This window comes from Panicum virgatum, chromosome 5K, assembly GCF_016808335.1.
Source record: "Panicum virgatum strain AP13 chromosome 5K, P.virgatum_v5, whole genome shotgun sequence".
Taxonomy (NCBI): domain Eukaryota; kingdom Viridiplantae; phylum Streptophyta; class Magnoliopsida; order Poales; family Poaceae; genus Panicum; species Panicum virgatum.
The window spans coordinates 36000231-36071847 of NC_053140.1; the positions used below are offsets into that span (position 1 = coordinate 36000231).

At 47.7% G+C, this 71617-nt stretch overlaps 2 protein-coding genes and 1 long non-coding RNA gene across 4 annotated transcripts; 1 reads left to right on the plus strand and 2 right to left on the minus strand.

The window, feature by feature from the left end:
- Positions 1-7562: 7562 nt before the first annotated feature.
- On the minus strand, positions 7563-8105 carry LOC120709886. Its single transcript, XM_039995520.1, has one exon. The coding sequence runs from the start codon at positions 8103-8105 to the stop codon at positions 7563-7565; it is 543 nt and encodes a 180-aa protein (XP_039851454.1).
- A 7741-nt stretch (positions 8106-15846) lies between these two features.
- On the plus strand, positions 15847-37279 carry LOC120707180 (chromatin modification-related protein EAF1 B-like). Of its 2 annotated transcripts, XM_039992006.1 has the most exons (24): positions 15932-16156; positions 16918-17146; positions 17226-17280; positions 17365-17462; positions 17539-18567; positions 18604-19012; positions 19087-19206; positions 19321-19578; positions 19783-19956; positions 20251-20331; positions 21453-21513; positions 21627-22204; positions 22282-22332; positions 22636-22693; positions 22829-23010; positions 24135-24188; positions 24262-24342; positions 24653-24790; positions 25314-25430; positions 26564-26664; positions 26770-26976; positions 27059-27452; positions 34954-36425; positions 36955-37279. In XM_039992006.1, exons 2-23 carry the CDS (start codon positions 17010-17012, stop codon positions 36352-36354), a joined length of 5784 nt encoding a protein of 1927 aa, XP_039847940.1. In that variant the 5' UTR covers positions 15932-16156; positions 16918-17009; the 3' UTR covers positions 36355-36425; positions 36955-37279. The 2 variants fall into 2 exon arrangements, with proteins under 2 accessions (XP_039847939.1, XP_039847940.1); XM_039992005.1 differs by having other exon boundaries at positions 15847-16156; positions 17539-19012.
- A 12808-nt stretch (positions 37280-50087) lies between these two features.
- Positions 50088-50909, minus strand: LOC120710643. Its single transcript, XR_005689966.1, has 2 exons — positions 50713-50909; positions 50088-50644 (listed from the first exon to the last, which is right to left on the minus strand). It is a non-coding gene; the product is annotated as an uncharacterized LOC120710643 (long non-coding RNA).
- Between the last annotated feature and the right edge of the window lie 20708 nt (positions 50910-71617).

Consider the following 71617-nt stretch of genomic DNA (forward strand, 5'->3'; position numbering starts at 1 on the left):
GATTACTACCGATTTTCAAAGTTTAGCTGATTATACACATTTTTTTAGAGAAAAACTGATTATATACATTGGTTATCTTGGCCATCCCAGTTTAACTACCTTCCTGCTAGCTTATCTTATCGAGATACAGCTTGAGGCTAGGTTTGATGCATGCTAACACATGGTACTTCATGTACAAGCTTGTATTATTCAACGGAAAAAATGTTTGCATGCAGGCAAAATGAATGGATAACTCTCATGCATATTTTTAAAGAAACAAATAGGTCTGTTTAAGCTGCAAAATCTGTCATAGGAGGCAAATATGAATTAGAACCTCCAAGCACCATGCTGGGTTCCTTGATAAGGGAATCATAGAGAAAGTTCTAATGCAAAAAAAAAATCAATTGAGCATTTCAGCACCATTGCGTACTCATGATACATGAACATCATGACCTGAAATGTTTGGAAAATACAGTAGGCATGCACAAGGAAAATGATATCAGGATTGATCTGAATTTTTTTGTGAATACCAGTTTATTGCGATTGTGTGAATAGTACATTTAACCTGAAAAAGCCAACACCCAAAGGAAACATTTTCACTATAATGGGAGATTAGGATCTAGTGGAAATGAAAGGGAATCTAGGTGAAAGACAACTCTGATGTATGTAGAAGAGGAAATCAAAAGGACATTTTAATGTTGAAAATTCTTAACATTCTCATCAAAATTGATTGATGTTCTCTGAAACATAGCACATGTATACATTACATCCTAAATTAGTTTCCAAGTACTACTCGGCTACTACTCTAAAAAATTCTACCTTTTTATTAAGCATCTTAACTTGTAGGCATTTCGTCAAGCAGCTGGTAGGCACCATATATGTCAGCCGCTTCTATTGCTGGGAGCGCTGGCTGAAACACTCAGTTGCTAGAGGAAGCAAGGGTATCGAGGAGCTGCATAGCGTTGGCGCTACCAGCTTGCCGGCCCGTAGCCGTAGGTGGATGCAGGGTTGTCGGGGACGGCCTGACAGCGAAGGGAAGGCTAGCGACGTGGTGCTGCGGAGTCCGGGGCCGTGACGGTGGTGACGAATTCGGTGGCAGCTGCTCGTCGAGCGGCGGGGCTGTGCGTCCCTCGTGCGGCCTGAGCGGCGGCGGCGGCAGCTGTCGTGGCTGCTCACCGGTGTGGGCGTGACCAGCTCTCCGGTGTGAGAAACGGCCGGCGTCGATGTGCAACTTGAAATGCGCAGGCGGGGGCGAGGGAGCGGGCAGAGAAGCTGCGGCCCGTGAAGGTTCGCGAAGGATCGGTCACGTTTAATCGGGTGGGAGAATTCAAACCGACCCGTATTGGACGGACCAGATTGCATGAGCGCTCGATCCAACGGCTAGTGGGTTAACGGGCGACGTGGCCCTATCGAGCGCCCGCCGTTTGATCCAGGAATCGTATATAGAGATTCTATCTTCTTTTATATGGCTTCTTCAAATACTTAATTTATAAATATTAACATGGACCTTCCAACAATTGTAAATGGTTAATTCAAAACTTTCTAAAAGCTATGCAATAGTTTTTAGCACATGTTCAATATTTCATGTTCAAATGCTGAAATTGTAAACTTTAAAAATGTTGAAATGATAGATTCAAAATGTTAATTGACTTTTTCAACCATTAACATTTTGAAACGCTTGGCTCAAAATTTTGTTCATGCTGGGTCAACATTTTGAAATATTGTTTCAACTTTTTTTTATTGTTCACCTAAATGGCCGTTTAGCCAGTTTAAACAACGTTTAAACACTACACAGTGGTACACTGTTTCCATTTAATTGGTTGTTTTGACCGTTTAAACGGCCGTTTTCCCGTTTAAACACTTGTTTTGCCCGAATAATAGGCTAAACAGTAGGTGACTGACTGTTTACCGTTTAACGTTTAACGTTTAGGATAACACTACTTTTTTTCTAAAAGTTGTTGATTAAATGCTTTGATATAATTGATTTTAATATATATATGTGTGCATTTTGGAACCTATTTTTCTTGAGTTTATTTATTATAAGCAGCACAATGCATCAAACAGTTCTAAAAGCCATGTATGAATTGAGAGAAAAAATATATAATTTAGTTCTCCCGTTCTATCAAAATACTCCCCTACTATGCTGTCTAGTCACGATTCGCTACGTGTCCCTGCTTTCCTGTCCACCTGCACTATACAAGCGTGGATGCGTTGGTGGAGGGATTCATTTCAATCGGACGGTCCACAGATAATTTCATATGTTGGAAGATATGCAGATTAATTTCTTCGGAATGATATACAGGATTAGTGACTTCCGCGTGACAGGAGCATCGCACGTCGGGAGGCTTGTCGGCGCCTACCAACGTCAACAGCGATGACGTCTGTAGACATCAATTTAGGGTGGTAATATTTCATAAACCACGAATAAATCCACAAACGCACGGAATACCGCTGTAGCATTTTACCCGGGATTATACCGGGTGTCATTTATATTTCCGCAGGAAAGACGGTGAGTGAGAAGATATATATATTAGTTGGTAAACTCTATCTGATTGGATATTCTCATGCATAAATAGAGATAAAATAATAACATGATAGGAGGTAGTGTGACACACACACAAACTACCTTTTTGGATAAATAAAAGATAAAAGAAAGATAAAAGATGCTTTAGGCCGGGAGCAAGGTAAAAGTCAGAGCTCGAGTCAGCTGTGCTAGGCTAGCTATATCTACACTTTATGTTAGCTCGTCAGATATTAAACTACACAAAAGGGAGATCGCTATCCAAGTAACGGGAGGAGCCCGTATACTCCGGTGACTTTATGTACCTCCTACCCCTCATACCGAACGTGGAGGATTACCCAGGCTCGGACAGGGATGTCACCACCTGCCAGCTAACTCTACAAACTGTGGGTATAATTGACATCCAGCAACACTTAACTAATCTAGACACCATGTCTACACTAGTAAGGGATACTCTAGTGTCCCGCGCGGAGCCGCTACCCTCCGGATAGACAGACATCACACTAGAGCAATCATACGAATACTGGAACAGTTGATAGAGTTCTAAGAACAAAAGACTAACCATCTCCAGCACATGGCGATCATACAATACAAGCATAGAATGATAACGCAACTATATCAAGAAGCATATATCCAATAACTCAGAACATACTTCAAGCAGATATCGGTAACCATAGTCTAATTCTATTACAAACGACCGAATACTACAAGAGAGAGCTAGAGATGAACCCATAGCAAAACTCTTGAGCAACTCCGGTGACTCGCTGACTCCTAGACTTCTCCTAAACTCCACTAAGCCTAAAGACTATGCAAGAAATGCAAGAGAGGAGAGATGTGAGGTGTGTGTTCTAATCTCTACCCCCTTTGTATTTATAGCAGGGAGGCACAGGGTGAAGCCATCACAACCAAAGTAGGGGACCAATGGGGAGACGCCATGTGCCCTGGTTGAGGCGGTGGGGCCCACGGGCTAGGTCGGCCGACCAAGTAGGTCGGTCGGCCTGCCCGGGCCACCAACCGCACCCAACTTCTTCTGGCAGGCTGTCTTGGACCTCCTTGTTTGATCCACGTTGGGGTTGGCCTGTCTTGACTTGTTTGAATTGGGTTCTTGCATCACTTTTGGTCCATCTGAGCCTGAATCGGTGCCCTGATAATTTCTGTGATTTTATATCGGGCCAAAGTGTCCTTGTAACCTGCATATTAGCTTGAAAACACGACTTGCATATTCTAAGAGGTAAAGTGTGGTTTAGGGACTTTATTGGATAAGGATGCGTGTAAAAAATGCAAACTCTCATGATTTTCTGATCAAGTTGACGCCTGGAAATGATCGTTAGTGAGCGTCAACAATACCCCCCAAGCTGTCCTTTGCTCATCCCGAGCAAAGTAGGACAAATTAGGTTGTTGATCAGAAAATCACTTTGACTCGTACCTTATCTGTCATGTCATAGTCTGAAGCAAAGAGATTCATCTATAAGTCTAAATAAGTCGGTTAGCATACTTTTGCTCAATTACCTTACTCCTTCATGGGGCTTTTTAGTTATCTCCTTGTCTTGGGCTGTTAAGAGTTAGAATAGTGCATAGAGTAGTACTTACTTGTTCATAGATCCGCAATCCATCTGGAGGTACTTTTTGAGAGATTTTTGAAAACATGGCAAAACTCCCAGAATAACTCTCTCGAGGCACTCATCTTGTATTTTCTTACCAGGGCAGTATCTGCCTTTGATCCTTCCTACTACTACAAGCCTTTATGGAGCTCAAGGTAGGATAAGATAGGGCACACTTGTATTCTGTATATTGTAAAGCCAAAGAGAGGATCCATGGAGAAACAAGTCATGTAATCTCGATCAAAAGGTCCAAGTGTATGAGTGGATGGATGGATGGATGGATATGGCTTACATCTTGAGATAATAGTTTTTCTCTCTTGAATCATCCCTGTCTTTTTTTTTAAGACATGGTTACCCTTTTTCTTTCTCTTTTTTTTGGCCATGCTTCTTTAGCATTCCATCTTTTCTTTTTTTGGGGCAACCATAATCTGGCTTTATTTTATTTCAGAGATGTTCTACGAGAGAGATCACCAAGACATGAAACATTTATTAATGTGGAGTGAATGGATGGTGGTTGTAAGGATCGATGGACCAAGAGGGGGTGAATTGGGCATTTTCAAATTTCTAAAACAAAGTAAAGCAACCTTAACCTATGCAATACTAGTAAGGCTCAATTCACCAACCGGCTAGCTAAGCAAACTACACAAGCTTATGAAGATACAACTAGATAAGAAACAAAGTAAGGTAGAGCTAAGCTATGATCTCTAAGGTCAAGCACATGAATAATTCCATGAAAGTAAGTGCTTGAAACTAAAGAGTGGGCAAGAGACAACCGGATTTTTCCCGTGGTGTCGATGTGTTGGCATACACCCTTAATCCACGTTGTGACACTCACTAAGAGTCTTGTCACCTCCCAAGTCACCGAGACGAGGGCGCTCACTAAGAGTCACCGAGACGAGGGGGCTCACTAAGAGTCTCCGTTCACCATCCCGGCGTGATGGAACTCAAGCCACGTACAACCTTCTTCGGGCTCCCACAATCGTTGGCAAGCTCCGGAAGAAACACCTTCAATCACCAAGATCGCCTAGGTGCTGCCAATCACCAAGAGTAACAAGTTAGGGTCTTCACTTGAGCAAGAACCGATCACCAAGGACGGATGCACACAAGCTTCTCTCTACTCAAGTCCTTAGTCTTGCTTCTTGAATGATTGAATGAACAAATATGTGAATGGTGAAGCTCAAGTTGGCTCTCAACAATATATGAGTGTATGAATGTTGCCTGGTGTCAAGAGAGTGCAAAATGACCCATTGGAGGGGTATATATAGGCAGCTCACACGAATAGAGCCGTTGGAGAAAAGCTGCCAGAAAACTGCGTAGCGCCGGTTAATCCGACGATCCTCCAATAGCCAGCGTCGGTTTAACCGATGAATGTAAACTGCCCATTCTGAAAACTAGCCGTTACAACTTGGGCAGATTAACCGACGTATCATCGGTTTAACCGGTGAGTGTAGTTGTCCACTGATCAACTGAAAAACCAAGTCTCTGGACAACTGCACCGACGTTAACTCAAATCCATCGTCGGTTTAACCGGTGAGTACAACTTCTGAAATCCCTGGAAAAACCATCTCACTGGTCAATTGCACCGACGTCTCATTTCAAATAGCGTCGGTTTAACCGGTGTATTGAACTTGAAATGCCCTGAAAAAACCAACTCTGGACTAATGCACAGACGTTAATTCAAACAACATCGGTTTAACTGGTGTATAGAACCTGTCCAGACTTCTGCTGACTGCGTTTAACCGACGTATAGAAAAGTGGAAGCGTCGGTTAAACCGGTGTATAGACTTTTTCTGATTTTGCCTTTTCTGATTTGAGTCTTGAGTGAAATCCAAATATTCTTGAGATATAAGTTGAAAAACACTTATTTGAACTTCTAGGAACCTGAGTGACCATAGTGTACATCCATTTTCAAATGACCATGTCCATGCTCAAGTTACTTGACCTTAACCTCTCTTAATAGTGCGATCACTACAAAACTATAAAACCTATACTAACCTAAGTGTCCTTCTCAACCTTACGACACTTAGGACTAGAAAGATCCTTAGTCTTGTTATGTATTTGAGTTGAATACCGAGATCGCCTTTTTGAATAACGAAAATGAGGGGCCTCTTTTGACATATGACCAAATGAGCGATAATGATCTATTGAGCTACACAAACTCATTAGTCACAATAATGGTTGTCATTAATCACCGAAACATACCTTGAGGGCCTAGATGCTTACAGTGGTGCCAATTCCTAGTGTAGAAAGATAGCAAATGGATGGAACGTGTACGTGCTTATAATCGAGAAAGTGTGAAGAGTATCTCACTAGGATCACACAATTTGACAAAACTCAACAGAACATCAAGCGGCATATGAGTAAAGGTTTTTCATGAAATATGACATATGGCTCTGGTAGGACATTACATATCACTGGGGAACTTGCCTTTTTATTTTATTTTTTGAAAACAACTCCAGACTTCAAGCATCGCTAGAACAAACTTGCACAACCTTATTTACCATATCTGAACTCACAACAACTTAGACTTGGATCAATCATATGCAACCTACGGAACTTTCAGATTCATTGGCAAGATATTTGTATAACCAACGAATTTAAACTTAAGAGAACTCTTATTTTCAAACTAGACACAACAGACATGATAGAAGCAAAGCAAAACTCATCCTTTCAACTTATCAAAAGGAGTTAAAATATTCTTACCGCGCATCATGAAAAAAAAAGAAATAAAGTAGTAAATTTTTATTTTGATTTTGAAAGTTTTTATCAAATTTTATTGAAAGCAAATAAAGGGATACAATTGACTTAGGGGAGGAAACCTCCCCTAAGCTAGCTCTTGGTTTAGGGTCCGAAAAGCAGGACCTTTCTCCATACCTGATTAGGTTGAGGTCGTTTCGTTCGTACCTGGAGAAGTAGTAGCGGTCGATGACGTCTTGTTCTTCTTGCGCCTCACCTTCTTGGTCTTCTTTGGTGGCATAGGCGGCGCATGAACAGGATCCTCGGGCGTAGTAACTTTTGATTTACCCTTCTTCTTAGACCTTTTTGAGCTCGTTGGATCTTCTTTGATAAGTGTCTTCATAAAAGGTATAAAACTATTCTTCTGCGAGGGTGTGACTTCGACTTCTCTGATTTTCTGAGGATTTGGTCTAAATTTGACTCGGATCATCAAGCATTGCTCTCTCTTGGGTTGGAAGTCAAATTTCTCATCTTTACCGTTGATATGGAGTCGGATTTCTCCTGCCCCAACATCAATATGTGCATCTGCTGTATTGAGGAACGGCCATCCTAGAATGAGAGTAGTCTCCTTCTAATTATCCATATCAAGTACCACAAAAGTCGACTGGGACGAAATAGTCCAATACTCTCACCGGGACATCCTCAGTGATTCCTTCTGGGTGCCGTACTGAGGAGTCAGCCAATTACAACTGCATAGGTGTTGGTGTCAACTCTGTGTAATTGAGTTAGTCGAAGACCACCTTCGGCATCACACTAACACTAGCTCCCAAATCACATAAAGCTTTGTCGAAGTTCTGTGCCCCTATTGAACATCTGATAGTTGGGAATCCTGGATCCTTCTTCTTTTCGGGCAATTGTTGAAATATAGCTGCACTGCATACCTCAGTGAGCTTGATTACTTCAGTAGTTGGCAGTGGTTGCTTGTTGTTAATTATGTCCTTGATGTAACGAGCATAGGTCGGAACCTTCATCGCATCCATCAAGGGCACATTGATGTTCACCTGCTGTATCATCTTAACAAAGCGGCTGAACTGCTCATCTGTACTTGGCTCCTTTGCCCTCATAGGGAACGACAATACTTGAGTATCATAGAATTCATACGGATCCGTCTTCCCTTCATGAACCTTCTCGGGTTTCTCCTCCCGAGGTGGTTCTTCTGCCACTAGGCTTGCTTTCTTCCTGTTAATATGCTTAGGATAATGCGGATCTTGAGTAGTTTTACCTCCTCGTGTGGTTATCGCCTTAACGTTCTCCAGAGCAAGGGGCATGGTAGCAGCCACTTGAGTTAGTTGAGTCTCAATCATCTTGTTGAAACTCAATTGGTTCTTGATGGCAGTGGAGAATCCATCCATCTTGGCATGGATAGTCTCCATAGATTTGTCTATAGCGGCCAACTTTTTTTGAAGGAACTCATTGATCTTCGCTTGGCTGTAGACAAGATCTCTCAAGGTAGGCTGGTTAGGACCGAAAGAATTCGAATTCCCATTACCTCCTTGGTAGTATGGGCGTGGTTGATTCCACCCCTGACCTCCTTGTGGACGAAATCCATTGCTGCCATTGAGGAATAGAGCTTCTTCTTGGGTTTCTGGGCAATTGTCGCCCGAATGTCCAACATTCCCGCAGACCTCGCACGTCATGCGAGTTTCCAAGGCTTGAAGTATTTGCATTTGAGCCTTATCTTGGGAATAATCCTCAAATTTCTTGAGGAGAAGATCAATTTTCATAGCGAGCATGTCGGCCTCCTTGACGGAGTGCATACCTCACTGGCGCGGTTGGAGGCGATCATCGCTCCAACCTTAGTTGGAAACTATCTTCTTGATCAATGATGTAGCTCTTTCAATGGTTATCGAGAAGAAAGTTCTACCCGCAACGACATCCACATGATCACGGGATGACTATGTCAACCCGTTGTAGAAGTTCTGTAGAATGAGCCAACTATCCATTCCATGGTGCGGACACGCCAGAATGTACTCCTGAAGCCTCTCCCAAGCTTCTGGAATTGACTCATTTGATGCATGCTGGAAGTTCGAAATCCGACCATGAAGAGCATTGGTTTTGCCCGTCGGGAAGAACTTCGAGAGGAACACCTTGGCACATTTGTCCCAAGTATCCACAGCAACCTTGTTAGCATAAAACCACTGTTTCGCTCTCTCTAAAAGAGAGAACGGAAATAGACAGAGCCGGATTGCATCTTGCGATACACCCTTGACAACAAAAGTACTGCAGAGCTCCAGGAACTGCTGGAGATGAGCACAGGCATCCTCATTGGCCTTGCCACAAAAAGGGCTGGCCTGCACCATCGTAATGAGATCCGTCTTGATCTCAAAATTTTCTCCTCCGGTGTTAACCTCGGGCCCGGTGGGGACCTGGTTAGCATACGGAGCAGAGTAATCATGGAGTGTCTTCTGGACCATAGCTCTAGGAGCTGACGACGATGCGATGACTGGATCGACTGCCGAGAGTGAGATCTGAGGAGGTACGATACGAGCTCGCGTCCTCCTCAAAAGTGACTCTGGATCGGAATGAAAGTGACTCCTAGACTTTTCCTAAACTCCACTAAGCCTAAAGACTATGCAAGGAATGCAAGAGAGGAGAGATGTGAGGTGTGTGGTGTGTGTTCTAATCTCTACCCCTTTGTATTTATAGAAGAGAGCCACGGGGTGAAGCCATCACAACCGACGTAGGGGACCAATGGGGAGACGCCACGTGCCCTGGTTGAGGCAGCGGGGCCCACGGGCCAGGTCGACCAACCAGATAGGTTGGTCGGCCTGCCCGGGCCACCAACCGCCCCCAACTTCTTCTGGCAGGCTGTCTTGGGCCTCCGTGTCTGATCCACGTTGGGGTTGGCCTGTCTTGACTTGTTTGAATTGGGTTCTTGCATCACTTTTGGTCCATCTGAGCCTGAATCGGTGCCCTGATAATTTCTGTGATTTTATATCGGGCCAAAGTGTGCTTGTAACCTGCATATTAGCTTGAAAACACGACTTGCATATTCTAAGAGGTAAAGTGTGGTTTAGGGACTTTATTGGATAAGGATGCGTGTAAGAAATGCAAACTCTCATGATTTTCTGATCAAGTTGACACCTGGAAATGATCATTAGTGAGCGTCAACAAGGTCCATGAGAAGCTCACAATCGCGTCAAGAGGCAGGTGGCAGGCTACCAGGTGTGCTTCGCTACCATTTTTATTTACTCATTAGTTTTAGTAAAGATCCTATGGCTAGCACATTTAAAATATTAAATGAATTTAGTCCACATTATCAATATAATATTAATCATCTATTAAAATTTGATGCAATATTTTGGATAAAGTAGTTCAACATTTTATTTAAATGTTAAAACATTATATTTAAAATGTTGAACCTGTATACTAAAAATATTGAAATAGTATGGTACAAATATTTTTCATAAATAAAAAAGTAAAATATAAACATGTTGAATAATTTTTTGTTATATTTATTCTGAACAAGATAGTGGTTAAAATAAATCGTGAACACATTCACGGTTTGAAAGAAAACTATGTTTTAAGATCACAAAAATCAATCTAAAGCACTAACTGCCTAGCCAATCTCGTCGTGGCACCTGCCCTTGTATTGTTGAAGCATCCCACCTCCTTTCTCATCTAATGAACTCATGCACTCATTTTGACGCAGCACGAATCTCAAAATGTAAGTTTTATGATAAACTATCTTCTGGAAGATGTAAAACCTCCCCTCCCTTTAAACATAAAGGGATACAACTATTTGAGAACATCCAATTAATCAAGCACATATCAATTGTTACTTTTTATCTTTTTCAAACCTTGGCTCTCCCAACCCCATACATGCTATTCTTCCTTCGTCTCAACTGTGTTTGAGGGCATTTCAGGTAGCCTGCCAATCTAGAACAACCCAAGGTGCACTTGCCCCACGGGTCCCTCCTAAAAAGTGTTCGTTGGATCTTCGTAAGGTGTCCTGATGAAACCGGCCTAACTAGGTCTGATTGGTTTTCACAAAGGCACTACAAGGCGCCCCACCCCCCTTGTGTTGCATGTTCAGTGCTGGCGTCGCATGTTTTCGTATGGACACACAACACTATATAGACAAAATATTAACTAGACAACAAACAATCTCATCCACAACTCAAATGGAGCCAAGCCCAGGGACCCCGAACAAATAGTGTGCAAGCTGTGTAAGGACTAGGTGCTAAATATAATGTATGCCCTTTGGCTATGGTTTTGCATTCTCACTCTGTAGGGTCGAGATGGCGGACTAGAGGGGGGGTGAATAGTCCTTTCTAAAACTAATTGCGCCGGCTAACCGAAACTTATGCGGAATTGAAACTATTCGCTTAGCTAAGACTTCACCCCTCTAACTATGACTCTGAGGCACCTCCAAAAAGATCCTACACAAAGCAAATGGAGTGCCAAGCTAGTAAGAGCTCTCCTAACAATTCTAATGCCAAGTCACACAAGCCTAAGCACTAGTACTTCACAAACCGGGGGAGCTCCTACACAATTCTAATGAGCAAAAGCACAAAACCAAACCTAAGCTCACTAGATGCTCAAGGACAGGGATACACAATCTAAATCCAAGAGCTCAACTTGCTTAGCTACACAATCTAAGCAAGAGCAACTAATTAAACTACACAAGCTAACTAGTTACTCTAGGATCTCTACTTCTAGCTACACAAGCAAGAAAATGATTAGCAAGCTACACAAGCTAACTAATCACTAGAGAGCAACTACACAAGCACAAGATATATATGAAAGTAAATACAAGGCTTGTGATTTGAAGAATACAAACCACCGAGAAGAGTAGACAAAATTGACACGGTGATTTTTATCCCGAGGTTCACTTGGTTGCCACCAAGCTAATCCCCGTTGAGACAAGCTCCAAGGTTGCCGCCGATCCTCTTGCTAGTAGTGACTCTCAAGTCACACTCTCCCACGTGGAGTGCTCACACCGAGCTCTAGCACATGATACGGCCGAACCACTTGTTGCTCTTCACATCTCGCTCAACTAGAATTGCTCTTCGCGGCTCCCGCGGGGTGAGCACAATACCCCTCACAATCTCTTCTCCGGAGCACCGCACAATCTTCTTGCGGGCTTCAACGGAGCCTCTTGCCACCAAGCCGTCTAGGAGGTGGCAATCTCCAAGAGTAATAAGCACACCGGCTTGCAACACGATCACCTAGTGCCACTTGATGCAATCTCTCAAAGCAATCGCACTAGAATCGCTCTCTCACTCGATCGGATGATTACTATCAAGTTAGAGTGAGTAGAGGGCTCTCAAGCACTCTCACACATGGATACCAAGTCCCTAAGGTGCTCAGCAACCTCAAATGGCCGGCCACACCCTCTATTTATAGAGGGAGGCCCCAAACTAGCCGTTACACTCAAATCCCGTGAAAAACAGAGTTTTCGCGGACTGTCCGCCTCACAGAGACCGGACCGTCCGCCATTCAAAACCAACGGCTAGAACTGCAATGATTATGTGTCAGAGTCGACCGTTAGAGCCCCGGGCAGACTGTCCGCACCCCTGGGGCGGACCGTCCGCGGTTCAAAACTTCGAACCAACCGATTTGCACACGTCTCTGACTAAATCTGGAAGTGACCGGCGGACTGTCCGCTCCCCAGGGGCGGACCGTCCGCTCCCCAGGGGCGGACCGTCCGCCGTTCAAAAAGTTAGCACACACAGAAACCGCAGTGTTTCTATCCCAGAAATTTTAGTAGGAGGCGGACCGTCCGCCCCCAAGGGCCGGACCGTCCGCATTACAATTTGGACACCCAAGACAGAACTACCAAGTTTCTGCGCCCGTTTCAGCTTTTAAAGGCGGACCGTCCACCCCCATGGACCGAACGGTCCGCAGTTTATTTTGGACCACCAATAGAGCCAAAAACGGTTCTGTTTGAGCACATCTGAGATAACGGCGGACCGTCTGTCCCCCAGGAGCGGACCGTCCGCAGGTCTATTTCCAGCAGAAATGTACCTCGGTAAAACGGCCATAACTCTTAGCTCCAATGTCCAAATTTGGTGATCTTGGACTCTATGGAAAGCTTATTCAGAGGGCTACACAACCCAACTGAATATTTGATCCAAAACACAATGGATCAAAGCAGTATTTCACTCCAAGAGCCAATCTAATCTCCGAAGAACACCGAAAAGCCTTTCTTGCTTCCCCAAGTTGATAAACATCAACTCCAACTCTTTCTCCTTTGCAAATGTGCCAACAACACCATGTGAACAACACCATGTGCATGTGTGTTAGCATTTCACAAACATTTTCAAAGGATTTTCACTTGATCTCACCACGCCACTCGATCCTAGCAACATCGCAATGTTAGATCGCTCAAGTGGCACTAGATGACCGATATGCAAACAAGTTTGCCCCTCTTGATAGTACAACCATCTATCATAAATCCGGTCATGCACTTCTCTACACAACCTTTGACCGGTGAAATGAAATGCCCTACAAGTCATACCTTTGCCTTGCGCATTCCATTACATCTTCCCAAATATTGATGCCACACAAGCACCAAACTCCATCAAGCCTTTTGATCATCATCATGAGTCAACACTTGGCTTGATCTTTCTTTAATTGATATGATCCACTCTATATCATCACATGACCTCTTTGGTCCATCGATCTTGACCTTGCTCGCTCTTCACCGTTGCCTCGGTCCATCGGCGCCAAATCTTGCCCAAGCTTCACCGCCTCGCGGTCCCTCGCTTCAAAGCCTTGACTTGCCCTTCTCCATTGCAACCGGTCCATCAAGCCAAGACTTGTCTTGATCTTCCCCACTTTGTTCACATAACTCCATGTCATGTCTCATATGCAATGAGCTCCTCGATCACACTATATGAGCATAGCTTCAACCCTTGGCCATTTCTCCTCCATGGCACCTGTTGCTCATACTAGTGTCTTTGTGTGGACTAATCTCCTGTGTATCTCAATATAAACACTTATTAGTCCACCTAAGTTGTCACTCAATTACCAAAACCAAACAAGGGCCTTTCACACTCCTATTTCTTTTCTTTTTAAGAAAAACTATATCAACCATTTAGATTGCATGAATTTTGTTGCAAATGATAGTATTGCACATAAAGTTTGAGACGTTGCAAAGGGACTTAAAATGAGGGAGGGAGAGAGGGAGGAGAAAAATCAGACAAGAATCATAAACATACTACTGGAACTTGAAAGGAAAATCAAGAAACTACTCCAAGCTAATAACTTGTCCCCTATCAGTAGAGTGACAACATCGTGATGGGATTTTAGAACTGACGGTGAAGGCCTCTGTTGGAGTAGTGGTTAGCTGTGGCTATAGAAAGAGCAGGAGTTCCAAATTTGAGAGCACCCAAAAAACTTAAGCATAACCTTGTAGTATGTGAGAAAAGTACTTGAAAGGTATCAGTGGGGGTATGTGATCTACTCCAATGATCAACCTAGAAGGCTATCATGTTGCCAATTTGCCATCACCTAAAATTATCTCTATTTTGCTTTTTTTTCTTAAATCAAGTTATCCATTTTGGCAAGGTTTGTTTGTTTATATTCTTTAAAGAGAAACAAAATATATGATCTCTACCAAATGTCCCTGCTATAAAGAATAATTGGACGCTTCAAATGCAATCAAACTTCGGCCAAAAGTGAACAAAATATCATATAATACATTAAATCGAGGCAACCTAGAGTGGGATTTTGGTGTTTGAAAAATGCCATCACAAAATGCCTTTAAACTGTAGATTATAATTCATCTTTTCCCATCGAAAATAGCCATAAGAGCACTTTAGAAAGCAAAAAACATTGAAAATATCAACATAGCATATGTTTATGTTCTTCCTCCACTGCCTATCTTAATTAGCTCTTAATGAAATCCAAACATAAGCTAATGTGAAGAAACATTTCATCATGTCTTCAGAAATTAATACATGCTTGAAACAAGATTAATTACATGATGACCAAATATGAAACTGAAATAAATTGATGCTAGCGGGATGCTATATCTTTGTTTTTCTATTTATAGAGAAGAGCATCTTAGAAAAACATCAACAATAGTCTCGTGATGTAAATGTAAATACGGGAAGAAATATACTTGCATATAGAAATTTGACCCCGGTATAGGGAAATGCACCTGCATACAGGAGAGAAGGTCAACGTATTATGGTGCTTTTGACATTTCAATAGCACTAGCGACTGTTTAAGTACAATAATAATGTCATTTGCAACTTAGAGAGGCATTTCAATGGTATCATCAAACTCAAGGTTTTCGTAACTGTATGTTCCCGTCGTAGATAATTATTTTCAATGCAGTAAATATAACAATAAGATATTTTCTATGGTTACTTGGGTATCTAACACTCACTTCCTTTTTCAAATATATGCCATTTAGGAATGCTATAAATTTAAACTAATTAGCTTGTCCTAAATGCGTACTACTTATTCATTTTAATCAAAGCCTTAGAACCAAAATCGTCACGATGTAATTGAATCCCACACATGACCAAGTTGTGCAAGGTGACGAATTGATGACGATGCCAGGATAGAATTTAAGGATCATTGGGTAGTTAAAAGCAATGGCAACAAGGAGCATCTCAACATCTATCAAAATCCCTGATAACGTTCGATTGAACTCTGCCAATAGTCATGCACTATCAATGTGTTGTGTCCATAATAAATGCAAATGCAGTTTTAGATTCAAAGGATCTATCTTCTCTCATCACGCTGTTGTACCCGACCATTTCGAGTCGAGCAAAGAAAAACACACTACAAGGAGGGAGTTTCGAAAAGAAAAAAAGAAAACCCCACAAGAGAGAGAGAGAAAAGGCCAATCTCAAGTGCCCCGTACGATTTCCGTCAGGAGAGGCGGAGAGAGAGAGAGAAAAGGTCCACCCGCTGCATGCTCCTGCCGACGCCCTGTCCCGTAGACAACCCGTCGGCACGTCGGCCGTGCGACCTGAACCCAACCCCACGCCGAGCGGGAGCGGGTCAGACCGCACCAGTTCGCACGCACGCACCCGACCGGACCGGACCGGACCGGGCCGGCCCGCCTCGCCTCGCCTCGCCTCGCGCCGCGCCGCGCACACCCCCCTCTCTCCTCCGGCCCTCCCCTTCTTCCCCAGGGAAACACCTCGACTGCATACGTACGACGCACCACCCCCTCCGTGCCCCCCGCGACCCCGCACCGCCGCGCCCCGATCTCCGGCGTCGACGCCGCCGCCTCCGGCGAGCCCCCTCCCGCGCTCCTGGGGCCTCCGCCGGAGCCCCTCAGGCCGCCGCGCCGCGCCTCGTGGGCTCCCCGGCCCCAAACCCTAACCCTAGCTCCCGGCGCGGGGCACTGCAGGTGCGTCCTCTGCTCCATCGAGCGCTCCGTCCGGTCTCCCTCTGGCCCCCACGGCCCCTTGGGGTCGCAATTGAGGCGTGTAGAGTGTCGTGCGGTGGTGTGGGTGGGAGGTCTGAGACTCTGAGTGGCCTCTGCCGGGAGACTGCGCCGGCGGCTGCTGAATTGTGCTGCATTTGGGCTGGGCGGGCGTGGGGTGGTACGTGCGCGGGTCCGCTCCACGCAGCTGTCGCTGTGCCAGGGTTAACTGGTAACGTGCATGGGCTAAAAGTGCGTTATGTCCACTTTTCAGTGTGGGAAATGGTGTGGGCGTGCTCAAAAATGTGATTTTTTTGCCTGTAACTGTTCTGATGGTCGTGGACTTTCTTCTAATATGGAAACTGGTGACATCATTTATGCAGCTTGTCAGGATGTGTGTTTTGTTTGATTACTCGATTAGGCAGATGCTGCTATTACTCTGCATGCCTTTGTTAATTTGGGCAAGGGGGGTCATTTGCGGCGTGCTCTTGTTTGTTTGGCACAGGTTGTTATGTCATCACAAGGGTTTATGTGTTATTGCGCAAAGGCTGTCATGGTGTTATTGTGGTTAGAATTCTTTTTAACTTTTTTCACAGTCTTCTTTTGCTTGTGCTTTCTGTGGCAGTGTATTGCTTGTTTGAAACTTTAGTTCTGTCGTTTCTGCTAAAATCAGTTGTTCTGTCGTTTCTGGTAGAATCAGTTGCTCTGAGTCAGTTGTCTTATGCTGACTAATTTCTGGCTTGCAGGAAGCAGAGTGTCTGTTTTCTGGACTTGAGAATTTGAGAGGTTGTGTGGTCTAATGGCACATGCTGCTGGGTAGATGTTCATACAATGATGCATGGGCAAAGCCTGTTTCTGTGGTCCAGTGGCTATTGAGCTGTGCTCTATGGGAGGAATTGCTGAATGTGGTGTGAGTGTTGACACTAAAGCTTCACCACGTCGTGCGGCCATAGAGAAAGCTCAGGAGGAGTTGAGGTATATAAACTGATATAACTTGCGTCCAACTTGCTTATGCTTGCTATGTGTACCTGATACTCAGCAATGCAAACTTCAGGCAGGAATACGATGTCCGTGAAGAGCGAAGGAGGGAGCTTGAATTTCTGGAGAAGGTACATTGCATTGGCATCCTTATGGTTTTGCACAATGAATTTGCACAGCAACTTTTTGCCTTGTTTATTCACTTAATGTTGCAGGGAGGCAATCCCTTGGATTTCAAACTCGGCCATGTAGCATCACTCAGTGTACAGTCCACTTCTGTAACAGACCAGATAGCTGAGCAAAATGTGATAAGGTGACAACTAATTCTTTATCGACCATGTGAAAACATTGCTTATTTATCTAAGCCTTTTGAATCTCTCGTACTGCAGCGAGGCTAAAGGTAGTTTTGCATTTGCCGCATCACCTCATGGGGATTCTGTTGAAAGCAGTGGCAAGCCAGGAAATTCATTGTGCCGTGAAGGTAATACAGCTGACAATCTTATGCTCTTGGATGGAGATACCAGCAACATAGGTGGGGAGAAAATTGCAAAACGTGGAACTAAAAGAGCTAATGCAGCTCAAGCCGAGCATTTCCTGGACTGTGATGGTCAGAATAATGCAAAAGAAGAAGATTCCGGTTTGTTCCGACTTGGGCCAAAGAGCCAAGCATACGCTCGACGTAGATCAAAGTCAGCCAGAGACAATTCAAATAGTGCACTTGTTAGGAATCCACCCGTTCCTCCAGTAAGTTCTCAGAAAAAAGATGACACAGGGTTAATCCTGGAAGCCAAGACTGAAGATAATGGCGTTTCTTCCATTGGTGATTCGAAGCCAAATAGTCCTAACTGTCAAAATATGCTGAAGAATGCACCATTAAATGATAATGTGGAAATGGATACGGATGGAGTCCAAGCAATTTATGAAGGCAACCAAACATCCAAGAATGAGTTATCAAACAGCAACAATGGCAATCAAGCTATGGAAATTTCACCAAACAGTGTGACTGATAATTCACATCTTACTGTAGGTGATCAGATGGCTACTGCAACTGCTGCTGCAGTATCCCCTGATGCTATTTCAAAAGAAGCTGCTTCAAATATAGTTTCTTCTCTCCCATCTATATCCAATGAAATCTTGAAAGAAGCACAAATTCCTGAGAAGGCAGGTAATAGCCCATCAATTGTAAGTGCGGTTGACATTCATGCACATAGTACGGATAACAAGGGTCCTGCTACTGATACTGCTGTCAAAAGTGCTTGTTTAAATGAAAATGAAGTGGATCCAACACATGCATATGCCACCGACGCTGCTAATGAACATCCAGGCCAAAATGAGGATCTTGCACTAGTTAAGGCTGGTGAAATGGCTGATGAAGGCTTGAATAAAATTCTACCTGAGGACAAGGATGACAAGAAAGATAGCCAACTGGAAGTTAGTAGCCAACTGGAAGTTAGTAGCCAACTGGAAGTTAGTAGCCAGCCTGTCTTTTTGGATGACAGTTCTAGACAACCAGAACTTAGCTGCTCCGATGGTGTGAAAGATGAGAGAGAACTTTGTAACAATGCAGTAGATGCACAAAAGGATACAATACAGCTTGCTACTTCTAATGAGGATAAAGGGAACAAGGAGGAATGTTCAGATTCTCATAGAAACAACACAAGTGAATCAAGTGGTGCCCAAAAGCTGGCTTCTGTTACCGTGCCCCCTGCCTCAATCACAGGCGATGCGAGTAACCCTGTAGAAAATGATGTTGAGAAATCTACCGTAGATCAGGAGAAGATAGCAAAGAAGGAATGCGAAGATTCTATTGTTGCAAAGAAGGATCACGAAGATGCTATCCTCAGAAGGGCGCGGTATATAGAGGTATACCTAGTATATAATGCTCTCCTTTCTGATAGTGCTCTTGCTTCTAAAAAAGGAAACTCATTACTTGGCAGGCAAACATTAAGAGGGCTGGTGAGCGGTCTTTCTGCAATGTTTCTTTGGAGAAGAAGCGAAAGAGTCACTGGGATTTTGTTCTGGAGGAGATGGCCTGGTTGGCAAATGACTTCATGCAGGTACCCTCTCAAGTTTTCTTTCTTGTTTGCACAAACTGAAAAGTTTTTGCTGCGTTGCTCCCCATTGTTGGCAACTTCTTGGAATATCTCGTAACTTGACTATTTCCATAATAGGAGCGCTTGTGGAAAAGTGCAACCGCAGCACAGATATCGCACTGGATTTCTTCTAGTGGTCGAGTGTTATTTGAAGAAGCAAGCACTCAGAGAAAGCAGAAATCTGTTGCAAGAATTCTGGCCAATGGTGTTATGCACTTTTGGCGTTCAATCAATACCTCACGAGGAAGTGGTGGTATGTCTAAACCAATGCAAATAGAGCAATCAAACAATCTAGAAGAAAAGAAGCTGGGTGAGGTCAAAGCAGGAAAACAAGAGGTCAGCAAAATGAATATGCCAATTAATTCTTTCATAGTGTCCCATAATGCTTTAGGGCTTCATGTAATCATGTTTATATTTAGAAGCCTCCTAGTTGAGTGCAATAGCTGAGAACAGTACTCTTATGTTGGAACTTCATGTTTATATACTACGTAGCTTATGTATTTGCCATTTGAAATTGTGGTGATATGTGAACTTTTACAGGATGAAGAAAATTTGGAGCAAGATAAGTCTCGGAAGTCTATCATTAGCTATGCACTTCGAGTTCTTGAGTACAACAGGAATGCATCCGAATGCCTGTCATTAGCTGAGGCACCACAGACTCCCGACAGGCTAAATGATTTTGGCATTTTGAAAGTACCAGATCAACTTTCAGAAGTAATCTATCTGAAAACTGTTTATTTTGATAATCATTATTTGTTTACACCATTTTCCTTATTATTTCTTTTATTCCAAGTGATAGGTGTGGGTTAACACCTCCCAGACTCGAGTCCTCTCTGACTTGAATTTGGGTGCCTATGTCTTCTTATGTACCTATCTAGTTCGTAATTATTTATTTTAAATAGTAAAACCTAATGCCATCTCCCAGCAATACTCCATGTGGCAGTAACTTTCCTTTCAGTCAGCAGAAACTGTAAAATATCTGCTAATGATTTCCCCCTCTAATCTCAGGCAAATCTCTTTTACGGTGTAGCACCTGGTGCAATGCAGGCATACAGGGGGTCTATGGAGCGTCTCTTTGTTTATAACAAGGTAAAGAGATTCCCTCCGGTGCTCCGAGGGCTACTATTCTATGCTCTTATCCTTTTTTAACCATCAGGTTGTTCTGTTAAATGTTGAAATCTTGAGTACCCACTTAGACGTGTCTGTTCAGTAGAGTGTTTCACTTGTGCATCTTTGTGTATAATCAGTAATACTATGGTACTCTATTATTTTATGTCTTTTTTCGTTTTATTTCTCTATTTTTGGTTTGTATGGCTCTTGATGGGTTTGATTCTCATGCAAACCTCAACTTGCTTGGCACTAAAGGCTTTGCTGCTGTTGTTATTTCACTTGTTATTGCTCTTCAATTGCAAATTTGTAGGAAAGCTTTAGGTTACAACAATGGATTAGTCAGTTCCCATGTATCTGCTTTATATATTTTGTTAGGGCCAATGTTAGGCTAGGTGCTAGGCGGATTCTAGGCGGTGACCCACCGCCTAGAGCTTAGGCGTGCCTAGGCGTGCCTATGCGTTTCCTAGGCGTTCTCTAGGCGAGCAGATGAGGGAGGAGCAGAGGAGGGAGGAGGCGGGGAGCAGAGGAGGGAAGAGCAGAGGAGCAGAGCAGAAGGGGGAGCAGCGGACGGTGGTGAGGGAGCAGATCCGGGGCTCACGGCGGGGGGCGGGAGCAGCTCGGGGTCAAGGCAGCGGGGGGCGGGAGCACGACCGTCGGCGGCAGGGGTAGCTCGCTGGGTCGAGGCGGCGGACGGCGGCGAGGGAGCAGATCCGGACTCGCCGGGGCTCACGGCGGGCGGCGGGAGCATCTCGGGGTCGAGGCGGCGGGCGGTAGGAGCACGACCGGCGGCGACAGAGGCGCCCGCGCCGCCTAGGGGTCCGCCTACCCCCATAGGCGAGGCGGTACCCCTCCGCCTAGCGCTGAAGCGTGCCTAGTCGAGCGCCTAGGAGCGCCTTGCGGAACAGAGGTTAGGGCATTATGGGCCAGAGAATCTCAGATCTTAACAGCTACCTTGTCAACTCTAAATTGCTAACAAGAAACCTATGTAGTACCAGAGTATATGATACACGTTGACACATTACTGTTGTGTTCACTGGCATTTCTGTCCTTTTCTGGGTGGTAAAGTGGACTTAATGAACTATAATATCTTTCTGTTCCAGAAAATTGGTAACACTGTACTCAAGGATGATTACGAGCCATCAACATATGCTTCTGTTTCAGGTAAATTTTTATGTGTTTCATGTTCCTATCAACATATACTGCTTGCCGCTATTCTCAAACTACCTGTATTATTATGTGCTTTGTGTTCTTAGCAACACTTCATTTTTGTGTAGATGTGCCTATGGAAAATGTATTTGGAGATGATGAAGCTGAGGGATGTACTTATTTACTGCCTGGAGCTTATGATGGTGGTTTGGCATCAAAATTAAGCCACAAAAAGAAACACCCTGTGCCTCAGAGGATGAACGGCGCAAGGCCATATGAAATTGGTTCTGACATGCCTTATGAACCATTCATGGAAAGCAAACCAGGAAATCAGCAATTTGTATCAAATGGCAAACGAACAACAGACTTCCTTTCTATTCCTATAAAACGCATCCGCACATCAGCTAGACAGCGGGTTGTGAGTCCATTTCCTGCTGGTGTTTCTGGGACCCCTCAATTCACAAGTAAAACAGACGCTTCTAGTGGAGACACAAACTCCTGTCAAGATGATCAAAGTTCATTACATGGAGGATCTTTTTCCAGGAAGAATGCAGATATAGAGTCCACAGTTGATTTTGACAGACAATTGGTGTATGATGGTAGCAAGGTGTCTACAAAGTCTAAAAAGAAGAAAAAGCCTAAATACCCAGGATACAAGACCCCACAAAGTGTGGACGAGTCTTGTTCCTTGATGGCACCTGGAAAGGTTAATTCTTTGTGCAAAATTCTCATCTTTTTCTTGTTGTCTTTGTTTGATAGAGTAAGTTTCTGGTGATTTTTCAGGGCACATATGATCCTAGACCTCAGGTCGATTTGGTTGCTCAATATGAGCAGGTATTTTATTTTAATATTTTTTCTGCTATATTTAATTATATATTTATATCGTCTGAGTAGACCTTTGCTCCTAAATTTTATGTCAAGATCGTAGTTTTGCAGTGGCTATCCATATAAATTGCTGAATAATGATCTGAAATGATTTAGTGGTCTGCAAACAAATAATGCTTTAAATGAATCAATCATCCATCATGTAGTATGGCGCACTTTTGTGTCTAGTGCTGGGATCAGGAAATGCCGTAAGATGTCCCAACCCCAACCCATATTCAGTATCTGATGCATGTTTTCTCCTTCCTATACCAGAAGGATTATATGAAAAAGAGACTGGAGACTCATCAATTCGATTCAAATGGGAATTTTGGTACTCCCTTCATCTATTCTTCAGTTTGCATATTTTGTGATCATATTGTCATCAATGCCACATGAGACAAATTATTCCTATCGTTGGAACATGAAATAGCTCCTTACATCTTGGGTGTTATTGACTTATCAACAGTGGTTAATGGTCAACATGCTGCTAAGAAGCCTAAACTGACGAATCAAGCACCAGATATTTCACTGGAAGCTCTGACACCAATTGGTCCAATAGCATCTCCTGCTGCGTCACAAATGAGCAACATGGCAAACCCTAAAGTCATAAAGATCAGCACTCGTGGAAGAAAAAGTAAAGGACTCAAGGTATTCATATCTTTTGGTAATTATCATTCTGGTCATACAATTATCTTTTTCTTGAACATATGGATTACTTTGGCTTTACTAAAATTTATCGTTAATTTTGGATCCATGTTTTGGTAATATAAAATGGATGGCGTGCATGTTCATGTAGGTCAGATTATAGTGTAGTCACTGTGAGAAGCACTACAGATGAATTTACTAAAAATAAATCATTTTATGTTATTTCTGCTTGGCCCTCTGTTTACAACAACTGAATGTGATGGACTATGGATAAAAGCTCCCACCCCTCCCACTATAACACCTGGGTTTTATGGTCGGGTTGGCTAGGTGGGGCGCGCTAACATGGTACCAGAGCCGAGGTCCCGGGTTCGAACCCACCCGGCCACGCATTTCCGCTGCGCGATTTCCCCTGCGCCTCTCGTGTGCTGAGATCTGCTGCGGGCTACGCCGGGCACTAGAACCTGCTGCGGGCTACGCCGGGCACTAGAACCTGCTGCGGGCTACGCCGGGCTCGCACGCCGTAGGGGGAATGATGGACTATGGATAAAAGCCCCCACCCCTCCCACTATAACACCTGGGTTTTATGGTCGGGTTGGCTAGGTGGGGCACGCTAACAGAATGTACTACTGATTAAAGCTCATACCTTGTTTTTTGGCCACTTAAACATAGTGTGTGTCTCCTTCACTTGTAATTCTAGGAACGAGCTGATTCAATAAAATACAGCCATGCTTAACATTTCACATTCTTGCTTAATTGAAGCGTTTGAGCTGTCGAGCATGGCTAGAGGGAGGCTTGATCAAGTTTGTACACTGGTTAAATTGGCTCAAGAACTTGTCTAGCACCTCTCTCTCTCTCTCTCTCTCTCTCTCTCTCTCTCTCTCAAATCTAAACATAATACCTCATGAATCCAGCTCATGGTGTGCTAGAGATATTTGTTCCAGTTTTGATAATTTGAGTTTAGCCAACATCTGAGCCAAATGTGAGTTTTTAAATCTCGAATTCTTTTGAATTGTCCAACATTTTCTGATTTATGGTAAGATATTTAGCATTCTATGCCGCTTCTTGTAAATTATGCTTCTTACTGAACAACAAAAAACAGCTTTCTAAAATTCTGGTCTTTTTGTTAGATGGCAGCTGGTCATTCTGGTCCTGGAAGTCCATGGTCAAGTTTTGAGGACCAGGTTATTGTCCTTGAAATGGTTGTACCTCTTATTTTTCTTTGGTTGGCATTACTCTAATGTCCTATTGTATCAGGCTCTTGTTGTCCTTGTCCATGATATGGGTGAAAACTGGGAATTGGTGAGCGATTCCCTTAATAGCATCATCCAATTGAAGGTAATATTCTATGAAGGATAGCCGGTTATGTTTGCTATCAGTCATTTATTTTTCTCCCATGTCATGAGAATGTGACATGCAAACTATTTTGTTGCAACCTTTATGTTTGCGTTTTTCATTTGCACCTTGTACTTCTTAGGAGTAACGAAGTAAGTTCAAGTAACTTTTTCTGTTCATTCTTGTAATTGATCTATGATCTATATAGACATTTCATGGCTCTGGATCTTATTTGTTGCAATAATCTGGTGCTAATTTAAAAAAGATGTTCCATTTTATCATTTAATTGAAACTTCCAGCATCTCATGCGCAGTGTATATATAGAAGGCCTAAAGAGTGTAAGGAACGCCATAAACTTTTGACGGATAAAAGTTCCGGTGATGGAGCTGACAGTGCTGATGACTCGGGCTCATCTCAACACTACCCATCTGCATTGCCTGGCATTCCAAAGGTTATTTCCCATTTATTCTTCTATTTTACCTCTCAGCATGTAAATAGAAATAATATTGAAGATTTTGGTTCTAGATCTTTGATCATGTGGCTATTGTTAGCGCCCCCCACCTAGCCAACCCGACCATAAAACCCAGGTGTTATAGTGGGAGGGGTGGGGGCTTTTATCCATAGTCCATCATTCCCCCTACGGCGTGCGAGCCCGGCGTAGCCCGCAGCAGGTCTCAGCACACGAGAGGCGCAGGGGAAATCGCGCAGCGGAAATGCGTGGCCGGGTGGGTTCGAACCCGGGACCTCGGCTCTGGTACCATGTTAGCGCGCCCCACCTAGCCAACCCGACCATAAAACCCAGGTGTTATAGTGGGAGGGGTGGGGGCTTTTATCCATAGTCCATCAGCTATAATCTCTTCTAATCTGTTGCAACTAAAGTGACCTATTTTTCTATTAAGCAGTGTGCAACATGGATAAATCCAAAGATCCCCAACCTTTATTCTTAACAAATATGACCCTCATGTGCATATCAGGGTAGCGCCAGGCAGCTGTTTCAGCGTCTTCAAGGACCGTATGAGGAAGAGACTCTCAAGACACACTTTGAGAAAATAATATTCCTTGGACAAAAGTTGCATCAGACTCGTAGAAAGGTTAGTAATATGGTTTGATAACATCATGTTTACTTAATTCTTAGTTGGGACATAATATGTTTGTAATCTTTTGCTTACATTACTCATTCCATCGAAAATATTTATCGTGGTTTTTCCAGTCACCTTTTGAGCCCTGACTTATTTCATATATTAATATAAAACTAATGTTCCAAAAACAATCATTAAACATACTTTCATAAAATAATTCGTCTCTTTTACTCATTAGCATATTTTAATCGATATCGTTAGTCCAAGTGTCATCTTGTAGAATGAGTCAATGTCCTAACAATTTGCGCTTTTGATCAGAGGGCATAATAGTTCATTTACTATTTTCTAATTCTTTCATGCTTTTTTGCTCTTTCTTAATTTCTTGATGAAACATTTCCTTACTGTAAGCTAGGACAACTCAGCTAGTTTTCGGTATGTACAGGGAAAGTAACAGAGGTGCTATCTGCATGTATTGTGCGATGACAGTAGTCTTTTATCCTTTCCTCTGTACCTTATGTGTCTTTATTGTTCTTTGGAGCTATTATAAAATTATCTCTACTTACATCGGAAACAAAATGTTTGTCAATTCTGATATTTAAACTCCTCCCTCAACAAGATGCCACTTATTACTGTTTACCCACGGTAGTGTTCTTATGGATTAATTTACTCATGCTGTATTAATACAATTTGATTGCATGCTTTTCTATTGTTTCACTTTTTTTGTTTTGATGGATGAGGGAGTGCATATTGACCAAAAATATTACCTCCCTTGTTTGTTCAACAAGAATATCAGTTATGAATATAAACTTTTACATTATTGACAGTTTCTTGTGATTTAAGTTTTTTTTTTTGAGATGTGGCGATTTAAGTTTTGTTAGAATGAAAATTGAACTTCCAGTCCAATTTAAATTACAATAAACAATGTGAGATATGATCTAACCATGTCTATTTTTGGTTAATTTGAAAGTTACTGATCATTTAGTTTGCAATCAAAGTCAGATTACAACCCATCATCTGGTGTATGGTGAAACCATGTTTCTTTTTCTGAATGTTCACATTTATTTAAGTTAATTTGAAAATTTATCTCTAATGTTTCTTACAGTTTAGCTTACAGCTATTTTCTTGTGTCTGTTTTTTCTTATTAGAGTGAGATCCAGGAGCTGAGGCAGATAAATCCACTTCATACTTCTCATGTTTTTGCACTTTCTCAAGCATGCCCAGGGAACTTATCTGGTGTACTTTTGACGTATGAACTATACACTTTCTTATCTAATTCTGCTATATGTCTTATAACTTGCTATATTGGCTGTATCAAATCACTATGTTCTTTCTAATTTTGAACTTTTTACAGGCCACTTGATCTTTGTGATGGACCTTCGAACTCGGATACACTTTCTATTGGTTACCAAGGATCGCACACAAGTGGTTTAGCTCTTCCAAACAATCATGGTTCTATTGGTCCTACTCTTCCTACTTCAAATGTGAATTCCAGATTACCAGGTTCTCCTGGTATGGTTCTAGGAAGCAATTCGTCATTGCCTATGAATGCTCCCTTCAGGTAAAGTGATGTGGTTATCTTCTATAGCTGATATATAACACATTCGATGTTCATATTTGTTTCTACAAAATTTGTAATGCAGGGATGCTCCGAGGTATGGTGTGCCTAGACCTACCTCGTTACAGGGTGATGAGCAATCAAGAATTCACTATAGCCAGATGGTTAACGGCAGAAGCCTTCAGCAACCTGGAGTTCCTGTTCCTGGTGTGTTGCCATCTGGAGTTGATCGTGCTGCCCGAATTATGCCACCAGCTCATGGTGTCGGAATTATGACCGGACTAAATCGAGGTTCACCTGTTACTAGGCTGGGTTTTCCAAGGGTTGGTTCCCCTGGAATGGCAAATGTACTTCCACATGGAAACATGTCGCCCAACAATGGGCAAGGCTTACAAAATACAGTAAATGTCCATCCTGGTGCCATACCTGGTCCTGGAAATACAATGTTGAGACCTCGTGACCCAATGCAGATGCTTCGGGTAAGCATTCAATTTTATATGCAGTGATTCAATTTCAGGATGTCCTCACTGTGTTGATTATTGTGGTAGCAGCACAAAATGTTGTGGATCCACCTATACTTTTGTTTTATCATACGGAAACAACATGATTTCAAACTTCAACAAGTACAAAAGCAGTTTACATGGCTATTGCATGGAGCTGGTTCAAAATTTGCTGGTTTTTGCTGGTTCAGATGGCTTGCCTGTACTCTGAGCTAGATGACTGATACTGTTGGGAAAATGTAACAATGATAGGTCAACAATGGGAGCAAGGGGTTGAATCGTCTAATTAGCACCAGATATATTGAATATATATATTTTAAAAAAGAGAAATTAGCTCTCGTTGTCCGTTTTGAATATGATAACAAACTTCATGCCATGGTTTCATAAAAAAAAAGATTTAAAGTACCAATATTGATGTCTATTAGAAAACTCCAGAAGCATCTGCAGTTGTGCAACTGGAGAACAAACTAATAAGGGGCAACCTTTAAAGAAGGGATGAATTACATGAGAATGAGGTGGTCATTTCATGGGCTTGAGATATAATACCAGCATTTAGAGTGGCAAAATTTCGCAAGTCCATCCATCATCCGGTTCTTAACAATCTCTTTGGAAAATATAATATTCCTGTGTACTGCGGTAGGAAATTTATGTCATTGTGTCATAATAGAGGTGATGGCCTTTGCTTGGTAGGGGGTAGCATGTTAGCTGGATACTGCAGAAGCTAAAAAGTTCTACAGGACGATTATCAGGCTTGTGGTGTTTTATGGTGCAGACTGTCCTATTAAAGACATCGCATTCAACAGCTAAGTTTAGCTGCCTGAGATGCATATATTGTAGTGAAGAGGGTTGGGTTTGGCGCCGATGAAGAAAAGCTTTTGATTATTTCAGATTGTACATATCTGATAAAACCTCAAGAGGCACCAATTTACAGCAGAATTCTCATTCATGGTCAGCTTTTGATAGTACGAGAAGCTGGTCAGCTGAACCTGAGAGATGGAATATATCCAAAGCGCTGTCAATGGATAGGAGTGTGAGGAAATTATCAATTCTTATGCTAGAACCATGACCTAGGATATCAATTTCTCTTGCCATTGCTAACTTGCTTCAGACAAAAGGCTTAGTTGTTACTGTTGTGAAAACAAAGGGCTTAGTTGTTACTGTTGCGAAAACAAAGGGCTTAGTTTGTTAGCAGCTCAATTTTCACTTTCATTGAGCTGAGAGGATGACACTCAAGTTGGGGAAGTTTTCTGGGTTTTTCTTCATTCACACTCACAATGCCATGCCTTCCAACGGGAGGGGTGGCCACGCTTTTATACAAGGGCTGCAGGGCAGCCAAAACACACACCAAGGACTAGTCTAAGATGCTGTCCTCTAGGTCCTAACTGTTGTCCTCTAGATGCTGTCCTCTAGATGCTAAAGCTAGTCTAAGATGTCAATGTGCTGCAGCTGCAGCAACCACCACGCAGCAAGGACCATGCAAGGTCTGAGATGCTGGTCAAAAGGAAAACTGAAACCTGTCCTAGGTGGAGACCCACAAAGACCGAGATGACATAGACTTATTCCTTCATTCTCCCCCTAAGTCTTGTCCGTCGTCTTGTGGGAGGGTTGAACCATTCCGGTCCTGGAGCAAAGCTCAAGGAACTTGATCCTCCCAAGGGGCTTGGTGAGCAGGTCCGCAAGCTGATCCTTGGTGTTGATGTAGCTCGCCTTGATGCTTCCTTCCTCCAAGCAGCCTCGGATGAAGTGATACCTTACCCGGATGTGCTTGCTCCGTTCGTGGAAAACGGGGTTCTTCACCAGGGCCAGAGCGGACTTGCTATCCACCCTGAGCTCCACCGCTCCAGTGTCTGCCGAGGAGATCACCAAGCAGTCGAGTGAGCCAGAGCGCCTGAGTCGACGCGGTGGAGGCCGCTATGTACTCGGTCTTCGCAGCTGGACAAGGCCACCACCTGCTGCTTGACCGACTGCCAGCTAACGAGGCACTCGCCGAGGAAGAAGAGGATCCCGCTCGTACTCTTGCTGGTGTCGATGTCGCCGGCGTGGTCGCTGTCGCTGTACCCGACGAAGTGTGCCGCCCCAGGGCACCTCGGGTAGTGGAGACCGTGGTCGAGAGTCCCCGCAACATAGCGGATGATCCTCTTCACGACCTGCTGGTGCTCTGTCGTCGGTCGCTGCATGAACCGACTGACGTAGCCGACGGAGAACGCCAAGTCCGGCCGTGTGTGGGCGAGGTAGCGGAGGCTCCCCACAAGACGCCGGTACTGAGTAGCGTCCACCTCCTCCGCCGTGCTGTCACAGCTTAGAGAGCTGGGTTGCAGTCGGTGAGCCCAGCGAGCTCGACGACGCGCTTGGCGGAGGCGGTCTGTCGAAGTGTGATCCCGGAGTCGTCCTGGTGCACCTCGATCCCCAGGTAGAAGGAGAGAGGCCCCAGGTCGCTCATCTGGAAGGTGGCCTTCATCTCCTCCTTGAACACCGCCACCTCCGCATCCTTGGTGCCGGTGATCACCAAGTCGTCGACGTAGACACCCACCAGCAGGGCATTGCCTCCTTTGCCCCGCCGGTAGATGGCCGCCTCGTGCGGGCTTTGCTCGAAGCCCATCCCCTTGAGCGTGGAGTCCAGCTTGGCGTTCCACGCCCTCGGGGCCTGCCGCAAGCCATAGAGGGCCTTGCGCAGACGTAGCACCTTACCCTCCTTGCCGGGGATCGCAAACCCTGGCGGCTGGTGCACGTAGACCTCCTCCTTCAAGTCGCCGTTGAGAAACGCCGACTTGACGTCCATGTGATGGACACGCCAGCGCTCCTGGGCAGCTAGCGCAAAGAGGAGTCGCACGGACTCCATCCGTGCCACGGGAGCGAAGGCATCGTCGAAGTCGACTCCCTCCCGCTGCACGAAACCTCGTGCCACCAGGCGAGCCTTGTGCTTGACGACGGTGCCGGCCTCATCCCTCTTCAGCTTGAACACCAACTTAAGGGTGATCGCGCGGTGACCGCGAGGGAGATCAGTAAGCTCCCAAGTGCGGTTCTTCTCAACCGCGTCCATCTCATACTGCATCGCCGCGTGTCCCTCGGCTTCTGCAAAAGACCGAGGCTCGCCGTCGCCGCACGCGAGGTGCAACTGCGCCTCCAGGTCGTGAGGCACCAGTCCCGGCACCGGCTGATCGCCGAGAAGGTCCTCCATCGTACGGTACCGCAGCGACTCACCGTCGTGGTACGCGTCGATGCGCTCCTCGTCGTGAGAGAGCGGAGTAGCGAACTCCACCGGGCTGTGAGCCGGTGCTGGAGTAGGCGTGCCCGGAGGAGTGGCTGTCGGTGCTGGAGTGCGCGGCGTCGCCGGCTGTGGTGGTGCAGCCGAGGAACTCGGCGCAGCCGGAGTCGCAGCTGAAGAGCGTGGTGCCGCCGGTGTGTCGGGCGCCAAAGTCGGTGGAGGCTCGGGGACCGGGGTAGGCACGCTCGGCGAAGAAGAGCTGCCTACTCCCCCAGCTCCCTCGAAGTGGACATACTCGACGGTGAAGTCGTCGTACGTCGGAGCCGAGCAGTCGTCCACCGCCTTGTCCCACGCCCATCCTCGCCCTTCGTCGAACACAACGTCGCGCGCCGTGCGCACACGCTGTGTCTCCGGGTCGAGAATGCGGTAGGCCTTCGAACCCTCCGCGTAGCCGATGAACACTCCCGGAGTGCTCCTTTCGTCGAGCTTGCCGATGTGGCCAAGCTCCTTGGCGAACGCGAGGCAGGCGAGGACCTGCAGGTGGGAGACCGCCGGCTTACGCCCATGCCAAGCCTCATACGGCGTCATGCCGTTGAGTGCCTTGGTGGGCGAGCGGTTGAGGATGTAGACGGCCGTCACCACCGCCTCTCCCCAGAAGATAGCCGGCATCCCCCTCTGCTTAAGGAGGGCCCGGGCCATCCCCACAACCGTCTGGTTGCGCCGCTCGACGACGCCGTTCTGCTGCGGGCTGTACGGCGCGGAGTAGTGGCGCTGGATGCCCTCATCCGCGCAGTACGCCGTGAACTCGCCGCCGTTGTCGGTGCGCAGCACGTGCAACTTGCGGCCGCTCTCCGCCTCCGCAGCAGCCTGAGCACGCCTGATGGCGTCCGCAGCCACTCCCTTGCTGCCGAGGATCATCACCCACATGAAGCGGGAGAGGTCGTCGACGAGCAGTAGGAAGTAGTGCCGTCCTCCTGGTGTGACTGGTGTCACCGGGCCACACAAGTCCCCGTGTACGAGCTCGAGCCGCTCCTTGGCTCGGAAGCTCGCCTGCTGGGGGAAGGAGTGCCGCTTCTGCTTCGTCAGCACGCAGACGTCGCAGAGCTGCTCCACGTGGTCGAGGCATGGGAGGCCTCGCACCATCTCCTTGGCGCCGAGCCGCTTCAGGGCCTCAAAGTGGAGGTGCCCAAAGCGCTTGTGCCACTGCCATGCCTCGTCGTCCCTGCGAGCTGCAAGACAAAGAGACTGGACCACCCCGACGTGGAGGATGTAGAGGCGGTTCTTCCCTCGAACCACCCTGGCGAGAAGCTGGCGACGGTAGTCCCAGATGCGGAGGACCCCGCTGTCGATCACCATGCGGGAGCCGCTCTCATCGAGCTGCCCAAGGCTGATGATGGAGTTCCGCAGCGCCGGGATGTAGTAGACTCCGGTGAGCATCCGGTGCTCTCCGAAGTTGGCGGTGAAGATCACGGAGCCCACGCCCTTGATCTCCACGGCGGAGGAGTCCCCGAACCTGACGGAGCCACCTACGTCGACGTCCAGGTCGGAGAAGAACTCCTGCCGCCCGGTCATGTGGTGCGTGGCGCCGGAGTCGAGGTACCAGTCATCGACCCTGTCGTCGTCGGAGCCGTTGCCGAGGAGGACTCGGGCACGCGGCTCGTCGAGGTAGAGTAGAGCGGTGGCAGGCGGTGCCGCCGGATGCGGCTCCATGTCCCCGTGGAGTAGGAACAGAGCCGGCTCGTCATCCGGCTGGGCCTCCGCGATGTGGGCTTGGCCCCCACGCCTCCGCTGCGGGCAGTCCCTGGCCCAGTGGCCGGGCCTGCCACAGTTGTGGCAGGCGTCGTCTCGTGCCGCCTTGGCCCTATCGGCGGCGCCGCCCTGAGCATCTCCGCGGGCGCCACCCTCGGCGTGCCCTCGTGCCCCGGCTTGGGCACCTCCGCGCCCCTTTCGCGGTTTGCCGCGCTTGCGGCCACCAGCCCCCTCCTCCTGTCACTGCGCCGGGCCTCCCATTGCTCCTGAGTAAGGTGGAGCTTCCCACCGATGGAGATGCCTCCCGAGGGAGGCTGTGGCTCGTCGCTGTCGACGACCTTGAGGCGACCTATCACCTCCTCGATCGTCATGGTGGAGAGATCCAGCAGAGACTCGATCGAGCGAGCGGTCTGCCTGTACCTCTCGGGGACGCAGCGGAAGAGCTTCTCGACGGCTCTCTCCTCGTCGTAGGTGTCGTCGCCGAACTGCACCACCTTCTGCAGCAGAGTGTTGAGACGGAGGGCGAAGTCATCAACATCCTCACCTGGCTTGAAGGCCAGGTTCTCCCACTCCTTGCGAAGTGCCTGGAGAGTGGTCTTGCGGGCGCGGTCGCTGTCGATACGTGCCGCAGCGATGGAGTCCCAGGCCTCCTTTGCAGTTCGCTTCTTGGAAAGCGTGAACTGCATCTCTGGCGGGGCTGCTGCGATGAGAGCATCCAGCGCCCGTCGATCCTCATCGTAGTCGACGTCGCCATACCGGACTGCCTCCCACATATGCCGCACTGGGAGCTTCACCTCCATGACCGCGGCCCACTCGACGTAGTTGGTCTTGGTGAGGGTGGGCCACCCACCGCCGGGACCGACGTCCCTGACCACCGCCTGGAGGCCGTGGTAGCCGGGGGCGCCGCCGCGCGCACCCCAGCCAGGAGCGCCGCCACCGCCCTGCGCGGCCGCCGCCAAGGGCGCGGCCGCCGCCAGGGGCGCCGCCTCCGCCCTGCGCGCCGCCGCTAGGGCCGGGCGCCGCCGTCCAGGCCGCCGCCGCCGGGGTGGGCTGCTGCCCACCGCGCGGTCCGCTCCCGCGCTCTCTCCCTCTCCAAGTCCTCAAGGTCCTCGTCGGCGGTGGTGTCGCCGGTGATGGAGCCGCTGAGGCTGCCGCGCAAGGTCTCAACCTCGACCTCCGCCGCACGCGCTGCATCCTCCGCCGCACGCGCTGCATCCTCCGCCGCCTCTGCTTCCACCTCCGCCCTGGCTGCCGCCAGCTCCGCTGCAGCCAGCCTGGCCGCCCTCGCCGCTGCTGCAGCGGTTTGTGCCGTCGCTCGCCTGCGCTCCTCGGCCGCGGCGAGCTCGGCATCTCGCTGACGCCGTGCGCTCGAGGCGACCGAGCGCTGAGACGGTGCGTCGGACATGGCGCGCCTCCAAGGGGCTGCTGCGTGGAGAAGACCAGCCTCAGACGAGCTGCTGCTCGTCTGCTCGGGTGATGAAGGTGGAGCAGAGGGTGCAGCAGGTGCTGCTGCGCTAGCTGCTGCTGCTGCGCTAGTTGCTGCTGCTTGGGAGGGAGAAGAGCAGGAGATGTCTAACATACAGGAAAGTACGGCTCTGATACCAGATGTTAGCAGTTCAATTTTCACTCTCATTGAGCTGAGAGGATGACACTCAAGTTGGGGAAGTTTTTTGGGTTTTTCTTCATTCACACTCACAATGCTATGCCTTCCAACGGGAGGGGTGGCCACGCTTTTATACAAGGGCTGCAGGGCAGCCAAAACACACACCAAGGACTAGTCTAAGATGTCCTCTAGGTCCTAACTGCTGTCCTCTAGATGCTGTCCTCTAGATGCTAAAGCTAGTCTAAGATGCCAATGTACTGCAGCTGCAGCAACCACCACGCAGCAAGGACCATGCAAGGTCTGGGATGCTGGTCAAAAGAAAAAACTGAAACCTGTCCTAGGTGGAGACCCACAAAGACCGAGATGACAGACTTATTCCTTCATAGTTGTGACATACTCCCTCCATTCCAAAGTATAGCTTGTTTTGGCTTTTCTATATACGTAGTATTTCCTACTCCATCCGTCCCAATTATTAGTCGTTTTGGCTTTTCTAGATACATAGTTTTTGCTGTGCATCTACATATATGATATATGTTTATGTCTAGGTGCATAGTAAAGCCTATGAATCTAGAAAAGCCAAAACGACTAATAATTTGGGATAGAGAGAGTATGTTATCTAGACATGCTAAAACAAAAGGATTAGTTGTGATATACTCCATGTTCCATATTGTAGGTTGTTTTGGCTTTCCTAGGTACGTAGTATTTCCTATGTATATAGACGTAATGTATATCTAGATGCATAGCAAATGCCGTGTATCTAGAAAAGCCAAAACGGCGTTAGCAAATGCTGTGTATCTAGAAAAGCCAAAACGACGTATAATTTGGAATGGAGTATTAAGTTTGCTTGATTAAGGAAAGTGATGGTTAAATGAAAGGTTTTTATTTATGCTTTCTTTACTAATGATATGGTTTGTTTCTTGTAGCCTGTCCAGAATTCAGAAGAGAATAGACAGATGATGATGCCGGAGTTTCAGTTACAAGTCTCACAGGGAAATAACCAGGTTGTCCATTTCAGCGGCCCACCATTTTCCAATGCTGGAGGATCTTCACCTGTTCAATCTTTCCCTCTGCAACAATCCCAACCACATCAGTTGCCGCAACAGCCGCACATGTATGGAAACAAACACCTTGCTCATACACAAGGAACTAACCAGTCGAACCCACAGCAGCAGCAGGCTTATGCTATACGCTTGGCTAAGGAGAGACATATTCAGCAAATGGTGCCCCAGCAACAGCGCCCACTGCCTGGAAGCAGTGCAGTGCCAACTGTTCAGAATGGTGCACAAATGCAACAGCAAAGCCAAGGACCTGCGGCTGGTGTAATTCCAGCTTCACAGCCGCAGCGTAAGCAGCAACATCCTGCACAAAATCCATTGGCTAACTCAATGCTTCCCCAACAGCCTTCTGCCAATACATCACATAAACAGAAGAAGCAACAGGGCCAGCAGCAGCCTAGACAAAATCAACAGCAACGAAATCAAGGTAGTCAGCAAGCTAAGCTTATGAAGAGCTTAGGCCGAGGAAACATGATGCACCAGCCTCCTGTGGATGCTAGTCAAGCCAGTGGCTTTTCTGCAAACTGTAAAAACCAAGTTCCTGATAAGAATGTGATGCAACAAGGTCCAGGGCATGTTGTTGGTAGTAAAGGATCAATTCCATCAATACCTCAACCTGGGAGTCAACCAAAGGTATACACTTCTCAGATGCCTCTGTCACCGATGCAGACTCCAGATGTTAGTAATCAGAGTGCAGTTAAGGGTTCTGCCAACCATGTCTTGTTAACTTCCCAACAAGGTCAACTTCATTCACCATCGCAGCTGGCTACACAGCAGCAGCAGCAGCAGCAGCAGCAGCTACGGTACATGAATCCGTCACAGAATAATATTCAAAGATTAATGATGCAGCAAAATCGCCATATGAATACAGATGGCAGGACTGAATTACCTGTTGACCAAGTACAACACAACCAGGTCATGCCATCTGCATCACTTGCAAGAAGTACAGATTCAGGTAGCCCAGGCATCTCGTCAATGAGCCAGCGGAAACAAGAGTCATCCCACGATCCAAGTGCTGTTACCTCAACCCCACACCTAGCTAGCTCACCTCAAGACACCTTTGTTGGAAGTGATAAGCTATTGCCATCATCTAGCCAAAGCATGCTGCAAAGGCAAATGTCCGGCGGTATGCCTATTCATGGGCATGGCATTGGTGGACAGCTGCAGCAACAACAGTCTCGGCAGCAACAACAGTCTCGGCAGCAACAGCAGAGGCCTGTTGTTCAAGGCAGCGTATATGCTCATCCTTCGAATTCCGGGCCAGGATGATGATGATGATGAGCTATGCTGGGCCGATATTTCTGCAGAGTATCCCTAACCTTTGTAAAGTTACTGTACAGGTATCTACTCTCTGGACTTGCTACGTGATGTTGGTTACAACTTTTGTGTGCATGGATGGGACTTAACAATTTTGAGTTAAAACCCTGATGGAACTTCAATTGTTTATTCCTTGAGTTCAAATTCAGAATACTCTATCCACACATGTAAGCATTTTTAGGAATTTTTATAACAGATTAAGGGGGAAGAGGAATGGCTATGGTGCCACTCATTCAATCACCAATACAATAATTAATGCTGCCTTTTCAGCTAACTGATGCCATGAATAGTCGCCGCTAATCACCAAGATGCTTTTTCAGCAAATAAGGAAACTAATTCTTAATGACGGTGGAATGGGTGGGGGTTGATTATGCCAGAAATGGTAACACTTATGGACAAATTTTGGATGCTAGAAATGCTTACTTTTTTTGCATATTTTTTATTATCAATTGTCTTGGCACCAAATGACTATATTTTCTTTCTATTTTTTTGTCACCTTATATGACCTTGATTTTTCGTTTTCTGATATCTCGTCTTCCAATCTTTTTCTAGGTGTCCGTGCTGTGGAAGATGTGCGGATGATAGCACTCTTTATTCCCCGACTTTGAGCTAATTGTAGCCACCTCAGTGTCAGGTAGATAATTATTTTCCGTACCATTTTGGTGCCACACTGCTACCTTCCAAGTAGTTTGACCCTAGATTGCTGGAGGTGGTTCTTGTGAGGGCAAATTCCTTTTGTTGTCGAATTGTAACCCGACACTGGGCCCAGTTGTATATTTTTGCCTTCGAGGTCCCATGTTAGAGACATTCTCTTTTGTATAAGCCTGTATATTCAGCTCACAAGTCAATGAATGCAAAAGCCTTTCTCTGCGTCAAACCATAACCTGTCGTTAGTGTTGGTGTATATTGAGCTCATGTATATAGAGGTCCATCTAGAGGCTCATGTATATGAATTATATATACCCACACTTCTAGGGTTGGAGGAATACATCAATTATTCCCTTCTACATGAGATCATTAGCCTAGGGATAGGGTTCCCTCCTCCCTCTCCTACCCAGCTGTCGTCGCCGCCGGCAGCCATGGCCGGCCGCCGGCACCTCCCCCCTCTCCCCTTCCTCTTTCCCTCCCCTGTCTTCCTCCTCTGCTCCAGCAGCCGCCACCACTTGGCCTTGGCACGCTGCCGCCGCCCCTTTCCTGGCCGCTCCCGCGGCTACAGGGGGCCGCGCCGTCGCCTGGCCCAGGCCTGCCGCCGCCCTAGTCACCTTCTCCCACCCGCCGCCGGATCCCGCCCCGCCCTTGCCGGATCCCGCCTCGCCCTTGCCGGATCCCGCTGCCGCGGGGCGCGGGAGGCTGGGGGGCGCTGCTGCCGCCCTGCAGCAGCCGCTGCACCTGCAGCTCGGGTTGCAGCGGCCCATGGCCGACGCAACAGCTGCCGCCGCTGTTGCAGCCGCCGCCCAAGGCGCAGGGGAAGCTGCTGCCGAGGCCGCCGCCGCGTGGGCCGTTGCGCAGGACGCCCACCGCGCCGCCGTCGCCGCCGGCAAGCTGCCCGCCGCCGACGCCGCGCCCGATCCCGGTTGGCCTGGCCTCGGGATGTCGCCCGCGGATGCGCCGATCTCTGCCGCCGCCCTCCGCGGGCAGCAGGCCGATGCCGCTCTCACCGCAGCCCGCCTCGCCGCCAAGTCGGAGGCTTCGGCGGCCCAAGAGCGGGGCCGTGTGGCTGCCCTCACCTGGGAGCGCGAGCGCGCCGCGGCCGACGCCTCCGCTCTCCGGGTCGCCGAGGCGGAGCACTTCCTCCGCGTCTCCTCTGGCCAGCTGCCCGTCGACCCCGAGCCCGGCGCATCTTCCTCCCGCCGTGCACCGCCCGCTGGATCTGTAGCCCGGTACAACCCGACCGACCTCATGGTCGCCCAGCTCCACCTTCAGGCCGCCGGCGTCCAGAACATCAGGGCCCAGGCCGCCGGCGTCCAGAACATCAGGGCCCTGGTCACCGTCCTCCTCGACCCGACGTCCTCCTATGGACGCTGGCTGGACCAGGTCCTGGTCGCCCTCCGCCGCTACGCCCTCGACGACCACGTCCTCCTCGACACGCCGATCGAGGCGCAGGACGTGACGTGGCTGCGCCTCGACAGCATTGCCATGTCCTGGATCTTCGGGACCATCTCCCTGGATCTTCAGGATCTCGTCAGGACCCACGGCGGCACCGCGCGGCAGGCTTGGGTGGCGCTCCCGCCGTGCACCGCCCGCTGGATCTGGAGCCCGGTACAACCCGACCGACCTCATGGTCGCCCAGCTCCACCTTCAGGCCGCCGGCGTCCAGAACATCAGGGCCCTGGTCACCGTCCTCCTCGACCCGACGTCCTCCTATGGACGCTGGCTGGACCAGGTCCTGGTCGCCCTCCGCCGCTACGCCCTCGACGACCACGTCCTCCTCGACACGCCGATCGAGGCGCAGGACGTGGCGTGGCTGCGTCTCGACAGCATCGCCATGTCCTGGATCTTCGGGACCATCTCCCTAGATCTTCAGGATCTCGTCAGGACCCACGGCGGCACCGCGCGGCAGGCTTGGGTGGCGCTCGAGGGGCAGTTCCTCGGCAACGCCGAGTACCGCGCCCTCCAGCTCGACGCCACCTTCCGCACCTTCGTGCAGGGGGACCTCTCTGTTGGCGAGTACTGCCGGTGGATAAAGGGCATATCCGATGCTCTTCACGACCTCGGGGATCCGATGTCCGATCGGGTCTTGGTGCTCAATGTCCTGCGGGGCCTGAGCAGGACCTATGACCACCTGAAGAGTTGGATCGCCCGCCAGAGGCCCTTCCCCTCCTTCCTGCAGGTCCGGGACGACCTCGCCCTCGAGGAGATCACCAGGGGTCTCGCGCCTGGATTGCCCTCGTCCACCTCCACCGCGCTCGTCGCTGCTCCACCGGCTTCCTCCGCCACCCCTGCCACCTCTCTCCTTGGTGCTGCTCCCGCCGGGCAGACCGGAGGTGGGGGGGGGGGTGTGGACGTCGTCGGCGGGGGGACGTGGTGGTGGTGGTGGCAATGGTGGCCCTGCTTCTAGGGGTATCGGTACCGGTGGTGGCTGTCGGGGCGCGCCGACTCCTCCGGCTCAGGCTCCGACTCCCGCTCCTGCCCCTGCCCCAGGAGGTACGCCCTGGCCATCCTTCAGCAACCCATGGTCAGGGCGCATCTCGATGTGGCCGTTCCAGGGTCCGGGAGGGGGGGCCTCGTCCTCAGCTCCAGCCGGCGACCATGTTCACCGGTGCTGCTCCCCTCTCCGCGCCGTACTGGACCCCGCCCGCTCAGCCCAGCCAGCAGTCGACCTGGCCTGGGGGTGGGACCAGGCCGCTCTGGCGCAGTCCTTCAGCACCATGGGACTGACGCCGCCGGTCAGCACCGAGTGGATCGCCGACTCGGGTGCCTCGTTCCACACCACTCCTGATGCCGGTATCCTCTCTTCTGTCCGACCCCCCACCCCTCTTGTCCTTCTTCTATCATGGTTGGTGATGGTCTTGCCTTCCTGTCACTGCCGTGGGTTCTGCTCCTCGTCTTCCTAATGTTCTTGTTGCTCCTCAAATGGTTCACAACCTTCTTTCCATTCGCCAGTTTACTGCTGACAACTCCTATTCTATCGAATTTGACTCCTCTGGTCTTACTGTGAATGATTCGGCTTCCCGGCGTCCGCTCCTCAGATGTGACAGCCCGGGGCCCCTTTACACTCTCGGCTTCCTGCTTCCGCTGCTCCGTCTTCGACTTCTTCGTCTACTGCTTTTGCCGTGACGCCTTCTTCCACCACCTGGCACCGCCGGCTTGGTCACTCCGGCCGCGACGTTTTGGCTCAGCTCAGCCGTAGTACTGATGTTCCATGTACTAGGGCTCCTGCTGAGCCCCTCTGTCATGCATGCCAGTTAGGTCGTCATGTTAGATTTCCGTTTTCTTCTTCTTCTTCGCATGCTGCGCATGCTTTTGATCTGATTCACTGTGACCTGTGGACATCTCCTGTACCCAGCATGTATGGCTATAAATATTATCTGGTCATTGTTGATGATTTTTCTCATTAATCTTGGACTTTCCCTTTGCACGCCAAGTCTGAGACCTTCTCCACTCTCCTCGACTTCTTTGCCTGGGTGTCCACTCAGTTCGGCCTCACCGTTAAGGCCGTCCAGTGTGACAACGGGCGGGAGTTCGATAACTCCACCTCCCGGTCCTTCTTCCTCTCTCGGGGTGTTCAGCTGCGTATGTCTTGTCCATATACCTCTCCTCAGAATGGCAAGGTTGAGCGGATGATTCGCACGACGAACGACGTCGTGCGCACCCTTCTGATCCAGGCCTCTCTGCGCCCGCGCTTCTGGGCTGAGAGCCTCCACACCGCCACCTACCTGCTCAACCGCATTCCGTCCACTGCTTCTCCTGCTCCCACTCCACACAACGCTGTCTTCGGTACCCCTCCTCGCTACGACCACCTTCGGGTCTTCGGGTGTGCGTGTTACCCTAACACCTCCGCCACCGTTTCTCACAAACTGGCGCCCCGCTCGACTCGTCGTTTGTTCCTCGGGTACTCCCCTGACCACAAGGGGTACCGATGCTTTGACCTCACCTCTCGCCGCGTTCTGATCTCCTGACACGTCATCTTTGACGAGTCGGATTTCCCCTACTCCACCTCCTCCACACCTTCTCCTGACCCTGAGCTGGAGTCTTTGTTTTCGACTGACCCAGTGGTTCAGCCACCGTTACCTATCTGTCCTTTTCCTGCAGGTTTTCCCGGCACACCGGCACCGCTTCCGGTGATCCCTGCTACGCCGAGCGCGGCCCCGGTGCCCGCGGTCACGCCACGCGCGGCCCCCAGACCTCCGGTCGTGCCGCGTGCGGACCTGGTGTCTCCCGCTGCGCCACGCGCGGCCCCGGTGCCTTCCCCTGCACCTGCGCGGTACGCTCAGCCGGTGCAGGTGTACCGGCGCCATTCGGCGCAGACACCGGCGCCGCAGCGGTACGCTCAGCCGGTGTAGGTGTACCGGCGTCGCTCGGCGTCGACACCGGCGCCGCCTCCTGCTCCGGAGGCTCCTGCGACGCCTACACCGGAGCCGTCGCCGCCGCCGCCGCCTCCGGCTCCCTCTCGAGACGAGCCGGAGGTGTACCACCCTCCAGTCATCCATTGGGATCATCGGCATATCCATCCCATGGTGACTCGGCGGATGGCGTCTCAGGCTGCGACTCTTTCCGCCACCGAGGGAGAGCCGCGGGTCTCTCCGGTACCCTCCTCTGTCCGCGACGCCTTGGCGGATCCTCACTGTCGTCGCGCGATGGAAGAGGAGTACGCGGCTCTTCTTGCCAACCAGACGTGGGACCTCGTGCCGCGCCCGTCTGGTTGCAATGTGGTGACTGGCAAGTGGATCTGGACGCATAAGCGTCGGGCTGACGGCACACTGGAGCGCTACAAGACTCGCTGGGTTCTCCGGGGGTTCACTCAGCGGCCTGGTGTGGACTATAATGAGACCTTTAGTCCAGTGGTGAAGCCCGCTACGGTGCGCACGGTCCTCTCGCTTGCGCTCTCGTGCTCTTGGCCTGTGCACCAGCTGGACGTGAAGAATGCGTTTCTTCACGGCACTCTGTCAGAGACTGTCTACTGCTCTCAGCCAGCGGGATTTGTGGACTCGAATCGTCCGGATATGGTCTGCCGACTCAACAAGTCTCTCTATGGTCTGAAGCAGGCTCCTCGAGCTTGGTACTCTCGGTTCGCCACGTTCTTGCTGACATTGGGATTCACCGAGGCCAAGTCTGACACGTCTCTCTTCGTCTACCGCCGTGGAGATGAGATTGTATATCTGCTGCTCTATGTCGATGACATTGTGCTCACTGCCTCCAGTCAGCAGTTGCTTCAGAGTGTCATCTCCTCTCTGCAGCAGGAGTTCGCTATGAAGGATCTTGGTCAGCTCCACCACTTCTTGGGCGTCACTGTTGAGCCTCGCCCGTCTGGTCTTCTCCTTCACCAGCGGCAGTACGCACTTGATATCCTGGAGCGGGCTGGGATGACTGATTGCAAGCCCTGCTCCACTCCTGTCGACACTCAGGCAAAGCTGTCTGCTGATCTGGGTGATCCGGTGGCTGATCCTACTGCCTACCGGAGTCTGGCCGGCGCTTTGCAGTACCTCACCTACGCTGTCCAGCAGGCCTGTCTCCATATGCATGATCCCCGGGAGTCACACCTTGCTGCGCTGAAGCGTCTCCTCCGCTACGTCCGTGGCACAGTGGACCTCGGCCTGGTGCTTCACCGCTCGTCCTCTGCTGAGCTAGTGGTCTACACCGACACTGACTGGGCTGGCTGCTCGGACACTCGTCGCTCCACTTCCGGCTACGCCGTCTTCCTAGGCGGCAACCTGGTCTCCTGGTCGTCCAAGCGGCAGCCGGTTGTCTCCCGCTCCAGTGCTAAGGCGGAGTACCGAGCTGTCGCTAACGGCGTGGCGGAGGCGTCCTGGCTACGACAGCTCTTGGCGGAGCTCCACAGCCCGCTCGCCAAGAGCACGCTCGTCTATTGCGATAACATCAGCGTCGTGTATCTCTCCACCAACCTCGTACAGCATCAGCGGACGAAGCATGTGGAGATTGACCTGTACTTCGTGCGCGACAGAGTCGCCATCGGCGATGTTCGGGTACTCCATGTCCCGACTACCTCTTAGTTTGCTGACATCTTCACCAAGGGGCTGCCCTCCTCGACCTTCTCGGAGTTTCGCTCCAGCCTCAACATAGCCGGTGGCTAGTTGTGGCTGCGGGGGTATTAGCCCTTTGTACTCTCTTCTTGTCCAGTCTTGAACACCGCTGCGCCGGTTGTTCAGACTGCGGGGGGTGTTGGCTTTCTTGTTGTCCAGTCTTGAACACCGCTGTGCCGGTAGTTCAGACTGCGGGGGGTGTTGGTGTATATTGAGCCAATGTGTATAGAGGCCCATCTAGAGGCCCATGTATATAAATTATATATACCCACCCTTCTAGGGCTGGAGGAATACATCCATTATTCTCTCCTACAGTAAGCAGATTCTGGAGTCCTGCTTTGGGCCACCAAGAGGAACTGAAACCAGACTGGTGTTTTTCATTCTGGATATTCCTCGACTCAGTGTATGTATGCTCTTTGCTCTCTTCCTGCTATGCTCTATGTTGGACTTCGCCGCTGCTCTTGGTGGTAAACAGATGGTGTGGCACATCGTGTTTCTTTTTTTTGTTCACAAAGGCACGGACTGTGCTTATCTCATCCATTATGTTGTACTGCTGCTTGATCCTTACGAACAGGTTATTTATCTAAATGTGATTGTGAAATTTATGCACTTAATAATAAACGATGCATGGTTGCACATGACCACATGTTTCTCTTCCACACCTACTTTAAGAATTTTAGAGGCCGACTGCAAAACCTTTCTTTTCTTTTTATTTAACGATTTGCCACTTATACGTCGTGTTATGTTTATCCAAGGTAAATGAATAAATATAGCACAGTACAAAACTTATTAGTTTTGCTTTCAGAGTAACAGAGTACAATGCCCATTGGTTTGCCTTTAGTCAGATTTTGCCTTTGGTCAGATTGTGTGAGTAATTTTTTCTGTTTGATAACTAAAAGAATGCAGTTTAATCGTCGAGGTCATGTTCGATGTTATCAATATGGACGTTCGAATTTTCTGTAGTATAGGATAATATCAATCAACGCATTTTATTATATTATAGGATGTTTGATCCTTGTGGGTATCAAATGGGTGGTTCTGCTATCCTGCTCGGCTTTTTAGCAGCTCAAATGTTTGGACATCACCAGTTGAGCTGTCGGCGTCATGTCCAAAGCTGGTAAAACATTTCCACTACTGGCCATGATCCTTGCTAGTGATCTGAAAACATTTTATGTTTTTCAGATTGAACGGCATTTCCTGCAATCGGGAAGGGATTTTTTTGTTGCTGCAAATCTCTTGCCTAAGAATTTTGACAAACGTCAACCCTTCACAAGCTAGATCTTTTCCTGTCACCTGAAACGCCCTCATATGATTTTTTTTTTGAAAGCACCCAGAGCACTGGGGAGTCATGTAAGATTTTGGGCGCTCACGCTGACCGGACTCAACGCAGACGAAGCTGCCCGAGAAGTCTCGGAACGCGCAATACTGAGGTTTACGCACACCACACACGCACGCGGCCTCAGCACCCAGGTGCGGGACGGGGGGGGGGGGGTGCGGGACGGGGGTTCGAACCCCCGCCGGCAGCCTCCCATCCTCGGGAGTTGCCAACTGAGCGATAGCTCAGTCCGCTCATGATCTTTAGATGTGAAGATCTGTCTTGAAGCTTCCTATTCACTCAACTCATACCCATCCTTTTTTTATGGAAACAGGAGGGGTGCACCCCTACTGAGATTTATGAAAAATAGAAAGAAGGTACTTACAACTTAGGGAACCAAAAAGAAAAGGAGAACAACAACAGAGAAGAGGCAAAAAGGTTTGAGGGATAAAAACTAAGGTGAAGGGATTAAAGAAGCTGAGACCAAACTTCCATTGCTGTAACTAGGTCCGGCTTTGCTCGGTTTGAGAGCAGAGAAAGTTTAGATATGAATTTTCTCTTGCAACTGTCCACTGTGGGATAGATGTCGTTGAAAATCCAATCGTTCCTGGTTGTCCAGATGCTCCATGACATGAGTATGATAATTTCCATGAAGAATGACACTTGTAATTTCTCTTAATCTCTTTTATCATCTTGAAAATGCTTAGCAGTAGCCTGGTTGTAATGACAGAAGCGCCAATGGAGGCACAACAAGCCCCGGCAAAATTGCACCTTAAGAAGAGATGTGCAATTTTTTCTAGTTTCTGCGGTACGCACAAGCCACAAGTGTAGCTTTCCAGCTCCATATTTCTTGGGCGGGAGTACATCTTTCCTGCTCAACTTAGGGCCTGGTTGAGCAATCCACAAAACTCCACCACTTGTAGTCCATTCTGTTTGGGTATTCATAATTCTAAAAGGCTAGCCCAACTACTTCCACCCCGCCAGCCCAGCAGCTATCCAACCAACCCAACTACGCCCAGGTCGGCCCAACCGCCTCTCACCTAACTTTCACGTGGGTCCCACATGTCATGTTTCTTCTTCCTACTCTATCCCAATCCGCGAGGTGAGGAGGTGCACTGGCGGCAGGAGGGGCCGTGCCGGTGAGAAGGCGCATCGGTCGCAAGAGGGCCCCCGGCGGTCGGCGCGAACCGAGCTCGCGCGACGTTTGGACCGGAGCTTGGGCGGCAGCAGCGCGTCCCCCAGGGCGGCTCAACCCCGACCTCAGGCGGCGGCGGGAGGTCGAGGTCGATGGCGGCGGTGAGGCCGGTGGGCGGCGGCGGCGGCGATGCGAGTTTGGGCACCCACGGGGGCGGCAGAGCCCACCCATGAAGCAGCAGTGGTGGGACTCCGAGGCGGCGGCGGCGGCAGAACCTCCATGGGGCGCCGACAGGACTCCGCGGTGGTGGCCGGACCTCCATGCATGGCGGTGGCGGCGGGACTCTGGGGCGGCGGTGGCGGGACTCCACGAGGCGACATCAGGACACGACGTAGGAGACCGATTGGGAAAAAGAAGGCCTTGAACTGTTATTTTCCACTAACCAGTGGAATGGTGGTAATTTTCCCCAACTCCACCCGCTCCAAAAATTGGTGGAGCACCTCTTGAGGAGCTCCAAAAAAAAGGTGGAGTGGAGCCAATTTTTGATGAAGTGGAGTGCAGCTGGTTGAGATGTTTGTATATTTTTTATGGACTGGAGCCAAATTTGGTGGAGCAGAGTGCTCCCAAACACCCCCTTAACCTGAGTGTCTTCCAAAACAAGTAACTGTGACTCCTGCCTTTCTCGACAGTCAGACGCTAAGTGCAGGCTGCTATAACAAGGGTTTTAATAAATTTGTTAAAATGTTGTATTTGCGTGTTTTCGTAAGTTCTATAGGCATCTGGTTAAAAAATTAAAAATTTTGCAGATGGATTTCTGTAGTTTTGCATTTGTTTTCTTTTCTGTAACAAGTTTGCGAAGTATGATTAAATGTTCTATTGTTATCTGTTTTCAAAAACAGAAGGCATAAGGATGCCGGTTTTGCCTTTTTTTCATTAGGTGAAACCCAAAACTTGTTTAACAAAACTAAATTAGATTACAAAGTAATGTTAGAAATGAACAAAGTACTAGTAACCATACCTTTTTTAATAAATAGGAACTATTCCTTAAGTACTCACTTGCATTGTAAGCAAAAGTCATCTAAGACAACTAAAGTACGATGTGAAAGCGTGTTACCCCCCCCCCCCCCCCCCCCCCCCCGGCGGAAGATTCTCAACTGTGGAAGTAGAAAGGAAACGTAGGGTTCAGGATTGAAATTGGCGAGCTCCTTAAATACTATGAAATAGAAAAACATAGGAGTGACTTGCATGAGATGTTTGCATGCTTTGCAGGAAGGGTGCATGAATTTTGGACTTAGATGTTCGATTACCAAGGGTGAGAAAAGAAGGGAACACCTCCAGTAGTCCAATGTTACTGGTCTTTTGGATGTTACCATGCTAGATGGTGCATGAAAAATTCAAACCTAAATATAGATGAATAAAGTATATTTAATTAACTATGTATGCAAAATTTGATTTTGAACAAAAGTTTTTACAAGAAATAAAAAAGAGAGCTCGCCAGTTGAATAGCTGTGGTGTGTACCTTTTTTCATGTCTGATTCCATGGTTCGTAACACACTTACATCAGCACCAAAGCGAATCGTCTGGTTAACAAACACGGTGCAAGCCTCACCCCCCCCCCCCCCGCCTTTTTTTTTTGTAGTGGTAGAGTTTTTGAAGGAAACTAAGTGAAATAGCCCAGCAAAGATCTGAAGCTCCAATTAGAATTGGGTTTCTAAGATTTGAAGGAAAACTTCTACACCAGGACCCAAACAAAGTAGCTATACTGGATGGTGGCTGAATGCCGAAGGAAAGACCAGCATGTTCCATAGGAACCTAGCTATACGGCATTCGAAAAAACAAATGACCGATTGTCTCTTCCTTACTGCAGAAACAACACTTAGTCCATCCCTTCAATTCTCTTTTCACCAGGTTATCCTTAGTTAGAATTACTCCCTTTTTAAGTACAATAAGAATACTTTAATTTTTAAAGGAAGCTTCAGCTTCCAGGAGATACAAAAGTCACGAGGGGTATTATTTTCCATCAGATCTTTCATCTTTGTACATTGAGTCAACTGAAAAGACACCTTTGTTCATAGACCAAATGAATTCATCTTTTATACTCCCTCCATTCACTGATGATAGTCTTATTTCAAATATTTTCTAGATTGATAGTATTATTTGATCCCACCCACCCGTTGCCTCTCAGGCCCAACACCCATTAACTGCGTAGGAGTAAATTCGTACCTCGGGGAAATGATACAATATTTTGACTGCGCGACTGCTGTCTGTGGATAAAAACCGGCTGCATATAGGAGGGGCATTAAAGAATGTTTGTTTTCACGAGGTTTATGCATTAGAGATTACTTCTTCTCAATAGTTAAATAATGACGAGATAAGTAGGATTGGTAAGGAACATTTTTTTCTTGGTCATTGTGCCTATCCCAAAAAAGACTATCATCTGTGAATTGAGGGAGTATCTCTTATCTGAGCCAGCAGAACTTGTCCAACCAGGTCTAGCCATTGGCTTAATTTGTCTCCAACTATGGCTATCTCAATGATGTGTTCAGAGTAGTGCTTAGCATTTCTGCCATTGAAACATGTTTTTTCCTGACAAATTGTATAGAGTAGGATAGCTCACCATGAACTTCTTGACAAATTGTATAGAGTAGGATATCTCACCGTGAAAACGGCTTGTCATCTATCCAAAGATCTTCGCAAAATCTAGTTTGGTTCCATCCTAACCGTCCTTATCTTATTTCCTTTCTCTTTCATCTAAGCACGTGTGACGGGTGACAGAGACCGTAGGAGTGGTACGGTCGCAAGGTCGAGCCTATTTCCTTTCTCTTTTATCTAGGCACGGGTGACCGTAGGAGCAAGACGGTCCCAAGGTCGGGCCCCTGACGGCTCAGCGGCTGTCGGGCGGTGCACCAGGGACCGTCGGAGCAATGTAGATTTTGGGGGGGGGGGGGGGGGGGGGGGGGCCTTCAGGTGGCGAGGCGCTCCCCGTGGTGGTAGATCGGCACGCCACGCGGAGTTCCTTTGCGGATTCCCCGAGCATGCTTTATCTTTTACGTATTCTAATTTTTGTTTAATGGATTTTTCTCTTGAATTTTGTTTCAAAAATTTTGTGTTCAGAATTTTTTTTGTTCCAAAATTTTTCTTTTTTTATATTTTGTTGTTGAGTTAATGTTTCTAAAATTTTCTCTCCAATTTTTTCACACTGTTCAGAACATTTTTGATTTGCAAACTTCTTTGATTCAAAATTTTGCTTGCATATTTTTGTCTCTGTCTAGTATTTTCTAAATAAATTTTTTAGATATGATTCTGGAAATTTATTTTATAAATTTTTCAAATGAAAATTACGTATTTATATTTTAGTTAGGTGGGGACCGGCGGATGGTGGGATAGCTGATCGCGTCGTACTGCGTCACTGCGTGTGGTGTGCGAAACCGTACGTGCGTCCGCATCAAGGAGGATGAGGACGTAAAGAAAACTAGAACATCATGCGTCCGCATCAGTGAGATTAGGTCGAGTAGTCCTATAAAAAAAAAGAGATTGGGTGGAGTACTATGGGAGATCGACTGGACGTAGGGCTCCAAATGGTCGCCCGTAAATTAGTTAGACCCGATCAGCACTCAGTTCCTTCCAACACCGGCCCATAAAACATCGCTCAAAATTAGATCTGTGTTGGGAATGATTTTTCTTCGAAAAATGTTTTGGAATCTAGTGGCTAGTGCGTACGAATTTTGACAATTTTTTGGCCAAATCTCACCCTTCTTAGATGTGAGCAACATTGTTGTCTGTCATCTGAGACCAGGGTGTGAGCACATCATCGTGTATATATTGCATGGATTGTTACTCAGTTTCTACTCTCTGCTTTAGAGGACCGGGCGGCACAAAGCAGTGAAGATCTTTTGAAGTGAAGCCAATCGATGAGTGATGCTGGTTGCTCGCCGCCGCCACCGCCGCCGCCACCGCCTTTCCATCCCCTTCCCCGTGGAGGATACTTAGCCTGAGAGTGAGCTGTTTGGCGTTTGACACCTGTTAATCTGTCCTTTTCCCCTTTAAGATTCTGTTCATCAGAGCACTCTCATCTGACCTGTTGAATTGTGTTTTTTTTTTCTCTCATCGAGATTCTCTTCAACAGGGCACATCGTTGTCGATAGGCACATCAGGTACTACTAAAAGAATAACGCTGATTGAATACTGTAATAAATGAGATTTTATTCATTAAGACATTCTCATATCTTGGATCATCATATCACTCGCTAAATTATCATTTGTTCTTTGAGATTCTGTTCATCAGGGCACCTTATTGTCGAGGGGCAGATATCCTCCTGGTAATTTGGCATAAAATTTAATACTCATATCACTTCTATAAAACTTCAACTGAGATTGGCCGTATATATATGCATGCATTATTCATGGCGGCATATCAGACATGATTTTAGATGATGTTGCAAAAGGAGGAAGATCAGGAACTTGTGCGCAAGGCATGCCATGCTTTGGAAACTACTACAACAGAGATCTTTGAAAGGAGGTTGCGGTTTAACAATAGAGTTTGCTAAGGGATTTTAATCCCTATTTTTAAGCAGTTTATTAAGAACTACATGTTGGTGATAGATCTTCAGTACCCGCAAGGAAGGAAAAAGATGGAACCCAACTAGAATTTCTTTGTAATCCTCTAGGACTCCTACCTTGTAACCGATTAGTAATCCCCCATTGAAATATATAAAGACTAGGGAGGTATGGATACATAGATTGGCAGAACCACCACAAGGCAAAACTAAGCAAAACAACATCCAAGCGCAAAGCACAATATATATACAACACCCAGAACATGATATTGGGTAATACGCTATACTCTAGCGGTCCAAATTTATATAAATTCGTGTCTTGTGTCCTCGCTTTTACCATCAAGCTCCAGATTTGGCGATCCCCATGCCAGGTAGGAGTGATCATCGTACGAGCTTGAAGGATCTCTTCATCATGTCAATCCACTCGATGCGACGTGTAGCCACTCCGTGCATATAAATCAGCGGATCAATTCATCGAGTTCGAGGCCAGAGCGGAATCCTCATGCATCACCAGCAAATTCACCGTGGTCATCATCTGTGAAAAAAAAATCAAGAAGTTCGGGTTGCGTGCAAAGCAATTACGCAAAGTACAAGCGCAAATACCCGGGGATCTATTTATCGCGCGCGTGAGGGACGGCCGATGCTTTGCAGAAGGATGATGTCATCGCTGCAGGTAGGCCCTCGAGCATTGTTCGTCTTCCTCCCCAAGCTCGCGATGATGTGTTGGATTATTAGAGGATGGGGGCTGCCGGGGTTGTGGTAGGCCCTCATCACCAGCATGGCTGACGAATTGACGACAAGGTCCCAAGACAAGGACGAGGTTGGTGATGAGGGGACCATACAAGTGATTTTCTATCCAAGAGTTGGCCAAAATGATGTAAATTCATCTAAAAATATATTGCATTTTTAATACGAAAGCCCAAAATCAACCCGTGAGAAACTAAGAACAATTTCACAAATAAAGCACTCCCTACTGCATGTTGTCAGCGTAGGCCGTAAGTCTGTGCGGGTGAAAGGATAGTAGCGGCGAAACTCTCCCCTTTGGTGCCATTGCACCCCTTCTTCCTTCCCACTCCCTGCTTCGATGGCGCTGTTTGCATGAATGCTGATGGTCGCAGAAGCTCAGGGCTCATTTCTCACTACTAGTGATTAGACTAAATTTTTTAAAAGAAATTATATTTAGGATGGAGGGAGCATTAGGCTAATCCAATGGAGGGTTTTATATGTTGATGTTTCTAAAGTAGCCACATAAGCAAAAGACTATGAAACAATATTTGAAACTATCCCTCCATGTATAATTTCATATTGTAGTTTTCTAGGATTTATGTTACATTTAATTTCAAAGACTCATAGAATTTTGGTATGCGTGTAAAGATAGTTTCTTCCAAATAAAACTGGTTTATTCTCTTTCTTCTTAAATTATATGTTATGCCATTATATAATTCTACATGGCATGTTAATTAATATGCATGAAACTTCTATGAAACATTCACTAGGAATGACCTTAGATTAGCCATAGGTTCATAACAATGACCTTCTGATGTCTCTCTCTCGAGGAGTTTGGAACTTCGGGTGCCAGGTAGTGCAGGCTGCAGGGACAATGACTTTGTGGGCTCTTAATGTCTGTCGTGAGAAAGCTAAAGCTGCTTTTATCAATGCTATGACAAACTCGGCAATGATGGTCCATGTGGGTTTCGTCAGTTGGGGATTGCTATGATGCTGTTTGTTTTTTATCGTTTGGGTGGCCGACCTCGGGGTTTTCATTTGTTTTGCTTTAATTAGCCATGCGAATACTGTTTTGAGCTTGGTTTTTCCCTCAAAATAAGATCAGCTCTTTTAGTGAAATAGCAGAAACTGTCTACTCTTTTCCGAGATTGTTCCAAAAAAAAAAAAGAAATCGTGAACAATTTTGTGCTCTATTGTAGCATGCACCCTGCTTTTATAGAGAGCTAATAAGGTTCGTACAAGTAAACACGTAACCAAGGCTGGGGAGACCAGTTTACAGAGGAGCACCGAGAGGCAAACTAGCCACATCCGGAAAGACGAAATTCCGAAACGCCTACCACTGAAGAAAGAAACCAGTCTACTAAGACCAGCGAGGCCTACTCAAAAAGCTAGATATAGACTAGCAGAAGCTGAAAGACTAGGCGACTGTAACTATAGAAACAAGGGAAATTCATCTACAGGACACTTTTAAAACGTAATTTTGTGTGCTGCACACTCCACTCTCTGAATTAGTCTGCAGCACATCTTGAATGTTTATTTTTGTGCGCTGCACATTGCCCCCTTAAACAATTCTTTTTCAATATAGGAGGTGAGAGAAGGCCGAGTAAAAGGACCAAAATGCCCCTAGCTATATTACAAGGCCTTCCAAAGCTTGACCCGTCGCTGGGGCTGTCGCTGCTCGACCCGTCGCTTGCGTGCTGCTGAGCGAGAGCAGGCGCCGTCGCCGGATCACCGTGGAGCGACTGGCTGCTCGTAGCTCGAGACATCTTCCCGTCGGAGGCCGCGAGGCACGAGAGCTGCGCTGCGCACTCCGAGTCCGCGCCGAGCAAGGGAGCCCCGAACGTCGCCGCCGCTGGCTTGGACGGGGAGCCCACGGGCGTGCTGTAGCAGGACGAGGACACCGAGCCTGCTCGCCAGCTGCTCCATCAGGGCGGCCTCAAAAGCAGCTCCACCTTCGGCGGTGGCCACGAGCGACGGCGGCGGCGACGGCGACCGCGATGGCACGATCGAGCCCAGAGCGGCGTCGTGCTCCCACCCCGCCACCGCACCGGCGCCCATCAGTGCATGCTACACATACGCCTATAGGGCGTCGAACGGCCCGCCTCCGCTGGCGTTGGCGACAGCAGCATGATGAGAGAGCGGCCACAGCAGGTCGTGGCCTCGTGGGAGCCCCCGAGGAAGCCGTCGTGTGCCATTGCCGCTACTTTGGTGCCACGACACGAACACGCTGGGTCGGCGAACAACGCGCGCGCGGGGGGCGCGCGCTGGGGCGGCGGCGGAACGTGCGGTCGCAGGCCAGATGCGCACGAGGGGCGGCGGACCCATGCTGGGGGGCAGCGGACGTGCGCTGGGGGGCTACGGATGCGCCCGCGGCGGGGCGCTGCTGTAGGGGATGCGGATGGAGGGGCAGCGCTGGGTCGACGAACGGACCCGAGGGCGCCGCCGTCGCGGGTGCGGACAGAGAGGCGGCGGACACGCTGAAGCGTCCCCTCATAAGAGAAGACTTAAATGTGTTACAAACATCAGTCCCAGGAGGCTGATGACACATTTATTACATCAGATGGTTCATTACCGTACAACTCTATGCGATAGTGAGCAGAGAAGTGCCACTATCGCGAGGATTACAATCCACACACACGCAACGATATTAAATATAAAAAGAAGGTCATCAGAGTCTTGCGCCATGCGGTATCTCCTGCGGGTGACCCTAATCCACGGGCAAGGCTGCGTGTAGGACGGTACCCTACTCAACGTCCTCTGGTACAAAGTCTGGATCTTCCTCTGTAAAAATAATAAATGGGGTGAGTACAAACGTACTCAGCAAGTCCAACCACACCCACGGAGGGGGTATAAACAGAATATAATGCATAGGATAAATCAAGGATAAGGCTAGGGTTTGTTTTGCGGAAAGCAATATTTTATGCAGGGATTCATTTGAAAGAAAGCATTTTCCAAAACCAGTTTTCTTGTACTGAGTATCACAAAGGGTTGATCCACACAGGATCCAAGTTTTAAGCTGCTACCGGACTCCTAATCCGCACACGGCACAACTGCCGGACACATTTCCAAAACAACACACGCCAACCCATCCCAGAATAAACACTAGTTGTGAGACCACACCGTAACTCGCCCAGTACCATGGGCACGGACTATTCGAATAGGTTTCAACTCTGCAGAGGTGTGCAACTTTACCCACAAGTGGGGTACCACAACACGATCACCTTAGTGTCGGTGCAGATCCTAACAAAGCCTTTACCCACCTTAGCTAGACCTGACTAGCCACCATGGGATACACCAAGGGGCTATTGACCTATCTCTGAGGTTTAACCGTGGTCTAAGTCACACAGAACATATCCCTTCTCCTTGGTCACCCGTTGCTCTCAGCTCTCCTGATGGCTATCAGACTAACTAGTGGGGTTTATGCTAAGCCGTTGCCCATACAACGGTCGAGTGGTTTGCACAAAAGTGGAGTTAGGTGAGATGTAACACCAACTCGGTCCTTAGGGGTGACAAGACAGATATCTCCCTTCTTTGCCCTGCCACACAGGCACGAGCACACCAAATCGGCAAATCACACAGAAATGCCATCCATCCTGTCTAGACTCATCTTTCGAAATCTCACTTTTTATCCCTTCCCATACACACACCTTTTCCTTTTAAAACAAGTTGTATTTTGTATAAAATCCTAAGTGTTCTAGCAGCGATTAACGTCCAAACAATCACATTCAGATATTAATCTTGGTGGTCAAGGAATGGTTGTAACAAATCAAGGGGTGGCTATCCAACCATGTTTTTAGCAAGCTGAAACATATGCAATTTTATAAAACAGGCCAAAAGGGTTGTGTTTATAAAAACTAGGACAAAAGCATGCATCAAAGGATGGGATTGAACTTGCCGTCTTCGTAGCCTTCGGGGAGGTCCTGTCCTTCGGGCTCGGGGTCGCCGAACTGGTCCTTGTTCACCTGCTCGTAGTACTGCTCGTTGGCGGGCTCTCCTTCGTTCACACCATGGTCTATGATGCATGCAAACAAGCACACAGTCAAGACACAGAAAAATAAAAATTTATCATTGAGCTCGAATCGGAAATACATAAGATATGGAGTACGGAGTAATATTTTCGAGCGGTTTCCTAATGGCATGGTCAAACCTAAGTTATGAAAGTCGTGGTAAAGTTTCGGGTTGATCAAAGTTCATTTGGTGCATAAAATGATAGGTTTTATGAAGGTTCAGGGGCTAGATTTGGAATCAGGGACCTAGTTGTAATTAAGTTCATTATAAGCAGGGGCCTGTTTATAATTTTTGGAAACATCTAGATCATTCTGGAAAGGTCAGGGGTCTATTTAGAATTAAGTTTATATGAGGGGAGGGTTTATTTTGAAAAAAAACTAAAGGGAAAGGGTTTCTTTTGCAAAATGGCTAAAAAGGGGGAGGGACTCTTTATGAAATAGAGAGAAGGGGAGGGGCTTAAGGGCAAAATGGCCACTCTTTCCCCTTCCTCTCGATGTAGAGCAGGGGAGGGGCGCTTGGGGCGTCGGCGGCGGCCCTCGCCGGCGGCCTAGGGCACTGCGGCGACCGGAATCAGGGGGAAAAGGGAGAGGGAAGCTTGTGGGGTTGATTCCCCCCTTGATTTCAGGGAAGGGGCCCGCGATGAGGGCAGCCATGGCGGCGAACGGCGGGCGGTTTTAGCTGGTGCGGCGGCGGCGCTGCAGAGCCTGGTGATGGCCGGGGTTAGGGGGAGGAGCACGAGGGGGCCTCGGGGAGTTGATTCCCCCGCTCACCTTGGGTGATGGCGGCCTGTGAGTGGCCCTCCACGGCGGCGGGCGGAGCTCGACGACAATGGTGGTGGCGGCGGTGCTGGGAGCTCGGAGAGAAGGGGCACAGGGGTGATGTGGCTCGTGGTGGTGGTTGTGGAGCTCGGGGGGTGCCCTTCGGCCCCTTTTATAGGCGGCCAAGGCGGTGGAGATGGGAGCGGGGCGGTGGCCGGTGGGGCAAGCTCTGAGGGCGGCGTTAATGGTGTGGGGTGAGTGCTGCCGGAGTGGTTACGTCGCCGGGGTGGTGTAGCGTTGACGCGGTGAGTGTGCCGAGGCGAGCACAGGTGATGCGACGCTTCGGCAGACGGCGCTGTGCGGGCGTCAACGGCGGTGGTGTGTCTGCGGAGTGGAGCTCGCTTCACGTGGCGGCGCCGGGCGCAAGCGGCGAGCCGCGGCACTGCCGGCGAGCGCGTGCGTGCGGGCGGGCGGCCGGTGTCGCGGCTCGGTGAGCTTGGGCGTGCGCGCGTGCGTGCGGGTGCTGGTGCGCGCGCGCGTTGCGGCACGGGCGTGAATAGATGGTGCCGAGGGGTGCCTGGCGCGGTGGAGTGCGCGGCCAGGGGGCGTACGGGGCAAGGGCTGGCCGGGAGCGTGGCCGGCGTGCGCGGTGGCGAGCCGCCCAGCAGCGCTTGCGGGGAGGAGAGAGGGGCGGCGCGCTGTGCGGGCAGGCGGCGAGGGGGGGGGGAGGTGCGCGGCAGAGAGTAGGGAGAAAGAAGAGAGAGGGAAGGGAGGAGGAGGAGGAAAAAGAAAAAGAAAATGGAAAATCGAAAAGAGAAAAGAAAAGATAATGGGAAAGAGAGAGAGAGAGAAAAAGGGGGGTGGGATTCGCGCCGATCGCGGCGCCGACCGCGACTGCACGCGCACGCACGTTGGTCGGGCGTGGCACGGCGGTCGATGGTTCGTGACGCGCGGCACAGGAAAAAGAGAGGGCCGTAACAGGGATTGGACATCGGGATGTTCGGAACAGGGAAGGCTCCCGAAATATTAGGGTTAGGGTTTTAGGGAAAAACTGGAGCTCAACGATGAAAACAGTTTTTTTTGAAAAAAAATTAAGCATACGATTTGATTTGGTGAATTTTGGGACGTTACAAACCTACCCCACATAAAATGAATCTCGTCCTCGAGATTCAGCTGGCTCCTAAACAAGTGGGGAAACTCCTTCTTCAGAGCGTCTTCGTGTTCCCACGTCGCTTCTTCTATTCCGTGTCTGCTCCACTGAACTCTGCATACCCATACTTCGGAGTTTCTGGTCCTCCTGGTGACAGTGTCTAGAATCTTAACCGGTACCTCCTGGTATCGCAGGTCTGGCTGCAGATCTATCGTTTCAACTGGCACGTGTTCTGCTTTGGGTACCCTCAAACACCTTCTTAATTGTGAGATGTGGAACACCGGGTGTATATCCGACATTTCTTCTGTTAGCTGTAGGCGGTATGCTACTACTCCAACTTTCTTCATAACTCGGTACGGTCCAATGTACTGGGGGGCCAATTTCCCTTGTACCTTTAATCTTCGGGTTCCTCGAATGGGTGATACCTTGAGATACATGAAATCTCCTGGGTTGAAACTTATTTCCTGTCTTTTCTTGTCGGCGTAGCTCTTCTGTCGGGACTGGGCTGCTTTTAGCTTTTTTCTAATCTCAGCAACTCTTTCTTCTGCTTCTTTTATGAGTGCGGGCCCGACTAGGGCACGTTCTCCAACTTCTGACCACATCAGCGGTGTTCTGCACTTCCTTTCATAGATGGCTTCGAACGGTGACATGCCTAAACTTGCTTGGTACCCGTTGTTGTATGAGAACTCGGCATAAGGTAAACTCTGCTCCCAATCATTGCCATAAGTAAGGACACACGCTCTCAGCATATCTTCCATAATCTGGTTTACCCTTTCTGTCTGGCCGTCTGTCTGTGGGTGATAAGCGGAGCTAAAATCTAACTTGGTGCCCATGACTTTATGCAAACTTTTCCAAAATCTAGAGGTGAACTGGGTCCCTCTATCTGAAATAATTCGGCTGGGCACACCATGCAACTTCACTATGTTTTCCACATAGAGCTTGGCTAGCTTCTCTCCGCCGTAATTGGTTCGTACGGGTATGAAATGAGCTGATTTAGTAAGTCGATCCACTATTACCCATATGGAGTCGTGCCCTTTCTGAGTCCTGGGCAAACCTACTACAAAATCCATTCCTACCTCGTCCCATTTCCAAACCGGGATGGGTAAGGGTTGCAACCACCCTGCTGGTTTCTGATGTTCGGCCTTGATCCTTTGACAAGTATCGCACCAAGCGACAAATCATGCAATATCTGCCTTCATCCCATTCCACAAATATTTTTGTTTTAAGTCCATATACATTTTGGTGGATCCTGGGTGAATGGAATATGCCGAGTTGTGAGCTTCATCCATGATTATTTGCCTGAAGTCTCCTTTCTGGGGCACACAAATCCTATCTTTATACCATAAGGTTCCCTTATTGTCCACTCTAAAATCTGGCGCCTTATTTTCTCCAGTCTGCCTCCGGATTTCCATTAGCCCCTTATCCGAACTTTGTGCCTTTTGGATTCTGTCTTCTAGCGTGGATTGAATGTTCAGCACTTGGCTCGAACCTCGAGGGACAATGTGCACATTTAATCGTGCCATTTCCTCTCGCAGATGATCATCCTTGGGTCCATAGGATTTCCGACTTAGGGCATCGGCTACTACGTTTGCTTTCCCCGGGTGGTAATGGATTTCCAAGTTATAATCCTTAACCAATTCCAGCCATCTTCTCTGCCTTAGGTTCAGATCTGGCTAGGTGAAGATATACTTCAGGCTCTTATGGTCAGTATGGATTTCGTACTTATTCCCGATCAAATAATGCCTCCAAATTTTAAGAGCGTGCACTACGGCTGCAAGTTCCAAATCATGGGTCGGATAGTTCTGCTCATGAGACCTGAGCTGGCGGGAAGCATATGCAACAACTTTCCCGTCTTGCATTAGCACACGACCCAATCCTTGTCGGGACGCATCACAATAGATGACAAAATCCCGATGAATAACCGGTAGGGTTAGTACTGGAGCGGTCGTCAGTCTTTGCTTCAATTCCTGGAAACTCCTCTCACACGACTCTGTCCAGGTGAATTTCTTCTCCTTCTTAAGTAGCTCTGTCATGGGCCGAGCTATCTTGGAAAATCCTTCAATGAATCTCCGATAATACCCAGCTAATTCGAGAAAACTTCTGATCTCACTGACGTTGGTCGGTTGTTGCCAGTTGGAGACTGCTTCAACCTTCTCGGGATCCACAGCTACTCCTTCCGCGGTCAGAATATGACCAAGGAAAGTTACTTTCTCTAGCCAGAACTCACACTTGCTGAATTTGGCGTATAGCCTATGCACTCTCAGTTTTTTCCAAAACTACCCTCAGGTGCTGCTCGTGCTCATAAATACTCTTCGAGTAAATAAGTATGTCGTCGATGAAGACTACGACAAACTTATCTAACTCGTCCATAAACACCTTGTTCATAAGGTTCATGAAATAAGCAGGTGCATTTGTCAGTCCAAAAGACATTACTGTGAACTCAAATTGCCCATATCGGGTGACAAAGGCTGTCTTCGGGATATCGCTCTCCCTAATCTTGAGATGAAAATATCCGGACCTCAGATTGATCTTGGAGAAGTACTTGGCCCCTTTTAATTGATCAAAAAGGTCATCGATCCTGGGAAGGGGGTACTTGTTCTTGATAGTGACTTCGTTTAGTGCCCGGTAATCTACACACAACCTCATACTTCCGTCCTTCTTCTTGACAAATAGAACCGGGGCTCCCTAAGGAGACGAACTTGGCCTGATGAAGCCAATTTGTTGTAGTTCTTCCAGCTGTTTCTTTAATTCTGCTAACTCCGAGGCTGCCATCCTATAGGGTCTCTTGGCTATAGGGGCGGTTCCAGGAACAAGGTCAATAACAAACTCTACATCCCTATCCGGTGGCATACTGGGAAGTTCTTCAGGGAAGACATCTGTGTATACATTCACTACTGGCTCTTCATCCAAGGACTTGGCTTCCATGCTAAACACCATCGGGTTCGATCCACTCTCCCAGGTATGACAGGTCACTCGGACTCCTTCCGGGTTCGTGAGGTGTACCACCTTGTCAGTACATCCTATGAGGCCATTGTGTCGACTTAACCAGTCCATTTCAAGGATCACGTCTATTCCCTTGGACTTTAGTACTACTAAATCTGCTAAAAATTCTACCCCACTCAAATTGATCCTTACCCGTAGACAACCTAGTTGACACTTGATGTCACCTCTAGGCGTCCAGGTTATTAGGGGTGTTTTTAGTAGTACTGTAGGTATTTTGTGCTTTTCCACAAAACTCGAGGATATGAATGAGTGTGATGCTCCAGAATCAAATAATACTATTGCAAGGGCTGAGCTGACTAGGTACTCACCGAGTACTATGCCCTGAGCTCCTTGAGCCTCCTGTGCGTTGATGTGGTTGACGCAGGCTCGTCCAAATGACTGCTGGGGCTGCCTCATCTGCTGACTGTTGTTGTTGGCGTTGCTGATGTTGCGTATGGGTACTCGGTTGGCACCGGTCAGGACTGGCTTTGGTCTATTCACCGTGTTGGAGAAGACTGACGTAGTGGGCTTGTTCTTAGCATAGGGACAGTCGGCGATGAAATGTCCCATCTCTCGGCAGTTGAAGCAGGCCCTCACATTGCTGTTGTTGGTGGTGACCTGGCTTGCATTACTTTGCGGGGCCCTCATGGTGTTTTGGCTTCTGGGCTGGGTGTTAGGGGCCCGTAGTCCTGTCACTTGAGACTGAGTTCTGTACTGCATTGGGGCTTGGGACCTTGGTGCGTTGTAGCTGAAGCTTCTGGGCTTCTGGAAACGATCCTGCTGGCGAGACTTGATCTCCAGGAACTTGCGCTTGTTATCCTTTCTTTCATCAATCTTGGCCTTCTCTGTGAGGATTGCCTTGTTCATCAGAGTGTTGAAATCAGGATAGATCTGAGGGGTGAGCAGGGTCCTGAGTTCTGGGTTTAGTCCCTTCTTGAACATATCCTGCCTCTTCTCGTCGTCGTTCACTTCTTCTAGTGCATAGCGAGCCAGCTCCATAAACTGGTGAGTATACTCTTCCACCGACATACTCCCTTGCTGTAGTGCACGGAATTCATCCGCCTTGCGCTTCATGGTGGCCGAGGGGATATGGTAGCGGCGGAACTCCTTCACGAATTCATTACAAGTGATGGTGGAGGCATCCTTGGCAGCAGCGCAGTAATTCTCCCACCAGGCTAAGGCAGACCCGGTGAGTTGGTGGGCTGCTAGAAGAACCTTGTCCCGATCCTGGCACTCGAATGGCTCGAGCTTTCTCTGAATCACACGAAGCCAGTCGTCTGCATCCAGGGGGTTGCTGGATCCAGCAAAGGTGGGCGGCTTGGTCCTCAGAAAAGCTTTAAGCTTGTCATTAAAGGTTTGCTCTCGTGGCCGCTTGTTTACGAGAGCATTGGCCAGTGTCTCCAGTATGAGAGTCTGGTTGTGGATTATCTGTGCCAGGTCCGTGAAGGGTGGTGGTGGTGGCGGTTGCGGCGCATCATCATTTTCTCCTCTACCCTGGCTCACTTCTTGTTCTATGGGCGGAGAGTTTTGCCCAAGAGGCGGTGCTCCTACGTCAGCGGCTGGAGGGATCCGGTTGCGGGAGGCCCTCGTGACGCTCTGGGAAACCATCTGTAGACCGAGTGGATTAGGACTAAGATTAGGTGATGTTTAAGTTATTTAATTCGTATTTTTGAAAAGGCAGTATCTACCTTCTGCCGATAAGCACACAGCTAACAAGCACAAACAACTTTATTACTGCAAGGGAGGGTACCACACGGGGCAAGGCCAAACGCGTACTACATGTCCGGGTACACAACTTCAAAAGAAAGGGGGAGGGGGTGCAAATTGAAAGGACCGTGTTGTCGCCTAGAAGGGGGGGGGGTGAATAGGCGCACCTACAAAATGTCACTCAAACGCAGCGGATAAAATTGTCTGTCTGCCAAACCCGGAACTTCCGGGTTTCAAATCCGGAACTTCCGGATTTGGGCTAGACAGTAGGTGAACTTGGAACTTCCGGGTTTGTCAATCCGGAACTTCCGAGTTCACTCAGAACAGAGTGAACACAATAAGAGTAGTGCTAATAAATGAATGTAAATTCAAACCCCAATTGTAGAGTCTGCTCAGAGAAGTTCCTTGAGCAGGTTCACGCAGATCCTGCACATACGAAACAACAATATCTCCAAGACACAAGTGTCTAATGGAGAGCTCCTCAAATCCACAGAACAAATATAAATGCAATAAACACAAGGATTTGTTTTACCGAAGTTCAGATTCACCCCGTGCACCAACGTGTGAATCCTAGTCTCCATTGAGGAAGCTTATATCGACCCCAAGGTCAAGCTATTTCCTCCTTCCACTATATGACCATGCGCCCTCGTGGCACAAGATCGGTGCTGCAACAAACTTGCCGCTGCTCACCACAATCCTTGGGAGCTAGCCGGCGATGCCTAGCCGTCTAGGAGGCTTCACCTCCAAGAGTAACAAATGTGAATCACACAAATCACGGCTAATCTCAAATGCTCAAGGTTTGCTGTGCTCTCTAGTGCTCTCAAGCATTCACTCTCTCAACCCAACTCAAGAATATACACTAATCACACAATCTCACAAAGAGAGGTTGGGGAGAGCTCAACTATGGCTACCAAGCTTCTTGGGACAACCAGCAAAGAACAGAATGGAGCCTGGAATAGCAGCCCACCAAGGAGGGGGCTAAAGGGTATAAATAGCCGGTCCCAACAAAACTAGCCGTTATGTGACAGTTAGAATACGGAACTTCCGGATTCTACAACCCGGAACCTTTGGGTTTTCAAACCAACTAGCCGTTAGTACTACGTGTGCCAAATCCAGAACTTCCGGATTCCAAATCTGGAACTTCCGGATTTGCTCTGGCAGTAATGTTAAAATGTGTACGTGAGGCTTTTGTGTCTCTCTCAACTCACATAGGTTACTTGAGCACTGAGACTAAACCAAAGACCATTGTGATGCATCCCTCTTGATAGTACGGCACACCTAAACTCAAGATCAAAGGTAAATTACATTTCAACTTCTTGAGCTTCTCTTTTTCATCCTAAGCTGTGTGTTGATCAATCACAATATGAGGTGTGCATCCAACTTGGCTTCTTTACTTTGAGCACATCTTCCTTGAGCTAGTGACCTTGAACCTTTATCTTCGAATGAAATCCACTTCTAGTTCAAGTCACCGTCTTCACAATAAGATTCTAGAAAGATTGATACTTCCCAACATGAACACCACACATGACCAAGATTCTTCAAGTTGAACCCAAAGAATGTTTCGTCACCCTAGCATTGGTTCCTCGGCACAACCACAATTTCCCTTCTCCAAGCTTAGTACCTAGAAACCCATTTCCGAATTCCAACTCTTCATCCTTGCATCACATATAGCTTCATGTAGGCTTGTATCACATTTAACTTACAATAAAATCTATTTTGATCCACAAGCAATTTTTCTTCTCTAATGAATGACACTTGCCAATATGAAATTCTCCATGTCTCTTAGAATTCTTGGACTTGATCATTATCGGTTTCTTTGCTCATGTGTAACACCCCGGTGTTATTTTGATGCTAATGGCGTGTTTAATCGACAATTAAGGCTAATCACCGTCATTAGCGCTAATCGAGTCCGTTAGTAAACATCGTTTAAGCGTGTTCGATCGTGTTTTTGCCCACGATCGGAGCTTCGAATCAACTTTCGCCCAAAATGAAAGTTGTAGATTTTCTCTTCCTCTACAACTTCTACTTTGGCCAAATTTCAAGTTTCTATATCAAAATTTGAGAATTGGAGGGTCAAAACCGAGTCAAATCATTCAATTTCGTTACTGTTTCGCCCTGTTCAGCACTGTGTGGGCGCCGACGCCCATACCGACGTGCTGGCTGTCGACGAGCTCGTCCACGCGTCGGCGATCGCGCCCCGGCGATCCTCGTCGTCCGAGCACCGTCCTTATCATCGCGAGCACCCTGGAACCTTCCCGTCCCATCGCGTTCCTCTCCTTCTTCCTCAGTGCACGCCGAGCTCGAGCAGAGCTAGCCGCCGTTCGCCCTCCCGGCCCTAGCTCGCCACCCCGCTCGAACCCTTCGCATCCTGAGCTGCGCAACCTCGCCCCGACCCTCCTCAACCTCTCCTCGACCTCGGCCGTGCCCAAACCCGGCCGAAATCGAGCTCCCGCCACCGCCCGCCATCGCCATTTTCCCTGGACCTCCGCCCTCTCCGTCGAGCCCTCACCTCCGGTCCATCTCCGCCCAAATCGAGCCCCTGGTGAGCTCCACCGCGCTCTCCTCTCCCTTCCCGACCCTTTCCCCGGCCGAATCCCACGCCACCACCGGCCGTTCGCTGCCGCGCCGCCGCGAATGCACGCCGCGGGGCTGCCAGGCGCCAGCTTGCAGGCCACCGCCGCGCGCCCCGCAGCCGCCGGCCTCCGCTGGTCGTGCCCCGTGCGCCTGGCCCCGCCAAATGGCTCCGCACCGGCGGAACGCCGCCGCCGCCGCACCGACCGGCGCCCTGGCGCTTGCGTGCGGGCAAAAGTAGGGGAGGGGGCGGTCCTGGCTCCTTGACTTGTGGGGCCCGGCTGTCAGCCCCCCCTTTTTTTTATGTTTTTCCTTTTTCTTATTTTGGCTGCAGCTTTGAAAATCTATAGAAATTCGCACGAAATTCCTAAAAATACAAACCCAATTTTGTTAGGTTTCTAAAATCATGATCTTCAGAGGAAAAATCCTTAAGCATGCATTTTATCAATTTTGCTCTGCTGAAAATTCGGTTTGCGTTAATCATAGTTTATTTATTACCGGTTGTTCTAGGATTCGAAAAATTATGAAAAAATCGCAGTGGCTTATTCATTTCATGTTTAGCCCACTGTAAAAGTTTCATGTCCTGTTGCTATGCACTTTTGGGTAGATCTATTTATACTTCGTTTACTTGCTAGGGTTAATTCAATGTTTTGTTAGCAGCTTTAAATATTGGGAAGGTTTGGGTGTCATGCCGTATTGCTTTCACGTTGAGCTGGTACCTTGTGTTGCTAGATCATGTATGCAAGTTAGGGTTTTGCTTATAGTTTGCCCCTAGCCATGCTCTTTTCTTTATTTATGTGTTGTTAGTTGTTTTTGGAAGGAAACACTTCAGGCTAATTTGAGTTAATCTTTTCATCCCATTAGGTGCTCATGCATTGCACTGTGTTCTAATTGTGCATGGCATATTTTTATTCGTGTAGACGCCGCGATCGAAGTCGCCCACGAGTTGATCGCTGAACCGGTCCAGGAGCCACGAGCAGAAGAGCCGCAGAAGGACGCCGTTGAGCCCGCTCCAGAGGTTTTCGTTAACCCCGCTGACCTGCAAGGCAAGCCCCGGAGCATAACCATAATTTAAATTATTCAATGTTTATTTAAGTATTGTGCATTTATGTTCTAGGAGTTGAATGGAACCATAGTATGCATGTTTTCCCTAGGTACCGTGGGCCTATACTAGTATGCAGGTGTCGATAGAAATGCTTTGCTAAATAGGATTTCGGTAGAAGTCGAGTGATTGCTGTCACTTGCGAGTTTAGGATCTTGATCCCTTAGCTTTGGCTTGGAAATGCGTTGATGAGTAAAAAGAATTGGAGACCGGGCGGGAATGAGTTGGAATAGATGAGAAAATGAACTCCCGCCTGTGTCGATTGAGGACCGTACCGTTGTTGGCCCTGATGATCGAGTTTGAACAGTACTAACCACATACCGGAAGTAGGAGGTAGTCGAAACCGGTGAGCTGTGTACCACTTTATAGCGGTGATTTGAATTCCGTCATGCTACGCTGGGCGTGGGAGTTGGCGGGTGTTGGATAGGATGCCGCCTCCGGGTTCTCCGGGAGTTCACTGCGAGGGGCCCATCACCTGGGTTTTAGCAGGCGTAGTTCATATGCTGTGGTAATGATGGAAACAGTTGACGCACGTGACCCGACGGGGTTTACATGCGTCGTGTGAGTTAGGTCCACCTTGCAAGGTTAAATCGGATCGATTCACCGTCTCTCTCGGTTAAGAGAACCTTGGTCACTGCGTCACATCGTAGTAAGAAGTGGAATAAGTATTGAAGGTAGCGGTGGAATGTTGTACCTGTTGTTTTGAAGACTTTAATCTGAGCTACCTTGTGTGCTCTAGATGTTAGGCGAATATAGTTAATGCTCGCCGTACTAAATGGAGCTAAAATATTGAAAGTAAGGACTCACTGCTAGTAGCCTTTCAGCAAAAGAACTCCAGAGCCAAAAAGCTTTGCATGTCTAGGTAATGGGCTAAGTATACCCAAAGTCGGGTAAGCCTTACTGAGTATTAGTATACTCAGGGTTGTTGTTGTACCCTTTTTAGCAGGTTGCGTCCCCGCTGACTTCGAGGAGGTCTGTGCGTCCTGGATTGGACAGCCGCTTCCTCCGGGTTGGACCGTCGAGTGGGCCCCGTCTTCCCCGTGAAGGTTGGGCAGGTTGGCGTCACATCGGTGGGCAGGATGTGGAGCTCACCTTTTATCGTCGTCGTAGTTATCGTATTGTATTTTGAACTCAGTTTTAAACTTCCGCTGTGTTTTAAACTCTGTCGTTTGTATTAAGACTTTTATGTAAAACCTGTGTTGTAAATTAATTTGAAGATTTCTGTATGCTGGTAACACCTGTGCTCGTCTTCGTACGGGTCTAAGTGCAATTGTGATCCTGGAGTACCGTAGTTTAATCGGGATTTTACCCGACAGCCTGTCAGGTTACACCATTTTAAGTGCACAGTAACTGGATTAAGTATTAAGATGATGGTTAGTGCATTTAAGCCGGTTTAATTTGGACGGTGCTGCTACATCATGCCAAGCCTTTGCTTACATAGCCTCTAGAAACACGCCTTACGATCCCATCCATTTATCCTCAAGAGCCCTCTTGAACTCACATTGATTTTGCCATTACAATGAACATCATTTCTTTCATGCTTGCTTGATCATCAACTATCTCATACATTCCTTATGACAAGTTTCTCCAATTGTGAGACTATACCTAAGCATACACCTTTGTCTCATTCACAATACCTTGGCTTGTCATTTTGAATTCCACTTACATCAACAAGCTTCATTTGGATATATGAATAAATTCTTTATCGTTGATACATATCCCAATTTCCATGGTAGCTGTTGCTTGTTAATATTCTCATACTAGAACATGTCATTCATCTTGTCATATGAGCATGTGTCTTGAATCTTGATTCATTTCATCACATAGATTACAATTGTGATAATCAATTCCTGCTCACATACTCAACAAGATAGTTAGCCCTTTAATCGTGGTGTCAATCAATCCACCAAAACACACTAGGGGCCGAGATGCACTTTCAATCTCCCCCTTTTTGGTGATTGATGACAACACCGATTAAAGCTTACAAAAAGATATAACAAATATAGCTTTTGAATTTTCAGATTTTGTAGGAGCTCCCCCTTACTATGTGCATTGAATGGAATTCAATCAATTTGGCCTCAAATGCCCTTTTGCACATATTCACAAGAAAAACAAAGAGCTCCCCCCCCTAAATCTTAGCATCCGTGGAGTGCAAAACAAATGTGTGATCAAATAATACATGATGCATATGACAGATATCTCACACAAAAGCAAGATAAAAGAAGCAGGTCAGTTCTGGTCAGGCAAACCCGGAACCTCCGGGTTCCAAATCCGGAACTTCGGATTTGCCAGGCAGAACTGGTCTAAAAATAACAAAACATCATTTCGTCACCTTTTATCACAGTAACAAGCATCACATATTAGTTTAAAGCATCTAAACATGGTTCACCACACAATATCACACAATACAATTTGTTCTCAAGTCCTCATGAGCTAAAACGAATTTATTACATGGCATGTGGCATCCCACACCCAAATCCAGAACTTCCGGATTTGGAAACCCGGAACCTCCGGGTTTGCCTGACCAGAAGTACTGAAAACTGAGTAGAAGCTTTAATCTTCAATAATCTCTCCCCCTTTGTCATCTATCACCAAGAAGGGCCTGAGAGGAGTCTTTCTGGGGCTTCTACTACTGATCATCATCCTCATCGTCTTGTCTTCCATCTTGCCTACTCGAACCTTGTCCGGCATCACCAACATGTTGGTCAAACATCCAAGCTCCATAAGCATAGAACCCATAAGATGGAGGTGGTGGTGGAAACTGAGGAGCCTGAGGCATGAAAGGAGCGGTCGAGGGGTCAACAACAGTAGGGTTAACATAGGATGTGGTGCCACTACCATAGAGCTGCCCCCCAATAGTCTTCTTGCTGATATCTAACATTCATTTGCTCCATAGTTTCAGGCTCACTTTGCTGTCCTTCTGAGCGAATGGGTGAGGGAGGATCATTGGGCAACATGGCTTCTTGCAATTTCTTTAGCCTCAAAGTGTCTTTCTTCCTCCATTCCCTCTCCTTGTGCACCACATCATTTGTGGACTTGCACATCCCAAAAATAATGTTGAACATCTTTCTAATTGGAGAGGGAGGCTTTTCCTAATTTTGAGATCTAGAGCCACCACGCCTAGAATAGGAGCGAGTAGGGACATGTGGTGCACTAGGAGCATGTGGGGCTGTGTCACCATCACCTAGAGCTGCAGCTTGCTCTCTAGATGCAATAATTTCAGCAAGAGTGGGTCCGAGGTGTGAGTCCATATTGACATTAACAGGAGGATGTTTGTAATCACACTCAAATCTTTTGTTGGTCTTTTGATCAATCATGAACATGAGATAAGCTCCAAAACCACAACACTTTTGAGGTGATTCAGATATGGATTTGATTTCCTCCCATATGTAATCAAACACACTGAACTCTGGCTCACTAGGAGTTAAAGCATATAGCAAATTCTTTCCATATGACGATATATTATGAGCATCACCCTCTCTAGTAGCAAGTGTCTTCCTAAAGAACTTGTTAAGATATGCATAAAATGGAATTAGTCCTTTAGGCCCCCCAAACTCTGACTCCCTGTCGGGTAAGTACATGCATTTCATTTCCTCTTTGGGGAGAGGAGAGCTAAGGTGAAGTCTAACTCTTTCTGCATCAGCTCTCCCAAATCCAAACATGACTGCAAACTCAACATAACTAATTTTATACCATTTTTCCTCTGTCATCCAATTTACCCATCTCATATCATCATGTGTTTCAAAATAGCAAGTGGCATAAAATTGGACAATCACTTCAATGTTGCAATCATATTGAAATGCCATGATTTTGTATATGTGCTTAGCCTTGCATGCACTAATGATATCATTAAAGATTGGATCTCCCATGCTCTCAAGTTTTGGCCAATTCATAAATTGAGAGCGTGCCACTTTGTATTTCTTGCTAAGAATTGCAGTCACATAGAAGTCTTGATGGAACTTGGTTTGAAATCTATAATCATCACTTTTTCCTTTCTTAGCACGTAAAGGATTCTTCAATCTTTCTTTTCTTACTTTGTCTGTCATTCCCCTCTTCATGTAATCAGTCATGATGTAGTCATGGGGAACACATGGCTTTCTCAACATGACTCCAGTCACAAAGAGTGGCTGACCGGACTGTTGTACATGTTCTTCTTCCTCCTCCTCATCATCATCGAGTTGAGCACCACCACTGCTAATCCCATGGCCACCACCACTGCTGCTGCCCCTCATTTGCCTACCACTCCTCTTTGTTCCATGGGGAGATGATTCATGATAATTTGGATCACTTTCCTCCCCATCATCACTAGATGTGCTGTTCTCTTCTTGAATTTCTGGCTCATCTGCAATGTGCAAGGTGCCTCTAAAAAGTTGCCTCATGGATCTTCTTGTCCCAATGGGAACATTAGGATTTTTGCTCCTTCTTCTCAAAACAAACCTTTCCTCATCTGAATTATCTGTGAAAAACAAAAGAGGAACCTTGGATTTAGGACTGGAATGATTTTGAGAGAAAGAATCCGATAATTTGAAAGATCAGAGCTGGATTCCAGTTTTCTGGGTAAATCCGGAACTTCCGGATTCGAAACCCGGAACTTCCGGGTTTGCCCAGAAAACCCTAACTTCGAGCACCATCAAAATCGACCATGGAAACATGATTCTTTTGCTTGGTATAACATCTATGGTCTAAATGTAGATGTTCTACCAAAGGAATCGAACATATCAATCCAAGGTAAAGAGATCGGGCAAAAGGAATGATTGTGTACCGTTGCTCATGGTGGGAAGGGTTTGAAATCAATTCCGGAGGGTGGATCCGGAACCTCTGGATTGTAATCACCAAGAGCCCACCTTTGCCCCTCGAAATCCTTGGTCAGATCCTTGAATCGCCACAAAACCGCCTCTCCCGAACAGTAGAAGTGTCGGGCAGTATGTGACAGAGTGAATGAGGGGCCAAATAGTAATATAACTGTTGAAATCCGGAACTTCCTTGTTCCAAAAACCGGAACTTCCGGGTTTCACAAAACCCCTCTGACTTGACTTGATTTTGAATAAATTTTCCCGAGAAAAAAGTAAGTTCCAACTTCTTGAACATCCATAATAATTTTGGAACTTTATAGCCACGGAAATCTCTCAGAATTTTTGTGGTGAAAATTTTTACCCAGTTGAATCCGGAACTTCCGGGTTCTAAACTCGGAGCTTCCGGATTTGCTTCTGTTCCTGGGTAAACTCCAGAGAATCTGGGAAAAATGCTAGAGTATCCGTGCAACCCCAGAGAATCCGGGCTGGAACCCAAAGAATCTGGACTATTCTCAGAATTGGGTAAAATATCTCAAAAGTATTGATAGAGTTTGATTTCTAGATGAGAGGGCCATGACAAGAGAAGGATTTTGATATTTTTGGTTCCTTTGTCTCAGACATCCATTTGAAATAGGAACCTAGGCTTGAATTTGATGAGAGATACCATTTCCAAAGAATATACCCCTTGAGATGAGATTGGAATAGATCCTATGGACTTGAGAGAGTCTTGTTGCTTTGTGGTTAGCCAACAATCAAACACGTGTAACTATAACCACAAGGCAACTTGACATGGTCACAAAGACCAAGAACCAAAAGTTTCCAAACAGCATACAACCTAGCATACTAGTTGGGTTTTCGAAAAATCTATCCTATAACATTCATGTATCTAGTAACTCAAGTCAAGTACCGTTCTTAGCATATTTGGCTCATACCTCACAACAATTTAGTTCTCTTGACACTAAGTCAATCTCAAAAGAAGGTGTCAACCAAATATCTAAAGTTACACTAAATGACTTTGAATTACTTGATACACAACATGCACACACTAGCATGTAGAGGGCCTAGATGCAAGATATAAATACTTGACCCTAATAAAACATACCTTGGCCCTTTAGGTTCCATGTCCTTCACAAGAGAAGGATCTCACATACATGGCTTGCACATAATCATTATAAACATAACTTGAACTCTTTTCTTTCGATTAATCATGAAACGCTCAGAAGTCCAAGTAAATCACATTAGTAGTATAAGCCCTAGCTTTGTGCTTGATGATTCTCTAAATGTGGAAGGCAATGAATCGTCAAGCAGTAATGCCTCATAACATGGACTAAGTTTCTCAAGAGTGAATAATGCACACATGTATATGGAGGCAAGTATATGTGCATTTTTTTATCGATTAAGACCAAATGAGGAACTTAAGCCATATTATGGAGATCAGCCACACAAAGTGATAATCAATCCAATTTTGAGTTTAGATACACCTTTTTCAAGTTGGATTGGTGACCTTGAAGTCAAGTGGCATACTCGTAGTGAAGCATATTACCCTTGTGATCATGTATATGTTTTCTACACACATGAAGCCTTGAAAGCGAGGTTAGTAGCAAGACACAAAATATGAAATAATCTCCCCCTAAATAAGTGCATCAAGGATAGGATTCTTGAGATATGCACTTGTGATTAATAAAGACACTTGAGGAGACTCATTTCATAT

What these genes read in the sequence shown, in the direction of transcription:
- LOC120709886 (XM_039995520.1), bottom strand. Translation starts at nt 8,105, where the DNA reads ATGCCCCTTGCTCTGGAGAACGTTAAGGCGATAACCACACGAGGAGGT.
- LOC120707180 (XM_039992005.1), top strand. Translation starts at nt 17,010, where the DNA reads ATGGGCAAAGCCTGTTTCTGTGGTCCAGTGGCTATTGAGCTGTGCTCT. An exon ending in GAAGGGCGCGGTATATAGAG is followed by an intron (nt 19,013 to 19,086) that starts GTATACCTAGTA and finishes ATTACTTGGCAG; the next exon opens with GCAAACATTAAGAGGGCTGG. An exon ending in CATTGCCTGGCATTCCAAAG is followed by an intron (nt 24,791 to 25,313) that starts GTTATTTCCCAT and finishes TGTGCATATCAG; the next exon opens with GGTAGCGCCAGGCAGCTGTT.